The sequence below is a fragment of the Mercenaria mercenaria genome, unplaced genomic scaffold (assembly GCF_021730395.1).
Source record: "Mercenaria mercenaria strain notata unplaced genomic scaffold, MADL_Memer_1 contig_3765, whole genome shotgun sequence".
In the NCBI taxonomy this organism is placed as follows: domain Eukaryota; kingdom Metazoa; phylum Mollusca; class Bivalvia; order Venerida; family Veneridae; genus Mercenaria; species Mercenaria mercenaria.
The window spans coordinates 1-72,089 of NW_026461936.1; the positions used below are offsets into that span (position 1 = coordinate 1).

Below are 72,089 nucleotides of genomic sequence, written 5' to 3' on the forward strand. Positions count from 1 at the left end.
CATTCCCAAGATAGGAACAAGGAACTAAATGCATTAAATAATATTGAGAAAGCATGTAAATACCTACTTTAAATGATGCATAACAATTGGTGTCACATTCCCTTAAAGAGGATTTATGGGTTGTTCAAAGCGGCATTTCTCCTAGAAGACTTAAGGTGCAAGATGGAATATTATACCTTCATTCCCATGATAGGAAGTTGTGGCTGAATACAATTCAAAGACAATATCAGAATTTTTGAAATGATGTATATGAAGTGGTGTCACAATCCCTAAAAGAGAGTCTGTGGGGGTTCAAAATGTTCAAAACTATGTTTTTCCTTTAATACTAAAGGTACAAGATTGAATAATATATCAAATTCATTCCCAAGATAGCAAATTCCGGACATATTCGTTTTATAAATAGTCCAATTAAAACTGTCATTGGTACATTTTTTCATATTTAATTGTCTTGACGTTTCTGTTATTCAGACCTGATAAGAAATGTCAAAGAAGATAGAGAAATTCCAGAACGAATCTATTCGTGGTAAAGATGTGCGCACATTAGGAGGTATTGGAGAAAAACACGGCGAGAAGTTAGAAAAGAAAGGTTATCGGAAAGTAAGTTTACGTAGAATTTTATCGTCTAAATGCAGGGATCTGATATACATATGACAGAAACATAAGTTAATAAAAGAAGTACAAAGATAATGACTGAAATAACTAACACCCTATAATCTGAGAAATTATTGATATCACATTTTATCGAATTGCAAGATGGTGTCCATTATGGCGGAGATCTACATCTACTGTGATTACAATTACAGGTTTCTAAAGTATGCATTCAATTTTTTTTTCTCAAATGAATGATCAAATATATTCACAGACAACAATGTAGATGAGTGTATTGAATAAATGTTACATGTAACTTTTGAATAAAGGTATAAAGGTCGTCATGATAATTTCAGTAATGTGGGATTGATTTAAGCATGATTAATGTATATAATATGCATGCATGTGATTTGTAAAGTACATGTAACAAAAGAAATGCGAAAGGATAAAGATAAAATATATATTCATATTGCGCAGATGGCCTTATTGTTTACACCCATGTTGAATAATTATGAAGGCAGTGTTACTAAAAATACAAACTTCAAGTTTCTAACTATTTTAGATATATGTGTTACAGTAGTTAACTGCATCAAAATACAAGAACTGAAAAAATTATTAAAATATCATTTTCTGAAAAATAGTTATTAAAAAAAAATGATCCCGGGTAAAATATTTGGAAAAAATGGAGACAACTCCGCTAAGTCTTTATGGTAGGCTTAGGTGGCTATTGACCTAGAACCTCATGCAAACTATCCACTTTTTACCTCTATGCAGGGAAAAAGCGTGCTTAATTGCTACATGGATTAGCAATCTGAATAGAAAACTATGTAAAGATCAAATAAGTTAATGCCCTGGGGAAAGTGTGACATTTTCTGTGGTAAAATTTGTCAACAAACAGACGATTTTTTTTAAAAAGTCAAAACCCACAGAATTTCACAAGGTGAAATATGTTGAAAAGGTTACTGCTGGAAAGCGAACAATCTCAACTTTCCATATATATGCGTCAAAGTAATACAAATTTACTATGGGAGAAATATCTAGAAATATGAGAAAATCCAAGAAATCAATTTCAGGGTTGTTAGATGCATGACTGTGTTATCATGCAAATCATTTAACATAGATAGGTTACTTTTCCTTTGCACTGATATAACATGGACAGGAGTAGGATTAACAAACGGTGTTCACTCAACAATTTCACTTTTTAAACGGATTGTTTCCCTTGTGTAAAGAAGGCTTAGGGTAAGTCTCTAGAATATGGATTCAATTTAGATAAAAACGTTCTTTTGCTTTAATTCATATCCGAAATGCAAGCATAATCGCATACGACAGATGTATGAATAAAGGTTCCAATATTATTTCTGTATGTCTACAATGACCAAAGACAAAATTCTTCATTCAAGCGCAAAATTTCACCGAAGTCAGCCTGTCAAAATTTACTCTCTAAAGGCTAAATTCTACTATCAACCTGTTTTTGTATTCTTATGTGTAAAAGCTTGTTGTGTCTTCGTTCTTTACATTTAATTGTACGACAATGCAAACAAAGCCAAAACTATGTGTTCATTGAAATAAAAGCTAGCTATGTCGTTTGTAAAATGGCATGTGCCTCTTACAGGGATCATATCAGCTACTAGCCATGTTCTCATACAACAAAACAAAACCCTTCGTTAGTTTATGTATATAGATTTTATTCTGTAAACGATAAACAATATACATAAAATGTAGGCAAATTTCGTTTATTCGTTTATTTCATTCACTTTAAATCATTGTAGCTCAACTAATAATTCAAACAGCTGTGAACAAATGGATCCCTTTACAGCTAAATTTGTTATTATCGAAAAGAGTTACTTACAAGCTATAAGTTCTTATTTTCATCAGAGTTTCGAAACCCTAGGACGAACCTCTGATTGACTTCTTTTTGTTTGTTTGGTGAGCATGCCCACACGTGATTACTACTGAGAGTGGTTTAAGCCAAACAATATCTGTCACCATTCGGCACGCCAAGCTGAAAAAACAAACTTCTAAGCAAAGAACTTGTAAAAATGGAATAAAGACTGCGATTAAAAAAGAATTATTCCTCTTATCGGATGTTTCGAAATTTACCTCAAGAAATAATGATATTCCTTGTAATTTGGCGCCGGTATCAGTACGGACGCAATCATGCTTTTCACGGTTAATTTCAATTTGTTCGCGAAGATTTGTCGCGTAACGTACGGAATTCCGTTAGGGCCATCGCCTTTGTATGTGTTGATCTGAAACGCGATACTCGATAGTACGATGATGAAAACGCGAAATCACGAAACTACGATAACGAAAACGTGACAACACGATGATGATAACGCGATACTACGATAACGAAAACGCGATAATACGATAGTACGATGATGATAATGCGATATACTATCGCGTTTTCACCATCGTACTGTCGCGTTTTCACCATCGTACTGTCGTATTATCGCATTTTCGTTATCGTAGTATCGTGATTTTGCAATATCATTATCGTACTATCGCGTTATCACCATCGTACTGTCGCGTTATCACCATCGTACTGTCGCATTATCATCATCGTACTGTCGCGTTATCACCATCGTATTGTCGCGTTATCACCATCGTACTGTCGCGTTATCATTATCGCACCATCGCCTTCCGGTGCGCATGTGCATGCTAAAAATGAGAAGATTAGAAGTTATACTTTTAGAACTACAGCTCCTGCTCTAGCGATAGGGCGATATGCAGATTCGAACGCTGGTGCTAGTGTGTGAAAATCTTGAATTGTATTGATGATCCTCCTATAGCTACAGCTGCTAGTTAGTCAAAAGCAAAAAGTAATTAACATTTTTCCATGCTTTTTTAGCTTTCGTCAATTTAAGAGTCATTTACAGAAAATGAATTTAGGGAGACAAAGCGTGTTGGATGTTGAACAGGTTCAGAATGCTGTGCAGATATAATTTTACTGCATTTCTCATTCCTGTAAAATCATAAATAAAATGTCTGAGTAAGGGGGCGTTAACTCACTTTTGGTTGTAAACTGCTTTACTTTTTATTTTATTTTTGCAGAAAATTGCCAGATGTTGATGCATTAAAAGAAACTATGTGCCATGAAAACTGCAAACAATATTCTTCGAATATTTGCGATGCTCCGATTTCAGTGTTGTTATGCGTCTTACGGAATTCAACATCAATGACCTGAGCTTTACAAGACATGCATTTGCTTTTCAGTGTTGAAATATAAACCATCATATTTGTGAAAATATTCATCATCATATTTGTGAAAATATTCATGTCAGACCAAAATAAAAACAAACAAAAAACGCCCTGATCATGGTACAATATAACATTCTTTTTTTTTCTTGTTATCATATACTATATAGAAAACTCAAACCGATTGACCTGCAGAGTTTTTGCCTAAGTACATATTTGGTTTTAGCTGAAAAACTTTTTACAACCCATTAGCAAGCAATAGAAATCATTTTTAATTTCAACAGAGCTTAAATAACAAGATAAATAGAAACCAGAACACTGGAGAGGAAATTCTTCTGTGCGCATCGGCACCGGAAGGCGATAGTACGATGATGATAACGCGATAGTACGATGGTGATAACGCGACAGTACGATGGTGATAACGTGACAGTACGATGACGATAATGCGACAGTACGATGATGATAACGCGACAGTACGATGGTGATAACGCGATAGTACGATAATGATATTGCGAAATCACGATACTACAATAACGAAAATGCGATAATACGATAGTACGATGGTGAAAACGCGACAGTACGATGATGAAAACGCGATAGTGTATCGCATTATCATCATCGTACTATCGTATTATCGCGTTTTCGTTATCGTAGTATCGCGTTATCATCATCGTGCTGTCGCGTTTTCGTTATCGTGGTTTCGTGATTTCGCGTTTTCATCATCGTACTATCGAGTATCGCGTTTCAGATCAATACATTCAAAGGCGATGGCCCTAACGGAATTCCGTAGTAACGTCGCATGATTGGCCGGAACGTTTCGCCAGTAATGTAAACAACTTGAATTTTTCGGCGAAATGTGCCAAAGGTGTAAGTAGGGAACCATGGTCGACCTCTGGTATGCTAGAAGGTATGCCTTCGGCATAAAATTATTATATATCAATCCTAGCAAAATACTTACAAACCGTGTTTGACTGAATTTGTTGTTGAGTGAAAATGTAATGTATAATGCGCTACACACAAGCATAGGCTTACTCAGATTCAATTTAGAGTTAAACTAATGTAAGAGACAAATTTCATTTTGACTAAAGCGGATTGTTTTATTTCATGTATATCTTTACACACTTTTATCTCTTAAAAATGTTGTAACTTGATAAAGATAGTTCTGCATGTTTAATAAATCGGAAGTAACGGCGTCCCATCATTTATCAACATTATAAAATATTGTCTGAAAATCATATTATGAACAAATGGCAACGTGTGTGTATAAAACATTCATAAAATGAAACCGTTATTCTCTTTCAAGAGATAACATATGATGATAATGGTTCAAAATAAGCTTGAAATGCGCGAATCTCTTTAATCGTGGTCAAATTAATCAAAAACAAGAACATGGACCTATACATTTTATTTCACCATATTATAGTCCATGTCTTACTTTATACTCGTGAGAGGTTTCATTTAAATCCATTGTAGAAAAAAATCTATTCTCGAAAATGTAATCAACATTATTATTTTCCCATAGACCTCTTTATGTAAACTTGTGTGGGGTCCGAAAGTTTCATATCAATCTAGCAAAAATCAAGCACAAGACCAAACTTTTTTATTCAGAATGGAATAATGGTTATGTTCTTGCCACTGAGCATTCCGATGCTACCCCCGATAGTTTTCCTGAATCGCTAGTTTTTCCTTGATGTAAAATATAAATTTGTTTCACTTTGTTTAAATGTCAGTCTTCTTGACATCCAAACAAACACACCTGTATGCTTTGTTTCGTTTTTGGGTGGCCTTATCCTTGTCTCTTTGTTTACAAGTCTAAAAGATTAAAAATCGGAAACAAAATAGGTTACGATTTTATAAAATCTCACTATCGAATGAAGGACTTGATCTTGCATGTCGTATCAAGAATTTTGTCCCAATCAATGCAAAATATAATCGTAAATGACCAACAAAATTGCTAAAGGCGCATGTACAATTCCATTACAATAGCCTACAGAACACGTAGCTGGTTTAGGAGAAAAGCGTCCTATTATTTTAATCACTTTGTTTATAATTTACTTTCAGAAACAGTAGACACATATCGGAATCAGAATTATGACATAATACAAATGTAATTTGGCATTGGGCACCATGAATTTCGTCAACAAGGAAAGCAAACATTCAATCTCGCTGTCTTTGTAAACTCATATATTTATATTAAAACTGAAAATACACACCCTCTAAAACGATGTACATGTTGCGATATGTGCAACATAAAGTTCCTAAACTTAAAAATGAACAATGGAAATTGCGTTTATATTCCGCCTTCGCATGGATACAAACCTCCTTAGTCCGTCTGTCGTTCGTCCATACGTCGTGTCATTCCGGTATCTTCTTTACCGCTTGAAAAGTTTTCATAAAATTAAAATTATTTTTAACTCGTCAAGACAAAGTGCAGACAACACTTATTCGGTCACTAGATCCAAGGTCAGATTGCTAGGATGCTATTTTCATTCGTTTGTAGATTTTAAAATATGCAGTTGACAAGTTTTATGAAATGAAGTATATATTTACTGTTAAAACATTATTTTATGAATGAGAGAGTGAAAAAAGCATGTAGGTAAGGGAATTTCTGCACTTGGAACAGGTCCAGGTAGTATTTACAGACGCAAGTGTTTACCACCTTTCGGGTTTCAAATCTCCATGGGTCCGTAATTGCTATGTTGACCTATTCCGCGTTAAGTATTTTACTTAGCAAGTGTGTTGTTCTTCTAGATAATGTGTGTAGAGCCATTGCACCGTAGTACTGTCGACCACTGCAGAGATGAGGTTCCTTAAATATGATACTACAGCTACAGCATAGTGACAAGATGAGACAACACGGCATTACGTTGCGACAGCGCATTAACACATTGAAAAACCCGACAGCAAAATGCTGAAGAATGACATGACATTTTGTAACGTCGTGCTGTCGCAAAGTGTTATCCTGATGTCGCGTCCGACAGAACGGCATTAAGGAAGTTCTGATCAACGTTTGATAAATGCCATTTTCTCAGGATAACGAAGAATAAAGTCTGGACTATAGGCATACGAAAATGAATATCATTTGATAAATAAATGGCAGCCTGTGAGCAACATTATTAAAACGTCAAAACCTGAGTAGGCAATAGTTTTTCTAATGTCAGACAGGATATCAATAAGCATTTTATCATAATGACATTATAAATAATGTTTCATGTTTTCTTTAATTCCAGCAAAATTTGATGTTTAATTGAATAGCACAAACTATGCACTGGCGAATTTCACAATTTTACTAGAATATTTAAATGATTTATTAGATAATTTGGGATGGTGGTGGGTGCGATTAGATAAGGAAACACGTATTTTAATTTTAAATCATAGTGTTAAAATACTAAAATGAAAATGATTAATAAATAAAAAGACTTTTTAAAAAATCCCGATAACCTTTTTCCAGATTACACTTAGTCTAATATATATGTATCAGTGATTTTATTTCAAACTTTACTATGCAAACAAAATTATTGTTTGAATTTATGGTGGTTTAGTCATACAGTCAAGGCAGTATGACGATAATGATGTTGATGGTGTTTGTGAAAAAGTATTTTGAATGGCGTTGGTGATGCTAAATAATGGTAATGATGAATGCATGCTGAAGATAACTGAAAAATAATGAATAATAACATAGAATTACGGTTATTAATGTTAAGGTGATACTACTTGTTCGGATCGATTTTTTTCCATAACGTAGAATTTAATTAAACTCTGTTTTTTTTTTTCTTCAAAACTTCAGAATATAGTTATAAGATTCAGCCAATTAAAAACATAGGGTCGTTTGCTTGATTTATTTTGCAAAACAGATTTGAAAAAAAATAATTGGACCTCACGCAATTTCCGTTAATAGGAGTCTATGGGAAAATCATAACTTTCATTTTTCGCAAATATAATTTTTTCTGCAATGTAGATTTTAATGAAACTCCTCATAGTTGTAAATAAACATAAAGCCTATAACGTGGTGAAATAAAATGTATTATTCCGTGTGCTTATTTTTCAGATATTTGATTATGATTTAAGTGAAACGCACATTTCACGGTAATGTTAAGACATAATGTTGAATAATGTAACTTGTCAGATTTATAAATATCTCATTTTAACTTTAGAAAGATAGTAACTGTACCATTGTAATGAATTTACCCACAAGTTGCCGTAAATTTATTAAATGGTTTATATTTCCGTACGCCATATCCAGGCTTTATTCTAAGTTTCCAGATAAACGATGTTACGCAATCACTTCCGGTTTATCAAACGTGCAAAATGCCCTTAATGGGGAAAATAATGAACTACACGGATGCTTTTGGTAAACAATGATGATAATGGTGGTGCATGACAATAGTAAAAAGAAATAAAAAACTATATTAGTTACAGTAATGGACATCCATATAATATGAAATTCATTTTCTACTCTAAGATACATACATCAAACAATGATTAAAACATACGCATCAGCTGCATTGTTTGCATTATTATATAACTGTATTATGTATATATATTTGTACGGTGCAGCAGGGGATGATTCCCCGACCCTATACTTCACTTATTTACGGGTAGAATAAATGGGCAGCTGAAGGTGCCTGAAAAAAATCACCTTTCGGTCCCACAAAGTGCTTGTTGCTCTAATATAAGTTTATAATTTTGCACAGTTTGTTTTTGACCAGCTAGTATATGAACAATCCGCGTCTAAATTCTTAAAGTGGATTTACTGATTCAGGACCATAGTGGTAGATTTCTTACATGTAATAGAAACAACAGAAATAACATCGAAGATACACAGGTACACATATATAGCACACATTTATAAAATGTGTACAATGGAAAAATATATACAATGGAAAAGCGTTGTTACTTTATGCATCTTAAGTGTCAGAACAATTATCCCGACGTCATCTGTTCTTGAGATACATGTATTCTCGAGCTATTATCGAAATGGCCAGTATATTTTTGCATGCAACATAATTCTTGCAAGTAAATACAAACGAGTGTAAAACATTTTGTCTGCTGTTTTAAAACGAAAAAATAGACAGTTTACCTCGAGTCAAAGCAAAACAGTTTCAGTCTGATTTCAAATTACGTAATTAAGTTAGAAAATCATAATTTTAACTTTTAACATTGTTTAAAAATTGGTATATATCCATATATCTTCCATCAAGCATCATTACTGCTATCAAAATTTCTACGTCGGAAGTCAATCAAAATAAAACATGATGACATCAATCTGCCTGATTTCCACTGTAAGAGATGTGGACTGCGTAAAGTAGCAATAGGCGTTACGTGAAAGAACTGAAACACATATTTATTTTCTCAGATATAAATCAGGGCTATCTGTAAAGTAAATCTTTTAGAGGGAAAGTGTTAACTTTTAAAAGAAGTTCAGCCTATAGCCTTTTGATATTGATATGGGTAGGTTTTTGAAAAATATGTAGCAATTTGGGGTTTTCGAATTATTTCAGTTGTCAGATAAGTTGCTGGGCAACCATATCATTTGTGCATACCCATTGTTTTAGTTTATAAATATTTAGAAAATAATGAAAAATGCTATTTTTATAAAACAGGTGATATTTAAAAATTATTTACTTTTTGCAGTGACACAGTTTTACCACAGTGATTTTAACAGAAGTGGTAAAAATATCAGTTTCTAAACATAGCTCGGGAATATATGACAGGTGCTTCCTGGAACTAGAAAGTAGGTCACTGATAAAATGTGCTACTATGAACTCAACGAAAATAAAACCGTGCATGTTTTAAAGCAGGATGATCAGGAAGGGGTAAAATTTTGAGGAAATGGTAATTTGAAAGATGAATTTATCTGACTTATTTTTTAAATATGCTTGTTTTTGTTAGACTATCGAGAACACATGATGCCAGGATAATCTAATAATGCACACTTTCATAAACACAATTATGAAGTTATATATATCTTTATTATAACAAAGAAGTAAACAAAAAAAAAACTACAACGCGATTGATAACACTTATGTTAGAAACAGACAAACGAAAGGCACACAACAAAGTAAAAAAGAAAAAAAGGAAGAAGGCAATGCGTTGAAATAAAAAAAAAATGTAACAAATATTCTGTTGACAAAATTTATTTAAGAAAACTAATTATACAAAGCCGTTATACTTGAATCTTTATTTATCTTTAGTTTAAATGATTTTTCTCGTTCCTTGTCGTTTTCGGTTAATTGAGTCTTGGTTCACTTCACTGTAGCCAGACAGAACCAAACAAGCACTGTGCACATTGTCCAATTTTCCAAGTATCTCTTACACAAATAATGCAAAACACTAAAATATTCATTTGCTTATGATGCAGACAAGTAAACAGGTACACACAAATAATTCAGACGTTGAACTGCATATATCTCTATGTATTAGATTAATGCAATATTCCTTTTCAGGCTGCCGATGTCGTTAAAGAGTTCTTGCGCAACGGAAAATCTGAAAAAAAATTCAAAGAATTTCTGGAAAAAAAAGTCCCTGGTGCCAATAGAAAACATATTAGAGATTGTTACGAGTCAGTGAGGGGTTGGTGCAAGAATCATAAAGATGAAAAAAAAAAATTACAGGACAAACTTTATAGGGCAGAGGATTGAAAGGTACTTTGTGTAGACTAATGTATTAGAAATTATTCTGAGAATCAATTTTGTTTATACAAGGTTGTTCAATGAATTCATAGATACATTCCACTAATGGTTATTTCGAGTTAAAACAATATCAGAGAGTGTAGGAGATATCTTTAATGGTTGTGTTCAGTAAATTCAACTTTACACAGAAACAAGATTTTACTACAGCCATAAAGAAGCAATCATCATAGCTGAAGCAAATACTAACATCAAAGCGACGCCGACGTTGAACTTTCTCAAAGTAACAGCCATTAATTTCAATACAGCGTTCCTGTCTATGTGCCCGTTGACTAAAAATGTTTGTATAGGATGACTGGTCGAATGATCTCGACATGCCCAACGCCCTGTTATTTAGATCGTCAGACTATGTAAACCTAATAACAATATAGTCAGATTCCATCCGTTGTTATGATCCTATAGTTAAAATACTGTCCTTTTCATTTATACCGTCTCAAGAACCGCTGACTATGCCGAACTCGTGTTTCAATCTCGCGTTTTGACAGTATCCCAGGCCCCATTTTGTATCTGGCCGTCTCATATTTTGGTCTACAGTCAACATCTTCTGCACAGAACTGTCTCTTCGCAAAGTTGCCTAATCGTTGTCCCCATATCGCTATCCAACGATTCCTTCACCTACATGTATATAACATGTACATTACTCCGTTTTGTCGTTGGTCGACCGCATATCTGATTGTCTTCAAAATCCCCCTTCCCTCGCTGAATCTCTTATTACTCTTGTAAATCATTGATCGACATACGCTTTCCATTCCAGAGACCTTTTCTATACTCTGTTTTGTCTGTGGTGGCATCATTCCTAAACATAACTTTATCACTGCTCTTTGCTCTAAAGACGTCGTACGACATTCTGGCGCACATGCCACCTGTCTCCATTGGCATCGGTAACACAACAAGATAACAAATCCAAGCGCCTGTTTCTTCCTGTTACGAAGACGTTATGTGATGCCGACGGAGTCATTTTCTGTAGATGTGAATACTCGCCCAAATAAGTCTAAATTCTACGGGGTTGGTATGAAAATTTATAAGTCATGAACGAAGTTTATATTAGTTTGAAAATTGCATGTATGTTTATCTTATATTGTTTTACAAAATGGCAAAATTTCATAGCAGTACACAGTACAATTATCTGTAATTGAGATATCAACGGCGTCCTTGCATTTATAAACCCTCTTATGTACTAGAAGACTGATTTTTGTAAAGGTTGTCCGTCTGTCACGTATTTACTATCATCTGATATCCCTCTGTCACCTCGATTCTCCAAGTTCACTAAAGAGAAACCAATTTTGTTTTTCAAAATGTATTCATCCCCAACCGTTCAGGATGCTAACTGTATTGAAAATTGCGGACTCCGAGGCGGCAACGCGTATTTCTTCATTATCTTTTTTATATCGTAATGATCCCATTAAAATACACTTTGATAAACTGATATTTTTAATCTGTGCATGAAAAGGACGAATTGTGCACCTTCTTTGAAAAAAATGAAATGACACTTAGCACGGTGGTAGATAAATATAATACGTTTTATTTAAGCCGGGGAAGCGGTTTGTCGAAATCCAAGATGGCCGCAAAAATCCAAGATGGCCACTGTATTTCACAGTCTTATAAAAAATAGTAAAGCAAGTTTCCATATCAAGCGAAAAGCTTAAACATTGGAAAAGTAGTGTGGTATTATAATACGCATTGAATATGTCTGTAATATATTGAATATTAAGAATCAATATAGCCACCAAAATCCAAGATGGCCGCCAAAATTAATCTATTATTTGAAAATGTTAAAACAGTAGTTTTTATACTGTAAAGGAATGACACTCCCTTATTGAGACAAAATCCATTATGGTCAAAATGTTTCAAGATGACTTGCACTATTAATCAATTTTTTTTATTCATTTCTGACACTATCTGGTTTTTTTTCTAAAATGCACAAGCCATTTTGTATACTTTATGGCGGCATTCTTGAATTTTGCGTCAATTTTGTATATTCAGAACCTGCTTCCCAGACTTAAAGTAAAACATGTCACACATTGAAACCATTGTATGTTTTATCTTTGTTCAGTAATTCTAACTGCCTATCACTCTACATAATACAATTAATGTATCTCAGACATAACTTATATTATTTTTCAGTCGTGATTTCTCTTGCCGATTCTGCATCTGGAATGATGAACATTTTGGCGACATCGAAGTCATATTTCTGGCGTTCTATTTCATAACCACATTGTCAGATGTATGGGAATTCTTCACTAAAACACGTTTATCTACCATTTTTCATATTATATGTTCGTAGAGACAATTTGATAGAACACATGAAACTTGTTTCGAGGAAACGTATTCCAGTGCATGGACTTACATATTGACATTTAATTCTTTTATGATACATCTGTTAAATACTATACATGTTTATATGTTTCATATATGTTTTATAGACATATCATTGGGTTTATATATAGGTAAAGAAGGAAAATTCTAACTAGCGGAGAAAATTTTCTTAAACTTTGCATGATCATAGAACATCATATTAGGAACAATTTAATGTAAAAATAATTGGGGAAACGGTGCTACCTTTTGAGTGTTCTGCCCCTGAATGCGAGATTTTTGCTCTTTTTGGTCATTTTTAAGGGCAGATAACTCAAAATCTAGTATACGGATACCACATTTCATTCCATATTATTTTTTTGTTATTACATTTCCAGTTATTTTGCAAATTTTTTAACCATTCTGTCAAACATAATTTTTGCTGTGTTTCAATGTGTAAACATACTACATTTTTCTTGAAAAAGGGGGCATAATTTGAAGAATTTTTCTATTTGTTTGCGTAAGCGACTATAGTATGAATTCCGTCACATAGAATTTCTGAAACTTTTGTACAGTTGCAGAAAAATAAAGTAACAAACACTATTTGGAAATCAATTAAAGTGTTACTATTCATTATTTTGAGTTATCTGCCCTTGAAAATGATCTAAAATAGCAAAAAAACTCGCATGCAGGGGCAGATAACTCAAAAGGTAGCACCTGGAACCCCTATTTTTTTTGCATAATTCTTTTTCTGATATGATTTTTTTTATAATCATGCAAAGTTTAAAGCTGCTTTCCACAGTCTAATTAAATTTGGTGATAGAAAAAAATAATTCTACTTGTACGTGGTCGAATAATTCTGGTTTCAATAGTGAAACATTGATAATTGTTAATTTCGGCGTATTTTCAAAGATTTCAGTGGTAAACTACTTAATGTCGTCGACGACACTTAGCAGTTATAAAAATAGCAAAGCAATAACTAGCTTTGGCTTTTATTTATAGATTTAAAAGGTTACTAGAATAAACCACTTCAGTAGAGGGGTACCCTACATCTTTATAACTTATTTTTATAATGAATATTTAAATGACTGCCTCTTTCGATAATAAGACGCCGTGGCGCAGTGGTAAGCGTGGCGGCTCTAGAATCTTACTTTTGTGAGTTCGAATTCCAACGGAGATCAATATGTTTTCATTTCATATTTTTTTCATTTTATATTTTGCTAACATACACTTTAAAATGATGATAATGTTAAATAAATATGTGCTTGAAATGCATTATTAGTATCATTTTGCTATTTTCGCATATAGCATAGGGTTTTCAAATATCTTCTTGATTGTGAATTATTCAACATGGTGTGTACTTGCACGGGTGTACGAACTTCACGACAATAACATTGTTTTATCGTTTGCGTATTACATACTCTGCCACATTGAAAAACATACTCAGTTTGGCAAGGAAAATGGCACTCAACTCTCTCTACAAATGAACGCTAAACAGAATTAGGAGAGTATATATATTTTATTTAATGGCACACTTCAGTTCCTCGCGTGACTTTGGAGATTCCGATTTATCAGTGTTCTTCAAATATATTTCAAACCCTTATTTAATAAATGGAACAGTCTGAAAAATCCAAATCTAAAAATAAAAGCCACAGCTAGTACTTTCAATTTCATGTTCCATAAAAACTATAGAAATTCCCTTTAACGAAAAATGTAACAAACTTGTCCTTAGTTTGTATATTTATTAGATTTATCTTCACAGTACTTTAACTCAGGCTTATACCCTTGGATGCACTTAAGCATTTACATAGAAATATACGTCCATTAAAGAAAAAAATATATTGTATTTGATGCCAATGACATGACGTCATGAGAGAAAAATAGGTTGCATTTGATACAGTAGCTATTTATTACATTAATTCAAATGCAACCTTTTTTATTAACTAAATGATATATTGTTCATTTCTATGCATATATAACTCTATACCGAGGCTTTAATGTAAACAAAAATGTATGTTTGTAGTCGATGTAGCTTATACAGTAAAATCGATTCTCATTCGATAATTTGTCTGTTAAAATAATACATAATTGCTAGTGAGCTATGGTGAAATATCCCTTAATTTTATATCATCCGATTTAAATTCTAAAACATTATACATAAAGACTTTTAATAAGAAATTAATAGTAACATCCTGATTCTTAAAATATAACATTTCATATAGAAGATAAGTTATAGACACTACACGAAAATGATAAATTGAAATAATAAGACAATTCTAAATCATATTTTGCTCAGTTGTCACATGTTTATAAAGACTTACGTAGGAAAAAACTTTGAAAATCTTCCTGTCCAAAACCACAGGACTTAGGGCACTGATATTTGGTATGTATCATTATCTAGTTGTCCTCTATTAAGTTACTGTTTAAATTATCTTCTCCCTAAGGTCAAAAATGGCTCCATCCTGGTGGTCAAATTGTTTATATAGACTAGTATATAGGGAAGAACTTTGAAAATTTTCTTCTCCAAAACCAAGGGCCTAGGGTTTCATATTTGGTATGTAGCAGCATCTTGTGGGTCTCTGCCAATACTGTTCAAATTATAGCAATAGGAATAGATATTGCCCACCCTGAGGGTCACATGGTTTATAATGGGAAACATATTCCTTTCCAAATACACAGGGTTTTGAACTTTGATATTTAATATGTAGCTACATCTATTGGGCGTCTACCAAGATTATTAAAACTATCCCCATAGAGTTTAATATGGCCCATACTTAGGGTAACATCGTTTATATAGACTTATCTAGAGAAAACTTTGAACATCTTCTTGTACACAGGGCTTAGGGTTTTATATTTTGGTATTTAGAATGATACAGTAGTCCTTAACTAAGATTGCTCAAATTATCCCCTGAGGTTAAAAATGGCCCCGCCCCGGGGGCAAATGGCTTAAATAGGCTTCTAAGGGAAGAAATTCCAGAATTCTAGATTTTTTTTGTCCAACGCTGTAGTGCCTTAAGTTTTGATATTTGGTGTTCATAACGGGCAATGATCATAATTTATCTTAAACGACCTTGATCTTCTGACCTACTGTCCTGTTTTTGAAATTACAGTGATGAAATTAATGTCATGCATCTTACACTGTCACAGTACCAAATTAAAATTTTCGAAAGATTTTTGTAAAGATAGCATTTGCCAAAGTCTTTACTTGTCTTTAAATAAATATAATAGTGTCACCCTTCATGTAAAATGATACGGGCTAACGTGTGTTCTCTTCTGGGATTTCTGTGGACTGAAAGACACACGCAGACAGCAAATGTAATATTTTACCAAGAGAGACAAAGATTCAAGTCTTCACTTCAAAATATATTCTGGCTGTTCGCATCCATTTCATGACAATTCAAAAATTACAACAAAATTAATCAAATGATGAATGTGAAAATGAGGATGGTCATCTTTCAACACAACATGTAAATAGTTTACCTGAAAGACACACGCAGACAGCAAATGCAATATTTTACCAAGAGAGACAAAGATTCAAGTCTTCACTTCAAAATCTATTCTGGCTGTGCGCATGCGTGACGGAAATTGACGGTGATATCAATACATTCAAATTGAGGCCCGTCACCGTGGTTAAACTACATGTTAGTTAATGATATCAGAGAATGATATTTATGTGGATGTATAATGAATATGAAATGGAATTATAGGACTGAAATATATGAAAAATGAGAAAAAACTTGATAGTAATTCATATAGGATATATACAGACAAATGACCCTGCGACATCCTCCCCCTCTCAGTAAAATGTCGTCTCGACATTTCATAGTACTCTACAGCTACTAATCAACTAAACTACAACATTCTCATACAATCTACCAAATTCACGATATAGTAACAAGCAATTTACCAACAGCTATGCTGTAAAAGCGCAAAAACTACACTAACGTATATTAATACGAAAATGTAGACAAACTTATAGAAGATATCCACGTCATTGTAAAACGTGACAATGGGTATTCGTGATAGACTGCAGTTCTATCAAAATACTAAGTAAAAATAAAATTAAATTCCAGTGTACTTAAACACAATGAAAACACACTGATTTTGCATCAGATATTTGTTAAAAAAATCTGATAACTGAAGCACTATATTTATTAAGCAACAATTATCATTTCATGATAATAATGCAATACTGGCACAAAATTCACTGGATAAATAAATACACCGCACTTTCCTTACTGAATAAAGGATTGTTCACAATCACGTAGACAAGCCGTTTAAAAGAATAAAACCATGATCACATTTACAAGTAGAAAAAAAAAAAAAACACTGTTCACTGTTCAAACGCACTGTAGTGTCAATAACAAAAGTACTGTAGTGTCATCAAAAGCACTGTACTGTCAAATACGAAATCACAACTGGTACTAAGTTAACCAGTCTTTAGACTGCAACCAGGCTGGTTTTTCTCTGAATCGTGTTCCTCTTCTAGGAATGAATTCCTGAGCTTGAGGGTTGAGTCCAGACGTCCTTCTTTGTGGAATGACATATCTAGGTACATCTGACCTAGACTTTGAACTTTGAGGCGGAGAAGACACATTGCTGGAGGGAATGGAAGCGAGAACATCAGTGGAAGTAGACTGGTTCAAGGGCTCTGTCTGCACATATGGCCCAACGTCTAACTGAATAGTAGGTTCTGCATCCTCCGAACTTCTTCTAAGCTGTTCTTTTCTTACAGGTAAGCCCATAAATGGAAGCAAAAGGTTTCTGTGGAGGGTCTTTATACCACTTCGGCCATGTTCCCTTTTGACCTGAAAAACAGGAATAGAAGTATTTGGTTGAGAAACAACGATATGAACATCTTTATTCCACCTGTTCGCCAACTTATGCTTACCCTTAAGCCCAACATTCCTAATGAAAACTCTATCTCCTGGCTGTATCTTGGCGTCCCTAACTCTCAAGTCATATCGACGTTTGTGACGCTTGGACTGCCGTCTAGCCTCTCTGTTGGCAACCTTGTAAGCGAAGTTAAGCCGCTTTTTAAGATTGGAAACATACTCTGAATGGCTCAATTCCGAGAAAGGCGTCAATAGAAAGCCTACGGTGTCTCCCAAACATTAAGAAATGAGGAGTAAGTCCTGTTGTCTCATGTCTAGTTGAGTTATAGGCATGGACTAATATGAAATTTCCAGTTCTTCTTCTGGTCTGCTTCCAAGGTCCCTAGCATATTCATAAGCGTCTGGTTGAAACGTTCAGCCATACCATTTCCTTGTGGGTGATAAGGAGTTGTGCGAGACTTGTCAATGTTGGCAATCTTACACAGCTCCTCGATCACTGCTCCTTCAAAATTCCGACCCTGGTCGCTATGCAAGCGTGCTGGAAGCCATAATGGCAGATAAAATGCTCAAAAAGGACTTTGGCTGTAGTATACGAGCAGTCTGATTCCTCGTGGGTATTGCTTGAGCGAAACGGGTGAAATGGTCAGTGATGACCGGTACATTTTCAGACCCGCCCGCGGACATTTCAAAAGACAGAAAATCGATACAAACGAGTTCGAATGGATAAGAAGATTCCACAGGAACTAAACCAGCAGAAACTTTACCTGGGGTCTTCCGACAAATACAACGAGGACAATTTCTAACACGTAATTCAACAAACTGTTCCAAACCTGGCCAAAAGAACCTAGATTTTAAAAGGCTACAAGTTCTCTCACGACCCTGATGACCAGCGTCATCATGTAGGCCTGTGAAAGCCACTTCACGTAAAACCTCCTGAAGTACAAGTTAGTTAACTGAATGACCAGAAACAACACCTTTGCGATAAAGGATGTGATCGCTAACAAATCGATTTGGCCATTCTCTGAAAAACTGTCTGACAAGAGGATCCTCTGGAGAACAAAGACGTCTGGTGGGTTTGCGACCTGTCTGAACCAGCTGAATCACGCGTGCTAGGGTGGTGTCTTTACTCTGCTCTAAAGCCCAATCGATGTCGCTGAAATGTGTGTCAAACGGTACATCTCCATCTGCATCAGCATGCTCAAGTACTGACCGAGAAAAGGAATTACATTCAAAAAGAGGGAATTCCTGAGGGGAAACTAAAGTCCAGAGGCAAAGTGCCTTAACAACATCAGAAAATATGACAGTAGAGGATTCAGCAGAAGACGGTAACCATGAAAGAGTATCAGCATCAACATTGGATTTACCACTCCTATAGCTAATTTCAAAATCAAAATTAACTTAAGAAGCTAACCAACGGTGGGAAGTTGCATCTAGTTTAGCAGTAGACAGAACATAGGTCAATGGGTTATTATCCGTACGGACTTTGAAAGAATTGCCATAAAGATAATCCTTGAATTTATCTGTGACAGCCAAATTTGAGTGCTAAAAACTCAGGCTTGTGGGCGGGATAATTCTGTTCATTCGGCCTTAACCCACGACTGGCAAAAGCAATAGCTCTCTCCTTTCCTTCCTGAACCTGGTATAATACAGCACGTAAGCCAGCACCACTGGCATTAACATTGAGCAGAAATGGCTTGCTAAAATCAGACTAAGCTAGGATGGGAGGAGTACTAAGGCGTTCAAGAAGAGAATCAAAGGCTGACTGCTGATCAGGACCTCAACTCCAAGATGTTGGTTTCTTCTTGGAAGTACAGGCTTTATTGGTAGGACGGGCAACTAGCAAGTCATTCAAAGGCTTGGCTAGTTGAGAAAATCCATCGATATACCTCCTTGATGGACTTCGGAACAGGCCAACTCTTCAAAACAGCTATCTTCTCTGGGTCCGTCTCTACACCCCTTTCGCTGACAATATGGCCTAAATACTTGATACTGGTACGGAAAAATTCGCACTTGGATCCTTTGAGTTTGAGGCCAGCCTTTTCCAACCGCTGAAAAACTGATGTAAGACGCTGGATGTGTTCCTCTTTGGACTTTGAAAATACAATCACATCGTCCAGATAAATGAGACATTCTGTAAGGTTCAGGTCTCCCATAGCACGCTCCATCAAGCGCTGAAACGTGGCGGGGGCGTTGGTTAGTCCGAATCCCATGCGATTGCACTCAAAGAATCCAAGAGGCCCGACCGAGAATGCTGTCTTGTACTTGTCAGCTTCCTTCAAGGCAACTTGCCAGTATTCCGATCTCAAGTCGAGTTTGGAGAAATACTTGGCACCAGCTAAGCTGTCAATGGTCTCCTCAATCCTGGGAAGGTCATAGGCGTCCTTAATTGTTCGAAAATTCAAGCGGCGATAATCTATGCAGAATCTCAAAGATCCGTCCTTTTTCCGTACAAGAACAACATTAGATGAAAACGGACTTTTAGATTCCCTGATAGCACCAGCTTCTAGCATGCCCTTAAGATATTCTCGGGCCTCTTCATACATTCCAGGAGGGATACGTCGATAATGTTTCTTGAAAGAAGTGGAGTCTGTGAGCTCAATACCATGCTCTACAATATTGGTGCATCCAAGATCTGTTGGACCTGATGAAAAAATATGCTTCAAACTAGAGAAAAAATCCTGGCCTTACTATGCTCATCCACCGTAAGAACATCAGTGGGAACAGAAATACCTAAGTCTTCAAGTGACTTATCTGCATTATAGGACTTTGCTGCAGAACCTTCAAAGGGGTCAATTCTTCTAACAACATCAACATCTTGCAGACGACATAGAAGAGAATTAGGTTTAATAACCACAGGGTGTACAGACATGTTACACATTCTGACAGGAATCCTGCAAAAAGAACTGGAAAGTTTCACACGAACCAAGTTTGGATAAACAGACAATGTAGCTGAATTATCAATACTTTCAGTGACTGCTTCTGACATCTCTCCGACATTATGAACCTTGCCCATAACAGTACGAGTCTCAAAAGGTGGGATCTGTATGTTGGTATCTCCTAAACATCTGACAGGAAGACAATGTACAGAAGATAAAACAGAAAAAATATCACTCCATTCCACTGGAACCTGACTACTAGGTGCTGAAGTTTTGAAAAAATTCAAAACATTAGTACCTACAATTACAGGAACAGAAGAAGAATTAGTAGTATCCTGGACTATCAAGATTGGAACAGAAACAGGATCTATGTCAACCTTGGGTATACCAATGTCTACAATGACATAGCCAATGTAAGGAACAGAAGAACCATTTGCACTAGAAATATCTAAACTAAAATCTGTAAGACTGTGAAGTTCTGGCTTGGGATCTAGTGAAGAATAAAAAGATTCAGAAATAGAAGAAACCATACTTCCAGAGTCAAGCAGTCCTTTACAAGAAGTACCATTATTGAGAACTTCTACCTCATTGGCATGACCTACCAAAGGTGCAAGTTTGGTGCCTGTAATTATAGGATGACCTTAACTTGGCCCTACTGGGAAGGTCCCTTCTGGTTTAAAGGCTTGTCTTTGGCCTCAACTTTCTTATCAGCCTTCAGATGAGCCTCTTTAGGAGATCCTTCTTCTTGATTCCTGTCACCCCATTTATTTCTATCATGGTAACCACCCTGGTAATTCCTGTTTTTTTTTCAGATTCTGAAGCTCCTTCTCCACAGTTCCCACTCTTGTGTTCAACTGCTTCATCTAGGTATTCAAATCTTGTAGTTGTTGAAGAAGTTTGTTCTCCACAGATGACATGAACTGAGTAGCATGCTGCACTGAAGAATCTGGAGGCTTCTGGGGTTCAGGAGGCTTCATCTGAGGTAAAGCTGCTTCTTGTTCGGCAACATGAGGAGGTGATACAAGAGGGCCCTTTCTACCAAATGTTAATCCTGCTCCATCTGTCTAAGTTCCCTCCTTAGCACTCCACAGTCATGGATGCTGTCAAACTTGTATCTAGAGGCATTCCGCAGCTCTTTATCAAAAAGGCCTGCCCATAATCTACCACATAACATTTCATTTTTTGTAGTCTGATCAAACTTTAGGGTAGATTTGGATAAAAGTTGCTCCAACCTCAGACTATAGTCTGCTATGGATTCTGAAGGTTCCTGTTGAGCACAGTAAAACTTCTCCTTTAGCTTTTCACTACTGGAGACATTTCCATAGATGCCTTCAAGTTCAGTTAAAATATCTTGGGCAGATGCACTCTCTCCAAGATGAAGAAGAACAGTACGGGCCTTGCCTTTTAAACTCATCCTGATAGATTCAAGTAAAATGTGTTCAGGATAGACCCTATTCCTAATCAAACAGTTGATCTAATACCTCCATAAATCAAAGGCACAATCATCTTTGCTCTCACCAGAAAATGGAGGCAATTTATGTACTCTAGGGGAAGAGTAATGAAAAGGTTGACTAAAACTATCTACATATGAGAGGGAAGATTGTCTGGAAGGAGGTGGTGGTACAGGAGGTGGAATATTATCTTCCAGCACATTATCAGAATATCTTGGAGGAAGGGAGTATCTAACAGAAGGCCTATCTGAAAAGTAAGATGTTCTCCTATCCTGACCATGTATAGAGGGTCTTTCAGTCTTGGAGGAACCATATGCACCTGTTCCTGGTATAATGTCTGCACCAGGACTGTGCCTCACAACATACTCTCTTTCAGGAGTATTTAAACTCTCCCTTGTTAGGTTGGGCATGACAGGAGTGCTAGACACTGTATGATAAAGATGGTATTTTCCGGATCGACGCAAAATATCGGCGTACTGCTGTAGTTCCTCATCAGTAACAAAAGAGTGTTTGACGCCATAATGACAAACGTTCAAATACTCTAAGAAACACAAAATGATATACAAAGAACTGTAACTTCAAAAATTTGTCACTTATTGTACACCATACAATAAATAAAATGATAAAGTTCTCAAACTTTCTTGAGAAATAAAGTTTCAAAATTGATAACACTGTACAATCAATTGTCTCTTCTGTATACTGCGATTTTATGATGGCACAGTCTGTCCACCATACTATAGAAATAAATAAAAAATAAGCTTTGAAATTTACACAGACTGGCTGAGTTCTCTAAATCAATATCACTCCACTACAATCCTTATTTGTATATGACATTCAGTTCCAAATCAATCACTTTTGGCCCACCTAGTACACCATACTTTCACTATGATTTTCTGAATATTCCTTCAATGAAGAAACCTATTTTCAACAAGGTCAACAACTAGATAACAACTATAGTTACCAGTTAAATAAACAACACACCTAAATTTTATGTATATTTTTTTTTTCACAAATTCAAACACCACAGAATACCTTTCCTTTTCAGTACTTCACCAGCAGCTTTCAGTAAAATTCTCTCTTCAGCAGCTTTACACTGGAAAAATATCTTCCGTAAAACTACGCGTAAACTTTCTTGGAAGCAGCACTTATTTGACTAAGTATCAAACAAGATCTACCTTCAAGCTACCCTGAAATTTCAAATAACCTGATCAACTTGAATCGGCTTCAAGTTTAATGTTCATTTTTGTATATCGTACATTTAACTGTATTACTTGTCACAAAATGTCACTCAGATATCTTGTAAGCAGTATTTGCTTGAACAAGATCAACTTTCATGTTATACTTCAAAATAACCTGTACTTGCTATTATTCAAAACTCTTTCTCAATATATTTTAAATTCAAACTGAAATATTTTCAGCTCAAATTTAATTTTACACTCTACAGCACAACTGTTGGTGAAATCACCTATAACTCAAAGTGAAATTTGCACTAATCACCACCAAATATGTAAAGCTTTGCACTAACACTACAATTACAGAAATTTTAGCTGTTACTGACTAAAATTGTCATATGCCTTACCCAGAGTCACAGGGCTGATCAAATACTGTATAAAACTAGTACTATTTTAAAGAATTTGACAGACCGCCTTTTTTCTTTCTTTTTTCAAGTTACCAAGAAATGATGGATACTAACAAACTGGGCTGATTTCAAGCTGGCTATATGAACTGAATATTGGGTATTGATAATAATTAATACTTCTGATACTATATGGGTGTGATATTGGAATATTTATGGCAATGAATGTTATGTTAGTCTCACCAACACCAAACTGTCTGTGAATCTAAATGCTGAGCTGTGATTCTGTTACTCAGTGACTGTGACAGCACAACCAGGTACTACAGAGGTACTGTATACACAAATCATTCTGAAAAATATAATAAACAGTGTATGATATGAGGAAAAATATTTACATTACCAGAGCAAATAAACCTTATAATTGCTCTATCAATAGATAAGACCTAAGTGAATGACCTGGTAAATGGATTGTTACCGGTATTTACTATATATTCCATGGATGAATGTATATTTCTGATGAATTAAAATTATAAACAAGAGGGCCAAGATGGCCCTAGGTCGCTCACCTGAGAAACACACTATAACAGTGTAAACATGTTTAACCTAGTGATTTCATGAAAACAGATATTTTGGTCAGTTTTCATTCAGATTGGACTAAAAATTTGGTCTCTTGAGTTTAAACAAGTATTTTCTTAGATATGACCTAGTGACCTAGTTTTTGACCAGATGACCCATTTTCGAACTCGGGCTAGATTTCATTAAAGCAATCATTCTGACCAATATCCATGAAGATCAATTGAAAAATACAGCCTCTATCGCATACACAAGGTTTTTCTTTGATTTGACCTAGTGACCTAGTTTTTGACCCCAGATGACCCATTTTCGAATTCGGCCTAGATTACATCAAAATAATCATTCTGACCAATATTCATGAAGATCAATTGAAAAATATAGCCTCTATCGCATACACAAGGTTTTTCCTTGATTTGACCTATTGACCTAGTTTTTGACCCCAGATGACCCATTTTCGAACTCGGCCTAGATTTCATCAAGGTAATCATTCTGACCAATACTCATGAAGATCAATTGAAAATACAGCCTCTATCGCATACACAATGTTTTTCCTTGATTTGACCTAGTGACCTAGGTTTTGACCCCAGATAACCCATTTTCGAACTCGACCTAAATTTCATCACGGTAATCATTCTGACCAACATAAATGAAGATTAGTTGAAAAATACAGCCTCTATCGCATACACAAGGTTTTTCCTTGATTTGACCTAGTGACCTCGTTTTTGACCCCAGATGAACCATTTTCGAACTCGGCCTAGATTTCTTCAAGATTATCATTCTAACAAAATTTCATGAAGATCAGTCGAAAAATGCAGCCTCTATCGCATACACAAGCTAAATGTTGACGGACGACATACGACAGACGACAGACAGACAGACGACAGACGACAGACGACGGACGCCGGACATCGAGCGATCAGAAAAACTCACCTGAGCATTGCTCAGGTGAGCTAAAAATACAGACTCTATCGCATACACAAGGTTTTTCTTTGATTTGACCTAGTGATCTAGTTTTTGATCCGAGATGACCCATTTTCGAACTCGGCCTAGATTTCATCAATGCAATCATTCTGACCAATATTCATGAAGATCAATTGAAAAATACAGCCTCTATCGCATACACAAGGTTTATCTTTGATTTGACCTAGTGATCTAGTTTTTGACCCGAGATGACCCATTTTCGAACTCGACCTAAATTTCATCAAGGCAATCATTCTGACCACTATTCATGAAGATCAATTGAAAAATACAGCCTCTATCGCATACACAAGGTTTTTCTTTGATTTGACCTAGTGACCTAGTTTTTGATCCGAGATGACCCATTTTCGAACTCGGCCTAGATTTCATCAATGCAATCATTCTGACCAATATTCATGAAGATCAATTGAAAAATACAGCCTCTATCGCATACACAAGGTTTATCTTTGATTTGACATAGTGACCTAGTTTTTGACCCGAGATGACCCATTTTCGAACTCGGCCTAGATTTCATCAAGGCAATCATTCTGACCACTATTCATGAAGATCAATTGAAAATACAGCCTCTATCGCATACACAAGGTTTTTCCTTGATTTGACCTAGTGACCTAGTTTTTGACCCCAGATGACCCATTTTCGATCTCGGCCTAGATTTCATCAAGATAATCATTCTGACTAATATTCATGAAGATTAATTGAAAAATACAGCCTCTATCGCATACACAAGGTTTTTCTTTGATTTGACCTAGTGACCTAGTTTTTGACCACAGATGACCCATTTTCAAACTCGGCCTAAATTTCATTAACATTATTGTTCTGACCATTATTCATGAAGATTAATTGAAAAATACAGCCTCTATCGCATACACAAGGTTTTTATTTGATTTGACCTAGTGACCTAGTTTTTGATCCGAGATGACCCATTTTCAAAATCGGCCTAGATTTTGTCAAGGTAATCATTCTGACCAATATTCATGAAGATTAACTGAAAAATACAGCCTCTATCGCATACACAAGGTTTTTCTTTGATTTGACCTAGTGACCTAGTTTTTGACCCCAGATGACCCATTTTCGATCTCGGCCTAGATTTCATCAAGATAATCATTCTGACTAATATTCATGAAGATTAATTGAAAAATACAGCCTCTATCGCATACACAAGGTTTTTCTTTGATTTGACCTAGTGACCTAGTTTTTGACCACAGATGACCCATTTTCAAACTCGGCCTAAATTTCATTAACATTATTGTTCTGACCATTATTCATGAAGATTAATTGAAAAATACAGCCTCTATCGCATACACAAAGTTTTTCTTTGATTTGACCTAGTGACCTAGTTTTTGATCCGAGATGACCCATTTTCAAAATCGGCCTAGATTTTGTCAAGGTAATCATTCTGACCAATATTCATGAAGATTAACTGAAAAATACAGCCTCTATCGCATACACAAGGTTTTTCTTTGATTTGACCTAGTGACCTAGTTTTTGACCCGAGATGACTCATTTTCGAAATCCTCCTAGATTTTATCACGGTAATCATTCTGACCAAATTTCATGAAGATCAATTGAAAAATACAGCCTCTATCGCATACACAAGCTAAATGTTGACGGACAGACGACAGACAGACGACAGACGGACGCCGGGCATCGAGCGATCACAAAAACTCACTTGAGCATTGCTCAGGTGAGCTAACAAAACACACGGCCATGATACATGTACTTAGGGAATCCCGTTAAAGCGTGTAGTTATCCAGTGACGTATGCACTGTTGTTGTCCACCAATTACGGCGTATCCATTGGCTGATACTGGGGTGTCCCTCTGACGTCATGAGTTGGTACGAAAAAATGTCGACCATTCGTCCACAAAACTGTCGCCCAAAAGTCACACCGGCCACCAATTTGTCACCCTTCATGTAAAATGATACGGGCTAACGTGTGTTTTCTTCTGGGATTTCTGTTGACTGAAAGACACACGCAGACAGCAAATGTAATATTTTACCAAGAGAGACAAAGATTCAAGTCTTCACTTCAAAATATATTCTGGCTGTGCGCATCCATTTTATGACAATTCAAAAATTACAACAAAATGAATCAAATGATGAATGAGAAAATGAGGGATGATCATATTTCAACACAACATGTAAACAGTTTACCTGAAAGACACACGCAGACAGCAAATGTAATATTTTACCAAGAGAGACAAAGATTCAAGTCTTCACTTCAAAATCTATTCTGCCTGTGCGCATGCGTGACGGAAATTGGCGGTGATATCAATACATTCAAATTGAGGCCCGTCACCGTGGTTAAACTACATGTTAGTTAATGATATCAGAAAATGATATTTATGTGGATGTATAATGAATATGAAATGAAATTATAGGACTGAAATATAGGAAAAATGAGAAAAAACTTGATAGTAATTCATATAGGATATATACAGACAAATGACCCTGCGACAATAGTTTGCATTCATGTCTCAGAGATTTTATTCTATTATGGACATGTCGTCCCTGCTCTTAACCAAGTTTAACCATGCAAATGATTGTGAACTTTCACTATATTCGTGGCGCAGAAATTACTGGAATAGTACAAAATTTCGAATATTCCTTTTAAATCGCCTTCTGGTCTTTTATAAAATTGCTAGTACGCCCCTGGGGTTAGAAGTGGTCCAACCGTCAGTACATTATGTTCACATCGACTTAGAAGAGAAACATTCAAATATTTATGACATCGGAAGAACAACGAAAATGCAGTTATGTTCAGGTGAGTGATATAGGGTCATCATGACCCTCTTGTTATTAATGTTGTATGTTCACAATTGAAAGTCAACAGTTCACTGGCAACAACACTGATTCTAGGACAGAAAACAAAAGTAAAATTAATATTGTAGGCTTATACTTGAGTGACGAAATGCCTATGGGGTCGCTGTCGTTTCTTACGGCGGTACCGGCGTCACTCTAATTGTCCTGTAGCGTACACAGCTATTTGCTAAAAATAAGCAAATGCTTGTTAATTGCCTTAACTATTATGTCTCCCTGACAATTTTAATATTTTACTCACACCATCTGAACAAAAAGGCATATTGTAAAAGCAAGAAAGCTGAAAATGAAAACCAAAAAATGAAATACATAGGCCTGCATAAGCATAAAATGTTATGTTTAAAAAACGAAGTGTCCACACGTTAATTTCCTTAAGTTATCATTTTATTTGTACAACATAGAATGAAGGTTTTGATCCTCTGACTCATAATGCACAAGACCATCCCGTATGAAATGTGTAGATGAAGACTGTATTATCTTAACAGATTTGATTTCCGTTATTCGTACGAGATATTATTTTGAATTCTGTTTTCTATTTACTCAATTCAATGCTTTATAGTCTCATAAAAATGATAATCAGATATAGAATGTGTCAAACATAGCTCAAAAGTTTTAGCAACACAGCAGTACAAACGAAAAATGGCAATCTAAAGTGCTTACATATTAACATATACATCGTAATGAATCTGTTTACATAAAATAATAAAAAACAACATTCTATTTTTGTATGAAAATGAAGTCATCAATGAAACGTGTCTGCAACATTTTCATTTGTGCGGGGTTTTTATTTGCTGGCATCTTTTGTATGTCAGTTATATATGATTTTTATTTTCTGATCTTTTTAACTACATGAGTTGTCATAATATAAAAGAATACTAAACGTTGTGTTTTATTTTAATTTCACAGAGTATTACTATATCGAAACGAGCTTTTAAGAATTCTAACTTTTAATTCGCTTAAAAACAATGATATTTCTAGAAACAAAGAATTTTTATCCATACACATGTATCTATTTTGTACGAAACACGACGTGGTACCATAAGGCTACGATGACATGTACAGATTGCATCACCAAATTTGTAACGTATTTATCTCTGTTTTGAATTTATAATATCTTTCCTTTCAAAATATCATTACTTCTAAATGCATATATTATTATTTTTGTAAGAATTGAAGCTTATATTTCATAACAATTATAAACAATTTTCACGTCAGCAAGATATATTGTTCTATATGAAATCAAACATAAATAAACATTTGTCGTTGATTCAAGATGAACCCATACAGAAATAAAACCATTTTTTAAAATAAGTCAACCACAATAAAAGTGAAAAATCTGTCATGATTATAGATTTATTTGAATAGTTTTTATAAAATTCTTAATCTATCCTAATTTGACTGTTTTAATTCTTAAGTAGAACAAACATTTGAAGCCTTACATATCCTTGTGTAAGTTATTATAAAGAGCTACAAATCAAAGAAACTAAATCAGTTTTACAAAAGTCCGATGAAATAGTAATACTACGTATTTATCTGATGTTTTCACAGTTTGCAGTGTCTCTGTATTAAATATTTTCACATATTTTACATAACACTTAGTCCTGTGCTTCTGTAAACGCTATTATTATCTTTTATGCAAAAAAAATCCCATTCATGCGTGAAAAAGCAAATAATAATATGTTACCTCCGCTGTCTACATATTTTTTTCTGTTTATTTGAAAATTGCTTAAACACAACCTGCTTGTTTGCCTCAACCCGCACCTTGTTTTTTTTTGCGCGTTTCCGTAAGAGACGCGGAAGCATACGAAGATAACTGTGGGTTTGCATTTTGGTTGCGGAAAAAATTGAAATACAAATGGAATTATAAATGTTTTAAGGAAATTTCCCAGCGGGCACAACAACGTTGAAACAACGTCAGACTTCAACGTTGAAACAACGTTGAAATATAGTTGGATTTGAAAGGTGAAATGACGTTGAAATTTCAACGTTGAAACAACGTAAGGATTTCAACCATATTTCAACGTTGAAATATGGTTGAAATCCTGACGGTTGGTGGTTGAAATATGGTTGAAATCCCGACGGTTTTTCAAATTTGAAATATGACGTATCTTAAAAGACATTTTTGTGATGCATTATAATGATGTCTTTATGACAAGAAAAAATAAGGCATTAATATCTGTTTTAAATGTGAATTCCAACCATAATCCAACGAATATAAAAGAACTGGTATTTTAGGTATTGTTTTTTTATTTATCTAGCACTTGTAATCAGCATGTATATTTTCTGATCTTTATTTCATAGATCTGTGATCGTCTTCTATCTAAATAACATAGTAAGTCCATTAATAGCTTAGTTCTCAAAATTTTCATCACGGCAAAACAACTGGACCTGGTATCACCTGAAATGTATTAAAGGATTTGAGTGTTTTACAATTATCATTTAAAATTTTCATGTAAATTAAATAAAAATGCAAAAACAGTGATGATGAATAACGTGCTGATAAAACAATTAATGGATGCATTTGAAATATTATCAACATTTTCTGATTAAGCTATATCCCCTTGCAAGTTTTTAAGTATGAGTCGATTTTAAAGAAAAATGCAGATTAAAAAAAAAACTAATGATATATATTAAAGTACATACACGTCAGTCTTTTAAATATAATATTATTGATGAATATAATTACTAAGTTATAATAATGTTTAAAGTATTGTACTCACTTCCTCTGCACCATTCTTTTGTACATGATGTATAAACATCTAGCTAAACCTCTATCGGACTAACTGAATTAATGTGTAAACTAATACCAGGATACAGGCGTGACTAATAGATAAAATGTGTAGAGAGAGATGGACCTTTGGTTACCATGGTTACAAACGTGTTATAAATTTTCCCAACAAATCCCAGTATAATCATCCCGAATATTTTAAAATGTATGAATATTATTATTAAAAGTAATTAAACCATTTCGAAAAGAGCTAGACAACACCCAAATTACAATAACAATGAGGAACATTTTTCGGGAAGTGCAAAAATATCATCTACAAGTTTTAGTCCATTTTCATGAATTTTGGAACGCTAATAAATACATTGTATTTTGAAAATACAATAAAAAAATTTTTACCTGTCAGTTCTATAATGAATCAAGGAAATTAACAAACTTTTGAACCAACATATCTATCTAATTTCATTTTTTTCCCCAACAGTTTAGATACATGTTCATTTTTCCGTGGAAAATTAAGGTAGATTTCTTATACTACATAGATATTTGTAGATGCTATTTGAATTATGTTTTGTTTCAAACTAAAAGAATCGGCAAGACAATGCATATATATATATAGTTTATATCTCTGACATTGGTCAGATATCAACGATTTTTCAACGTTGAAACAACGTCGTAATTTCGACCATATTTCAACGTTGAAAGATCAACCTTATTTCAACGTTGAAACAACGTTGATTTTCGACAACATCTCTTCGTTGAGAGTTCGACGTTGAATCAACGTTGGATCAACCTTGTTTTATGACCTGACCATATTTCAACCATATTTCAACGTTGAAATGACGTCGTGTGCCCGCTGGGTTACAGCTAGTTTCGAGTTTCTCGAGTAAGAACTTGGACTGTAGTAAAGGATAACTGAAGTAAAACTTGCATATTTGTTGAAGTTCAGCCTGGGGTCACGTGTACTTTTAGCCTGAACAGGGAAGCAGAATGAACGTCATAACGTGAAAATCTAGGAAAAATCAAATGTTAGATGTCAGGTCATCTAAGTGCAATCAGATGATGTTATTAAACTTGCTGTAGCTGCATTGAATAAGAAGTCATTTCAGAAACAGAAACCAGGAATCATAAGACAAATGTAGGTATTTCAGAATATGGCATGTGATTTAAAATATTCCTTTGAGCGGGTCAATAGCTATTCACAGCTAATATTTAAATGATTATACCCTAATATTAACTAAGCTATTCATAACTTACACCTGAATATAAACTTAGCTACTCATAGCTAATATTTAAATGATAACACCAGACTATAAATCAAGAGCAGTGTCTAGCCGTCCGTTAACTGGAAGTTTAGCCTGTGTACTAGCAGTCCAGTAACCGGGCACATAGGGGTTTTCTAGCCGTCTGATTTATTGATGACTTTTGTATTATTCTGTTAAAATATTTTACTATAATTGAAATTAATTTAGGTAATAATGTGATACGTTCATCTAACCAATATTTGTGTAAAACTGGTGCTGCTCATAAATTTCTGTCATTAATTAAAAGCGTTCCATTTGTGCTGTTGTTGTTATAATGTTATGTCAGAAAATTTGACAAATACAAGGTTCAAAATAATGTAAAGGTTGATGCCAATCCCTTTAAAATTTGATTAATTTTTAGAATATTTATGCACTTCAATCGCATTTAAAAGCAATTTTGGAAAAATATACTAAATGTGTGGTCTTTGAAATAAAATATTCATCTTATGTTTAATTGTAGGTATGTAAAGCCAATGATGATGATACTTTCTGGCCAATCACTGCCAAATAATAACCTTTCACACATATGGAATAAAACATTTTTGCCAAGACGCTACATAATGATAAACTCTGACACCGAGCATATGGCACCTTTCACACATATGGAATGGAACATTTTTCCAATGATGCAACATAAACACTGACATCGACCGTACATTACGACCAGTAGGACAATAAAGGTATCATGAATTACACCATGTTAAAAACTCTTGTCTTCGGTATTGCTGCTACCGGTCAGATTTTGGTTTAATAAATGTTTTTCATGAAGTCACTTAGAGAACAGTAACTGTTGTCAAATTAACTGTGTCATATAACATAAGCCCTGTTAAGTCATTACTAATATTAAGTCTTGTCAACAAATATATTATTGCTTTGACTTTATGATTAGATTTTTGTCGAAAAATATGCATAGTTTCTGCAGCAGAGCCTGGACTCTCGCAATAATATTCTGAGAAAGAACAAATTCATATTTCTGGATGCAAAGCTTATTTTCATTCATACACATAGTTAGATCTAATATTAGAATTATTCTGGTTGATGAAATAAATAAGTTCTTTAACCGAAGTAAAATTGAAAATTTTAATGTTAAAAGATAAAAACAGTGATGTTACAAATGAAGTCACGACCGATACGAAAATTGCATGCCAGCACAGTATAATCTGCTTAAGCGGTCACCACTAATTAGCAACCGGCCTGTCTTAAGCCTGTTCTCATTTCCCAAAATGGTCATTTATTCTATAAATTACCTGCATAACTCAGCCGCCTGCTGTAAACAGCCACCTTTTCAAACTTCCTTGGCTGGCTACTTAAGACAGGTTTTAATACTGTATGGAAATATGTTGTAAGTAATTTGCTTGTGCCCACTTGGGAGAGTATAAATATGAGTATGTAAATCAGGTATTGATGTTTGCAAGCTTCATTTGTCAGTTTGTAATGTCTTTACTTTTCAAATATTACACATCATCACACGGAAATGGCTGTCATTCCATGTGTACAACATTAAGTTAATGATATATCTTAAAACAATGACACGGATGTAAAAGATAATGATGATTATTGTTATTTGAACTTACTGTAAAATTAATCATTATGTTTTATTCTTGATTTATTTTAAATTAACCACATTTACGCCGAGCACTAGAATACACACCGTGGCTGGTGAAAATAATTCGACGTACAGATTGTTTTAATTTGTGACGGGGCAATCTAAATGTCAAAACTTCGAAGGACCAAATTAATGGAAGACAAATGACAGTCATGTAAAGTTATTGGTTTTATCGTTTGCGCATATTGGCGTGTTGACACGGTAAACATTAATTGTGTACAGTACATACATAGGTTTAAATCACCAGAAAATATTTAATTTTGGATATTATTTAATAATTTTTACATAAATCAATGAGGAATTGAATCCACGTTCGATACATGTAAGTTTTATTTGAATTTATGGCCAATTAGTGACATAATCGGCATTTGAATCTATAGCATGTAAAGCGTCGACAGCGATGAAAATTTCATTGGAAATTGCTTCCACTATTTTGGTCTTTTGAGAGTTTGACGCGAGTGGGGATATTGCCCATTTGAAAAAAAATCTCAATATTTCCTAGGATCGCGTTAAATTTGTTGGACTAAACTCGCGGCAAGTGCTGGTTTGACCACTCTTCTGTTGAATTAATTTTTATTGTAAATTTGTTTTTAAAGAAAACTACTGTTTAATTTTCTGCTGTTACAGATTCTATTCATTAAAAAAGTGGTTGTTGTCAATGTTTTTTACTCCAATGAAATTTGCTTACGATATTGTTATTGTTTATTAGAAATAAAATTATTTGAATGTGTAATGAGAGTAATTCATTGTGTTTATTTAATTAATTTATGCAGACTAAGCAGACTTATCTGCAGTGACCAGACGTTTCGTTCCCGTTGTACATAAGCTTCAGACAGGTCAGTGCTTCTTTAAATCAATCGGTGAATATTGCCATTATTTGGCAAGAAAAACATGACTCGTACTGCTTTGTCCTTCATAGGATGATTGTACATGCAAAGTAGATGATCCCTACTAATTTTGGGGTCACTCCATCAAAGGTCAAGGTCACAGGGGCCTGAACATTGAAAACCATTTCCGATCAACAACTAGAGAACCACTTGACCCAGAATGTTGAAACTTCATAGGATGATTGGTCATAAAGAGTAGATGACCCCTATTGATTTTGGGATCACTCCATCAAAGGTCAAGGTCACAGGGGCCTGAACATGGAAAACAATTTCCGATCAATAACTAGAGAACCACTTGATCCAGAATATTGAAACTCCATAGGATGATTGTACATGCAAAGTAGATGATCCCTATCGATTTTGGGGTCACTCCATTAAAGGTCAAGGTCACAGGGGCCTGAACATTGAAAACCATTTCTGATCAGTAACTTGAGAACCACTTGACCCAGAATGTTGAAACTTAATAGGATGCTTGGTCATGCAGAGAAGATGACCCCTAACGATTTTGGGGGCACTCTGTGAAAGGTCAAGGTCACAGAGGCCTGAACATTGAAAACCATTTCCGGTCAGTAACTTGAGAACCACTTGACCCAGAATGATGAACCTTCATAGGATGATTGGTCATGCAGAGTAGATGACTCCTAACGATTTTAGGATCACTCTATTAAAGGTCAAGGCCACAGGGGCCTGAACATGGAAAACCATTTCCAATCAATAACTTGAGAACCTCTCGACCCAGAATGTTGAAACTTCATAGGATGATTGTTCATGCAGAGTAAATGACCCCTATTGTTTTTGGGGTCACTCCGTTAAAGGTCAAGGTCACAGGGGTCTGAACATTGATAACCAGTTCCGATCAATAACTTGTGAAACACTTGACCCAGAATGTTGAAACTTCATAGGATGATTGAACATGCAGAGTAGATGACCCCTATTGATTTTTGGGTCAGTCTATTAAAGGTCAAGGTCACAGTGGCCTGTTCATGTAAAATCATTTTTTTGGAAATAACTTGAGAACCACTTGACCTACAATGTTGAAACTTAATAGGATGATTGGACATGCAGAGTAGATGACCCCTATTTATTTTGAGGTCACTTGATTAAAGGTCAAGGTCACAGAAGCCTGAACAGTGACTTGAGAACCACTAGGCCAAGAGTGTTGAAATTTAGCGGGATGATTGGACATGCCAAGTAGATGATCCCTATTGCAGCCAACAATCAGTGTCTCTTTGACTTTCGCTCCTGACCCCTATTGACTTCTTGCCTATAGGAATTTGCATTGGGGGAGACATGCGCTTTTTTACAAAAGCATTTTCTAGTTTTTGTTGTTTGTTCAGTAAAGAAATTTGAGCACCAGACCCATTTAACATGTTTAATGACACAGAAAACACATTCATTATTATGTTTGCAGTTGTAAACAAACAAAACAGAAAAAAAAAACCTGGGCATTTTGTTCTTTTGAAAAAAAAAAAAGATTCTAATATTGAATAGACAGGTGATGACTCTGGACAAAAATGTGTGTTACTGTTACATGACTATTTACTCTTTACAAACAGTTCAGATGGTTATCCAAGATATACAAGACCAAATATTGAGAAATAGTGATAATTAGAGTATCCCCAGAAACAGTTGAGCTTATTGATTTATTTTTGTTCCTTTCAGCCTGACCTTGCAGCTCATGAGATTTTGATGAGACAGAAAATATCTCTGCTTTGTCTAATGGAGGTAATATTACTGATTTAAAAAAGAAATGTTAAAATTGAAAATGTAGCTTTAAGGGTAAAAGTTCTTTTATGAAATTGTTCAAACAAAGAAGAAACTTCAGAAGAAAGCAAAGATGTTGGGACTGTAATAGCTAAATGAGAACTCGTATTTTATGGTAAATGTAATTTTGGTTATACATTCTTTACACTGCTTTTTAGCTCACCTGAGCCAGAGGCTCATGGTGAGCTTTTGTGACTGCTCAATGTACGTCGTCAGTCATGCGTCGTCTGTCCGTCAACATTTTCTAAAAAAATCTTCTTGAAAACCACTGAGCAGAATTACACCAAACTTCACAGGAATGATCCTTGGGTGGCCCCCTTTCAAAATCATTCAAAGAATTGAATTCCATGCAGAACTCTGGTTGCCATGGCAACAGAAAGGAAAATTTTTAAAAATCTTCTTGTTGAAAACCACAAGGCATAGAGCTCTATATTTGGCATGTGACATCATCTAATGGACCTCTATGAAGATTGTTCAAATTGTGCCCCTGGGGTGAAAAGAGGCCCCATCCCAGGGGTCACAAGTTTTACATAGACTTATATAGGAAAAAACTTTAAAAATCTTCTTGTCTAAAACCACAAAACCTAGACCTTTGATAATTTGTATGTAGCATTGCCTTGTGGTCCTCTATCAAAATTTTTCAAATTATAACCCTTGGGTGAAAAGAGGCCCTGCCCCGGGGGTCTCAAGTTTTACATTTACTTATATAGGAAAAAACTTTAAAAATCTTCTTGTCTGAAACTGAAAGGCCTAGGCTTTTGATATTTGGTTTGTTGCCTTGCCTTGTGTTCCTCTACTAAAATTATTAAAATTATACCCCTTGGGTGAAAAGGGGCCCTGCCCTTTGGGTCTCAGATTTAACATAGACATATCTATAGGGAAAAAATCTTGTATAAAAGTTCAAGGCCTAGGCCTTAAATATTTGGTATGTAGAATTGCCTAGTGGATTTCTAACAAGATTGCCCAAATTATGCCCCTGGGGTGAAAAGAGGCCCCACCCTAGGGGGCACTTGTTTTATGAGTTATATAGGAATAGATACTTAAAAAAATATCAGATCATATTTCCTAGACTGCTGAATTATTATTACCTGATGACCCCAAGTGATTAGAGGGTCACTTGACTGTGACCTTGACCTACTGACATACTTTCTTGTTTTTTAAGGTACAGCCTTGAAATTTGGATGACATGTACATTTTTGCACACCTATCTTAAACTGACTTTCAGTGACCATGAATGTGACGTACTGACCTACTTTCTAATATTTTAGCATCAGTTTGCCATTTTAAACATGTGGCTCATATTACTCAGGTGAGCGATTTAGGGTCATCCTGACCCTCTTGTTATAGAAAAGTATGTATATATAACATTTAGAAATAATGAAAGGAGTAAAGTCCTTATTAGATTAATTTTGGGGCCTTCAGGACTGAAGGTTAAGAATGCAAACTTTGAATCACTTGCCCCTCACAAGTGTGGGTAGTAGCCACATTTAAGGTGTAGATTTTTTCATTTGAGGAAGCCATCATGATTCAGCTAGCTTGAGGAATGTCAGTGGTTTTGCGTAGGTGCCCTCCTCAGTCCTGAAACAATGCCTGGAAGGGCACCTGTAGTCTTACTCCACCAATAAAAGCTGGAAATGTCACCATATGACCTTAAATGTGTTGATGTGACTCTAAAACCCAACAAAATATGAGCCACACCATGAGAAAATCAACACAGTGGCTTTGCCCCGCGCAGTCTAGTCAAGATACATGCTGTTCGCTTTTAAAGTATATTGTAATTAGAGAAACCATTAGCGAACAGCATGAATCCTGACCAAACTGAGCGGATGTGCAGGCTGGTCTGGATCCATGCTGGTCGCAAAACCACTATGTTGGTTTTATCATGGATCGGCTCATATAATAATAGATTTTGATAAAGAGAATTATTGGTGTTTCTCTTTATTTCAAAAGCATTATAATGTATGTTTTACTTTAATGGGGCATTCAAGCCAGACTGATTGCTGGATAAAAACTTTGTCTCTTATTTGGATGTACAGTAAACCTCGGTTATAAGGAACAGCTTGGGACCTCTTAAAAATTGTTCCTAATAACCGAGGTTCCTTATATCCGTATAGCGAACTAGTTCCATGTAACTGAGGTTTGTATAACGAACACATTTTGTATAGGGAACACTATTTGACTGACGTTTGATAAGGGCTATGTGTTCGCACTCCGGGCCGACCTTGAATCCTCATGTGAGAAAGTTTCGTTTCTAGTACCAGCCCTTTCCTGGAGAGATGATAAGGTAAACTGCCTGCATGTATATGACTGAAATAGTGTTGAAACGCGGCGTTAAACCCAAACAAGCCAAAATATTTGTCGGTAAGAATGACCGTAATTCATGTTTATTTTTGTCGGTTATTTCTATATTCTTTTTAGAGAGCGCTACATGATGACTATCAGATATGTTGCAGTTACTCCCCTTACCTTGCTTGACCGCATGTTATGTGAACAGACATCAATACTAATATAAAACAAATGTTAAATTTTTTATTACAAAAATATTAAATTAGACTACCCATTAAAATCTAAAAGTAGGGTGTTTATGACATACAGTGTATTACGACTAGACAACGGTGCCAAACGTATGGATTAAAGTGTAAATTATACCAAAACTTTTGCTATCCATTTTAGCACCTGTTATAATTTTTATAATTGGAAATTTGGTAAACTGAACTGATTGCCATTGTTAATCGTGTGTGATTAGCACATTTATTTAGGATATGACCGTGACTGATTTTCGTTCAATATTGTTAACATGAAATATCTCATACATGTAGCTCTCGGACATAATCTTGAGAATATATGTCTACTATCGTCTAGTATTTGGTAATTTAATGATATTATATATTTTCTTTTTATCGTACCCATGAATTAACAAACTAAAGATCATAGAAATGAAATATTTGTGTTTATTCATGTACATGAAAGCGCGTGAAAGTACCGATGTTACTCTGACGTCATCCGCGATTCTCCTGTTTATTTCCGGTTTTCAGTAATTTTTATACTCTATGTCTGTTCGTTATAACCGAGGGTTTTTCCATTGAAATTTGTTCTTTGGGACTGGAAAAAGTGTTCCTTATAACCGAGTGTTCCTTATAAACGAGTTCCCTATAACCGAGGATTTTTACATTGAATAAAGAAGGAATTAGATTGGGGAATTGAAAATTGTTCCTTATAACCGAGTGTTCCTTATATCCGAGTTCCTTATAAGTGAGGTTTACTGTACATTTGATGTATACATTAAGTTGAATTTCAGATGACATTTAAGAGACCAGCCACAAACCGACAGTTAACATTTGCAGAAATCGCCACAGAAACAGATTACCAGAAGGGGAGGTAATAATCTCAAGTTTGATAACTTTTAAATTAAATGTTGTAATAGAACAGCGTCATGGCAATATTCTGTTTTCTATAAAAGTAGAAGTTTTCGTGAGGGTTTAATTTTTGCTATATTCCCCAGGCTTTACATCTTGCAAAAATTAATCCTCGCATAAATATCCACCATTAGTATTACTGTGAAATCATTAATATTCGTGGGGGACTAATTTTCGTGGTTGAGTCAATCCACGAAACTTAATCCCAACGAACAAGTAAAATTCCCATTCATTTTTATGCCCCCCTTTGAAAAAGGTGGGGTATATTGTTTTGCAGATGTCGGTCGGTCGGTCGGTCGGTCGGTCGGAATGTAGACCTATCCGTTTCCGGATGATAACTCAAGAACGCTTGGGCCTAGGATCATGAAAGTTGATAGGGAGGTTGGTCACCACCAGTAGATGACCCCTATTGATTTTGAGGTCTGTATGTCAAAGGTCAAGGTCACAGTGACCCTGAATAGTAAAACGGTTTCCGGATGATAACTCAAGAACACTTGGGCCTAGGATCATGAAAGTTGATAGGCAGGTTGGTAATGACCAGCAGATGACCCCTATTGATTTTGAGGTCAGTATGTTAAAGGTCAAGGTCACAGTGACCCTGAACAGTAAAACGGTTTCCGGATAACTCAAGAACACTTGGGCCTAGGATCATGAAAATTGATAGCGAGGTTGGTAATGACCAGCAGATGACCCCTATTGATTTTGAGATCAGTATGTTAAAGGTCAAGGTCACAGTGACCCTGAACAGTAAAACAGTTTCCGGATGATAACTCAAGAACGCTTAGGCTAGGGTCACGAAAGTTGATAGGCAGGTTGGTCATGACCAGCAGGTGACCCCTATTGATTTTGAGGTCAGTATGTCAAAGGTCAAGGTCACAGTGACCAGGAACAGTAAAATGGTTTCCAGGCAATAACTCAGAATGCTTTGGCCTAGTGTCAGGAAAATTGATAGTTAGGTTGGCCATGACCAGCAGATGACCCGTATTGATTTTGAGGTCAGTATGTGAAAGGTCAAGGTCACAGTGACCTGAACAGTTAAAACGGTTTCCGGATGATAACTCAAGAACACTGGGCCTAGGATCATTAAAATTGATAGGGAGGTTGGTAATGACCAGCAGATGACCCCTTTTGTTTTTGAGGTCTGTATGTCAAAGGTCAAGGTCCGTGCCCCAAAGTAAAAGGGTTTTTCCGGATGAAAAACCAAAGAACACTTGGGCCTGGATCATGAAATTTGGGATAGGCGGGTTGGAAATGACCACAGATGACCCTTTTGTTTTGGGGTCAGTAGTAAAAGGTAAAGGGTCACGGACCAGGAACAGAAAAAGGGTTTTCCAGGCAAAAATCAAGAATTTTGGGCCTTTTGTGTAAAAGGGTTAAATGTCAAGGTAAATTTAAAACCAAAATGGTAAACTTTTTTTTTTCAGTGAGATTAATTTCTGTTGCTTGTGAAATTATAAATGCATCAAGGGGGGGCATTTCGTGTTGAGAGTTTTTGTATGTTCAATGTTAAAATCCACAAATTCTATCCCCACAAAATTGCCATTTTGCCCAAAACCCACGAAATTTCTGCCCACGAAATTAAAATATTTTACAGTATTCAAATTCAAGTAGGTCATTTTTAAAATTTTCGTGAAAAAATGACCCTTTCCTAACATACTCAAAGTTTCAAATTAGCAAAATTTTTAACCCAACAAAAATCATGTTTCGCTTTTAAGTATTCAGAATAAAACATTTTTAAATTGAACACTCGTGCCGGATAAGTGTTATGTCCTGTTAGTTGTGTAAAAGATTTGCTTTCAAAAAATTGAAAACCCCAAAAGTGTTTGGGATTCTGTGTATTTTAAAAATTTTTTAAAGGTTTTGACTAGCAAAGGGTTTCTGGCTTTGATCACAAAGCCGGCACCTTTCCATGGTTGTCCCTTTGAGGGGGGGTATCAAGCTGCCCATGGTGGAAGTTCATGAAATGGTTTTTACCTTTGTATGTGAATAACTCGGGAGGGACACTTGTAAACGGTCCTCCTCGACCATAAGGAGAATAGGTTTCTGTATGCAAAAAAAAAAATTTTTTTGTGGGTCTGTTTATATTTCTGCTTTGATAATGAAACCCTTTTTTGAAAATTAAAAAAAAAAAAAAATTGAAAAATTTCCTGAAAAAGAATAAATCTTCATGATTTTATTGACGTTTTACAAAAAAATATTAGTTATCAGAAAAAAATGTCAAAATAGTCCCAAACTACAGCAAAAAAATGCCCATGATTTTTTTATAAAAACCTAATTTTTTTGCAAAAATTTAAATTGGGGGCTTCTTTTTTTCACAAAAAAAAGGAAAAAGGTCAAAAAAAAATAATTGTATCATATCAGATTGGGCACTAAACTTTTTTTTTTCCACTGATAGTGAGGATTTCATTTTGTAATAAGTTTTTTTTTTCCTTGCTTTTCTTTTAAATTTTCATGAACAGAACATATTTTAGCCACGCCATGGGAAAAAACCAACTTTTGGGGCTTTGCGCCAGCATGGATCAGACCACCCTGCACTTCCTGCGTCGGTCGGATCCTGCTGTTCGCTAACAGTTTTTTTAAATTTTGAGTAATTTGAAGCGAACAGCTGGATCCTGCCCAGACGTGCGGAGTGCAGGGGGTCGGGATCCAGCGGGTTGCAAAGCCACTTTTGGGTTTTCCAGGGCGCTCTTTTTGTTTTGTTGGGGGCAACTTAAAAACCCAACAGAAAAAATCTTATTTTTTTTTTTTTTAAAATTTTTTTAAATTTATTTGTTGTCATATCTGAAATAGCGGCCTATATTTGATTTTAAAACAACCACACAAGAGACAGATTGCTTTAAAAATATTTGTTTAATCCGAAATGAATTTTTTTTTTTTTCTTAATTTCAGGAGAGATTTTTATTATGAAGGCTTTGGAGTTTTGGCCTTGAAAGGGGTTAATAGTTAGATAACCAAGATCACTTGAATGGGTAAACCCTAAGTTCTGATTTGACGGTAATGTTTAATCACCCAGTTTATTGCAAAAAAAGTGAGAAAAAGTTTAACCTTTATAGGGTTTGGGCGGGTTTGTTTTGCCTTTGGGGCCAGTGCAGACCGGGTCCGCCGCAACCTCCAGCGGGTGATATGTTTTGCACTGTTCGCTGTTCGTCTGTAAATGTCGTAAAACCCCTTTGAAAAAATAAGGGGGAAACCCCCAAATTGATGAGGCCCCAGTCCATTTTAGAAATTGGGGAGGGAAAAGTTTAAAGAATGCAGAGGGTGCTTAAAGTTTTCTTCAGAGATTAATTTTTTGGAAGAAGGCAAAAACCCAAGTAATAGAGGATTTTAATGAAAGTTTAATTGTTAAAAGGGGGTTTTCCAGTTTTGATGAAATACACTAGTAAGGGAAAATTTAAATCCCGATTTTTTTTTGGACCCAATTTTTTTATTATAGAAAGATTTGGTAAAAGGGGAAAATTTTTAAAAATTTGGGGTATGTTTACAATTTTCAGTCATACAGAATTGTTTAAAAACCTGTATTGTGCGGGTTGCGTAAAATTACATAAATGTTCCAATTTTTCTTTATTCCCGTGTTAAATTTGTATAAAGACTAATTTTAAACTTAAGTTTGATATTTCCCCGATTTCCATATGCATGTAGGGTTGCGGGGGAGTGGGTGTGAATGTTAAAAAAGATGGAAAAATTAGTGGAATGAAGGCCCCCTATATCTCACATAAAATTAAGAAAAATATTTTTTAGTGTCATATTCTCCTTTACATGCATTTTAAAACTGTTAAAAAAACAGAAATTTTGCAAGGGTTTAATTTTTGCTATATTTGCGAGGGCCTACATCTCGCGAAAATAATCCCCGCGTAAATCTTACCTTAATAAATTTTAAATAAAAATAACCCTTTTTACAATTTTTTACAATCGAAATTTTCAAAAATTTTCAAAAATTTTTAAAAATTTTTTACCCCGCAAAAAAATGTGTTTTTCAGAATATCTTTAAATCGGATTTTTTTTTGTTAGAACTTTGGGGGGGGAAGTGTTTGATGAATGATGTAAATTTCTTTAACGCTAAATGTATGTTGATAAGTCTTTTACAGGTTTTTTGCTGTTAAAAATAATTAATCTAAAATATTGGAGATAGTCTAGACACTTCCGCCTGCTTTTAAAAGGGGCCAAGCACTCGTAAAAAACATTGTTCTTTAAGAATGCTCCTGGGGAAAGGGTGTAATGTTCAGTTATTTATTTTAAGTGTCTTTCGGGGGTTTATAGTTCTTTAAAGTTTAAGTTACTTTACCCTAATTTTTAAAAATATTTCTTGGTTAAATTTAGATTAAAAGAAAAATTTATACTTTTTTTCGAAAAATTTTAAATATCAAAAAAAAAATTGAAAAAAGGGTTTTTTTTTTTTTGTGTTTCGTGTCCTCCGATAAACTTTTCCAAAATTTTATCTAGTGGGATGAAATTCTGTGGTTTTGACCAAAAAGGGTTTGTATGGGGGATAATTTGGTACTAATTTCTACAGACAAATTTTACAAAATTTTTCATATCGCAATTAAAAAAATTTTAAACAAGAAAAGCCCTTGAGAAACTCTGAGTTAAATTTTTTAAATTCTTTTTAGAAAAACTAAAGCCCCCTAGAATGCAAATTTTTAAAAGGATTTTGATAATCTACTGTGGCAAGACTGGTATTTTTGTTTTAGCCCCAGGGAACTTATGTTTTGGGGGGTTTTGGGGTTTTTTGGCCCCTTTTTAAAGATTTTTTTTCATAACAAAAGGGGTTAACCAACCCAAAGTTCAGACAACCCGTTCTTCCGTTACGCCCAAATTCCCACTGCATCGGGGGTGGAGGACCAATTATGTCGGACACAAATCTTTTATCAAATCGTCTGGAGAACATACGCCTCTCCCGGATCGAACTCGTTTCCCCCGATCCGTAAACTGCGCTTCTTCCCCTGTCCCCTTTTTCTTTGGTGGTTTTTTCGGTGTTTGGTTAGTCATGTTGAAAAATTTTTTTTATAACGTTTTAAGTCTGTCTGTTATGTGACATTTTTGTTCAAAACTTTTTTATACAAACCCACATAAATTTTAAAAAAATACCCATTAATGTTTTATTTATTTTTTTGAAATTTTTAAAAAGTAAATACATAAATTTAAAAAAAAATCAAACACATGGGCTATTGATTGATTTTTACCAAAATTTTTTTTGGATTATTCAAAGAAAGGGGGGGCTATCCTTTGCCCCGGCACTGCGTTAGCGTGAGCGTCCACAAGGGTTTTAAAGTTTTGCTACCCCCCAAAAATTTTTTAGTCCTTGATAGCTTCAATTTTTATACTTTTTTACCTCATGACCCCCTCTGTAAAAAGGAGGGGAACTTATCAACATTTTTATGAAATGGCCCCCCTTTTTATCTTTAATAAAATTTTTAATTTGGGTCCCCCCAAAAATTTTCAAATCCATTGAGATATTTTCTTTTTATTTTGTACTTGTTTACCCTCAGACCTCAGTTGTAAAAAGGGGGAGGCAATCTATCAAGTTTTGAGAATTATGGCCCCTTTTCGATTGAATATAGTTAAAGTTTTTCGTACCCCCCCAAAATTCAAGTCCATTTAGTATTGCTTTCATATTTTGCATACTTGTTTACCATCATGACCTCAGTCTGCAAAAAGGAGGAGGCAACTCTAGCAAGCATTCTGACTGAATTATGGCCCCTTTTCGACTTAGAATAAATGTTAAAGTTTGTGTACTGCCCCAAATATTTGCAAAGTCCATTGCGATATTGCTTTCATATTTTGCATACTTGTTTACCATCAAGACCCCAGTCTGTAAAAAGGAGGAGGCAACTCTATCAAGCATTTTGACTGAATTATGGCCCCTTTTCGACTTACGAATATGCTTATTGTAATGTTAAAGTTTTACTCATAGCTTATATTATACTATCAAGCACTGAGAATAGTCATGCGTGCTGTCCACTGACAGCTCTTCTTAGTTTATTAGTTTAATAAAGTCTCATCCACATTTACATATGTATATATTCACAGTATTTCAATATGATATTTTATGCGATCATTCTAATAAGAATTACAAGAGACTATAATTATGTGTTCTAGATCTATAAGATTACTACTGAAAAATAAGCTCTGTTTGCTAATTATGACACATTAATTTACTAATATATCTAATACTTGACTGAAAGAATTGATAAATAAAATACTGAAGTAGTTTGTGATTTGTGCACTAGATGTGCCCGTCCAGTAAAATACAGTCTAAAACGTCATGTATCACTTCTAATCCCATTAGAAATGAACAGATTAGCAAGCACATCTTATCATTTTTATGAAATGATGAAATGTTAAAACAATACATGCCTCAAATTTAAACCTTGTTGATCATATATAAAATATATATGTATCTTGAATCAAGATTCTTGATATGATCGATCAACATATACATATCAAAACTAGGGTTGGTTGATATATATCTATTCATCCAAATCATAATATATCCCACTTTAATTTTCATATTTTTTTGCTAGATATTGCTGTTCTGTTAATGCAGGTATTGTTATGGTATCTACTTTACAATAGACTAATCATTTTGAAATGTTGGTATTAATTTGCTATTAAAATACCCTTAAAGTTCCAAAACGTCAATCGATATAAAATAGCTGACAGCTATCTGATATCGTACACAGATTATGCCACGTATTATTGCATAACAATATTAATTTAACAATGCATTTTGGACGTTTACATGAAATACCCCTTGAGATATAAAAAATTCTATACCTAAGGATTTTATATGAGCGGGGAGACTGTGTCAAGCACGAATAACACCTATAGCTAAGAAAAGCAGTGATAACATGATGATAGTGGTATGCATTCTAACAGAAACACGTGGTTTCCTGTCGGACAAATACATGCGAATAGGTGCTCTACAGAAAGGACATTTTCCCGGGTCTTCCGAGTCTCCCATTATCGTCCTGGCACAGGAATCGCAGCAACCTAAATGTCCACAAAAATAAAACCGAACCATGGAAACATTTTCCGAATAACATATGTAACAATTGTCGTCTTCTTGTCCGTAGATCAATTTGTGTCCATCTGGATATGTATAAAACTTGTAAAATATCAACAGTAATTCTATACTAGAAAGTATGATTAAACATACAACAGAAGTGTATATTAAAAATAAAACAATAGATGAGCATAAAGCCACAGGAATAAGTATGTAGGACACTATTGGCATACAAAGTATTGCAAAAGATACGTAAGTCAATGGATTTGTTGATACACGTATCTTACAAAAAAGTACACTCAGAAGAAATATCAAGACCATGTTTTCCATCATATCAAATCTTGGAGATCCCGACATTCTTTCACTGCTGTTGGAGTCTATCACAGATTCACACACTGGATTTTTTTTTACATCGTCCAGTAATGAAAGTAAAGTATACAATATGTCTTTGATTACCATTGATGGGGTTGTTAGCACTTTCCTTAAAACAACGTCTAATTTGTAGAATGTGACGGAATTTGTGATTAGTTTTGATGGAAAAATGATGTCTCCTATGAAAATAACAGGGTATCTCAATATATAGATGAAAAAGTCCGTAAATATGAACACTGTCTTGCTACTTAAAAAGTCCAGAAATAAAATAACTGATTGTAAAACCCGGAAGTGAATAACAAGTCTATTCCAGAGGCACATCTCTTCAAACGGTATCTGTTTGGTCGGTTTGTCTTCGCTGTAGAAATATGTAAGGCTACACAACACGAAAGTCCAGAACGCAATTTCTTTGTAAAACCACATTTTCCTTCGCAGGTCTCTGAAAAAGATAAAGTAAAACTAAATGAGCTGCAAATTACCTTTTATTAACATTTAGCATGCTAGATAAATTGTCGTCTGCTGGAAATGTCGTCTGCTAAATTGTAAAGTTCATCAATTTGCTCAAAATTGGAAGAAATATTGTCAGAGTAGCAAACAGTTTGGGAAACCCTGATCAGACGCCGATTTAATCGGCGTTTGATCTGGTTCCAAGTGTTTGCAAAGGCTGTTAAATTCGCCTGCAGCAGGCTAAGGGTTAACAGAAATGCATACGTTCATAAAACCCAATAGGAATGACTGGTCACGATAGGATCGCAGAGGACTTTAACATTGTCTGTAAGATAAATCTTTCCATCCATTTTGCATACAGAAAGCTGGTGGTTCTTAGCAGGTCTACAATAAAGTCTGTCTTGCTCCTTTGTTAATCAAATGCTAGAAACGCACAATTCATCGATGTGGCTAAAGTAAAGAGATAAAGGTTTAGAAATCAGACAGAAGACAACCATATGAAAGGATGATAAGTAATTTAGACAATACCACCGAGTAAGATTCTTAAAAGTTGCTTTACTGAAATAAATTGCAAAATACATTTATTATTTATGAAAACATTTCTATTAAAATTTCGTGTATTTTTTTTTAATGTGAAAGTGACAGGGTTTTCCGTTTTGTTTTGTGACTAGCATTAGCTACTTTGGAGTTGAAAATGTGATTTATGTTTATATACCTTCTTGGTCATAGATAAAAATTCATTCTTAACAAACAATACCAACCCAGGGCCTTATATGGACCTTTAATAAGTATTGAATATATTGAAAAGGTATGACACACTGACCCATTGCTGAGAAACATTTTTTATATTCCAATCAAGCCTATCCGCATTTATTTGTAAAGAACATGGGGAGTGGGTGGCCCCCAAACTTCGGTAGTGGGGAGCAGCATATACTTTGCTCCTCCCATCTTCCCTGGGCAAAAATCCCTGATATTTTTGCACAAAAATAACAGCAAACGAATTATAAAAAAAATCTGTAAAAAGATCCATTGGAAGCACAGAATGCCATCAAGTCTATTGGTGTACATGTACTGATGAGGATCTCAGTTTTAGGAAAACTATTCGGGGCTGGGATATTTTATTAAAAAAAAGTTCTGACTTTGATTTTGCCTGAAAAAAAAATTCCACTTAAGCCGGTGCTAGATGTGTGTGTGTGGGGGGGGGGGGGCGTGAGGGGTGTTGCGCTTTCCATTACCTCTCATGAACAGACTCAATCACACGAGTCTGCTATTATTTTGCTTGGTTGCATTCTATGCTTCCAAAGGATCTTCATATAGAATTCATTCAACATATTGGAAAAAAAATTGTGGCACCCTAATCACTGAAAAAAAATTAGCTCTATGTCAGATTAAAAAAAAACACAACATATTTCCGTAACTTTGAAAGCCATATATTTTTTTCCCTTTTAAACTGCTGTCAGAGTTAATACATATTTATAATTTCATAGGTTAGTTTATATATGTAATCATTACATAACTTGGTTAATAAGGAAAAACAGTATTTCCCTCGATTTTTGAATATTTTAAAAACACTGCTGAAGAAGAGTGCAAGATTGTGTAAGCCGGCATCTCGGTACCCACTGATTGGAAAGGATTGAAACTTCACGCACTTGTTTACTTTGATGAGTTGACATGCGCTGTACAGATTCCACAACTCTGTTTTGCATGATTACAAAATTATCCCCTGTTTTGACTTTTGTTTCATTCATTCGACTTTTTTTTCCGACAAAACTGATGAATAGTCGAGCTTTGCTGTCCTCCAACGGCTATTGTTTCGTAACCTATAGAGTAACTGACAAGCATATGCAGGACTTGGCACTCACAATTTTCAAAATCTGCTATAGAAATGACACTTTTTAAAATAGCCTGTATTCAGACCCTATGTTTTGTTCACAGGAGATATTATAGTAAGTCCTGGGATATTCATTTTTTTTTTATAATTACTAGTATGCCAATTTTCCTTTAAAAACAAGAGAGATAATAAAAGATTTGTGGATTTGCTGGGAAAGCCAAAGCGGAAAAAAAAAAGAAATTTATAGAATTCTTTTTTAACAAATTGAAAAAGATCTGTAGTCAGTAGCCAGAATATTTAACAAAAACAGCTCTTTTTTTTTCAGGCCCCAATTTGGATAATCCCAAACAGCTCTTAAACACAAGACATAAAAGTGTAAATAACTATATTTGTAAAGTTTAACCCTAATTATAAATAAAAACATCATTATAAATACAATCATTAGATAGAAAAATAAAGAGTAAAACGTGTGAAAGTTTAGTTCTTGACAGAATTTCTTCCTTTCAAAACTCGACAGGATGCTGGATCTAGCATTTAAAACTACCGATATTTTCGGGTTAAGCACACCCGTACCCCTAACTACAGGATGGATTTTTTTCTGCCACATTCTCCCCCACATTCTGGCGCCAACTTTGAAGTTTAAAAAGAACTCCTACACCCATAGTATACATGTATATACATAATAAGAATATATAATAACACACCAATCTAAACAAGAGCTGTGTTATGAAAGCGCACTCGACTGTTTGCACATTTACTAGCTTATATACAAAAGCTTTGGCATTTTTTTTTAATTTGAAAAAAGGGGCATCAGTTTGCTAAAATGTAAGTCAGAGCTATGAAAAAACTTGCCACGTGAGATCATCACAAGTTGCAAATGATATGAAGAGAATCTGAAAACATTCAGTCAAGTAATTCCTGAGAAACATGCTTACATGCAAACATATCACAAAATTTGTATTCGGAAAAGCGGCATTATACTAGAGTTATGTAACTTGTCCTGGCAGATTATCTTATGATGCTGAAGACATGTGTGAAGATTGAAGCCATTTGGTTTTACAGTTGTTGTGAAACCTGCTTACATCCAAAGGTTTTTGACGCGGACGCGGACGCTGTTACCGAAGAAACTGTGATTCCAAAAGCTCTGCTACTTGAAAATACATTTTTGATAGCCTAAAATTCAGACGTGTGATCATCTTATGCCTAAATTTTGCTGCTTGCTATGCTTGCAAAACATGATATTATTGCACGTAGTATCACAAGTTAAAGTCTGGAAGAGACAGCGCGACAAATCCATTGTCTTTTACTCGGACAGCTTGTACCTAACACTCGGTCAAAAGGCCCGGGCATGCATTGCCATTCACAGGTTTGGTTCGTTATTTTAATAATTTAAAAAGTTGTGGAGAGATTATATCTCTAAATGTAAATGTATCAAAATGGATCAGAGCGGTTCTAAAATTCTTTTTTTTCTAGGGACCATGCCCTCGATTTCTTCCCGGAAATCCAATCCCGGAAATTCTCCCCCCCCCCCCCCCCCCCCCCGTCACATCTACAAGTCGAATAGTCGAACATTCGGTTCTTTATAAATAAATATTTTGCTTATTTATAAATGACAGTTTGATTAAAAAAAAACCGGGAAAAAAAAACCAAACCTCACCTGTACACTATTTGTTATGTCTCAATTTTTTTCGACTGGTCTTTTGAGCATTAAAAACATACACACAGCCACTTTCTCATAATTCTTTCATGTTCTAATAACTTTTGATTTATATCAAATACTCTAATATTATTTCAATACTGAAACATAAAATGTTTGAAAAAAATATTCAAAATATAAAGGAGTGGTAACTGCTCGATCAAATCGTAGTAATTATCAGTATTAATATATTTATAGCACTGTATTTCATTTGTTGGAATTCCAAGGTAGGAGTAGTTTAAAGGATATTTATGCATTCACCCAAATATGGAAATAGAACATAGAAGAGTTTATATTTAGCATTGAGTAATGTTAAATATTTTAGGTCCATAATGTATCAATATATTTGGCACTACATTTTAATTTGTTGGAATTCCAAGGTAGAAGTAGTTTGAATGGTATGTATTCATTCGCCCCAATAGAAGAGTTTATAAGTGGCGTTGAGTAATGTTAAATATTTTAGGTCCATAATATATAAACTTTGTGTTAAGGTTAAGGAGTATATCATCAAATTTTCGATATTAATAGTCTTTACAACAATACTATTTTAATCTTATTTGCAAATCTAATAAAGGCTGTAAGAACGGCTCGTATACTCGTATACAGAACGCCTAAACTGCCTTGACATGATAATTATTAGTTCGTCTTGTGCATTTTCCAATATATTCTGTACAAATCATAATTTGTTATGTAGATAAAGCAGTTTGTGCTGTGCATTCGCTAGTTTATGCTGTACAGTTAATAGTTGGTTATGTGCTTTTTCCGTACAAATCATAATTTGTCTTTTAGATAAAGCAGTTTGTTATGTACATTTACTAGTTTGTCCTGTACATTTCTTAGTTTGTACTCTGCATTCACTAGATTGTGCTGTACAATTAATAGTTCGTGATGTGCATTTTCCAATATATTCGGTACAAATCATAATTTGTTACGTAGATAAAGCAATTTGTTATGTACATTTACTAGTTTGTGCAGTACATTTCTTAGTTTGTACTGTGCATTCACTAGATTGTGCTGTACAATTAATAGTTCGTGATGTGCATTTTCCAATATATTCGGTACAAATTATAATTTGTTACGTAGATAAAGCAATTTGTTATGTACATTTACTAGTTTGTCCTGTACATTTCTTAGTTTGTACTGTGCATTCACTAGATTGTGCTGTACAATTAATAGTTCGTGATGTGCATTTTCCAATATATTCGGTACAAATTATAATTTGTTACGTAGATAAAGCAATTTGTTATGTACATTTACTAGTTTGTGCAGTGCATTCCTTAGTTTGTGCTGTGCATTCGCTAGTTTGTATTCGTCATGTGCATTTTCCAATATATTCGGTACAAATCATAATTTGTTATGTAGATAAAGCAGTTTGTTATGTACATTTACTAGTTTGTGCAATACATTTCTTAGTTTGTGCTGTGTATTCTCTAGTTTGTGCTGTACAATTAATAGTTCGTTATGTGCATTTTCCAATATATTCGGTACAAATCATAATTTGTTATGTAGATAAAGCAGTTTGTTATGTACATTCACTAGTTTGTGCAGTACATTTCTTAGTTTGTGCTGTGCATTCTCTAGTTTGTGCTGTACAATTAATAGTTCGTCATGTGCATTTTCCAATACATTCGGTACAAATCATAATTTGTTATGTAGATAAAGCAGTTTGTTATGTACATTTACTAGTTTGTGCAGTGCATTTCTTAGTTTGTGCTGTGCATTCGCTAGTTTGTGCTGTACAATTAATAGTTCGTTATGTGCATTTACTAGTTTGTGCAGTGCATTTCTTAGTTTGTGCTGTGTATTCTCTAGTTTGTGCTGTACAATTAATAGTTCGTTATGTGCATTTTCCAATATATTCGGTACAAATCATAATTTGTTATGTAGATAAAGCAATTTGTTATGTACATTCACTAGTTTGTGCAGTACATTTCTTAGTTTGTGCTGTGTATTCGCTAGTTTGTGCTGTACAATTAATAGTTCGTTATGTGCATTTTCCAATATATTCGGTACAAATCATAATTTGTTATGTAGATAAAGCAATTTGTTATGTACATTTACTAGTTTGTGCAGTACATTTCTTAGTTTGTGCTGTGCATTCTCTAGTTTGTGCTGTACAATTAATAGTTCGTGATGTGCATTTCCCAATATATTCGGTACAAATCATAATTTGTTATGTAGATAAAGCAGTTTGTTATGTACATTCACTAGTTTGTGCAATACATTTCTTAGTTTGTGCTGTGTATTCGCTAGTTTGTGCTGTACAATTAATAGTTCGTGATGTGCATTTCCCAATATATTCGGTACAAATCATAATTTGTTATGTAGATAAAGCAGTTTGTTATGTACATTCACAAGTTTGTGCAATACATTTCTTAGTTTGTGCTGTGTATTCGCTAGTTTGTGCTGTACAATTAATAGTTCGTGATGTGCATTTCCCAATATATTCGGTACAAATCATAATTTGTTATGTAGATAAAGCAGTTTGTTATGTACATTTACTAGTTTATGCAGTACATTTCTTAGTTTGTGCTGTGCATTCTCTAGTTTGTGCTGTACAATTAATAGTTCGTTATGTGCTTTTTCCGTTATGTGCGTTGTCCAGTTCTCAAGCGGAAACGCTGGTGGACTATGGTATATTGGTATATTTATGAACGCTTCGATTTATTTACTTCTTCCACGCATATTTGTTTTATTTTCCATTTAAAACTCTTCGCGTTTTTATTATCTCTACTTATATCTTTAACTGGACGTTTTAATGTCTGACTACAAACAAAACTGTACCTGTACCAATTTTATATCTTAAGATATCTCCCCAGAGAATTTCGTTAATTTTCGATTTATGTTGTGAATACTAAATTTTAACAACTGCGTTATTAACCTATTTTGTTTGTTTTGAAAAATCACAGATCAAGGTTTTACCTGCTGACTTTCTACAGACAGATCTTACGACATTAGAACGAGGATGACAGTACTTGCTGACACAAGATATAATTGAGCCGCGCCATGAGAAAACCAACATAGTGGGTTTGCGACCAGCATGGATCCAGATCAGCATGCGCATCCGCGCAGACTGATCAGGATCGATGCTGTTCGTTAACGGTTTCTCTAACTGCAATAGGCTTTAAAAGCGAACAGCATGGATCCTGACCAGACTGCGCGGATGTGCAGGCTGGTCTGGATCCATGCTGGTCGCAAACGCATTATGTTGGTTTTCTCATGGCGCGGCTATTATTGTGAACACGTTGTTTTTGTGAACAGAAATGGCATTTTATCACAAAGGCCAAGTTTAGAAAATTATGAGTGCTTGCTTATCTTTAATAACGACGCAATAACTTCAGTATATAAGAAATTGTGACTGCAAAGTTAACGTAAATTAAATAACTACAGAATTGGCAGATGTAAGTAAAAGTATTGTATTTAATTTATATATAACGTTTGAGAGATTATTTGTAATCATGAATCTTAAACACTTTATTTGATGCATATCTACATGGTATTTTCCATCTTTGTCAACCGCATTAGGTATTTTAAGGTGAACGCTGAAGCAAACATTTAAGTCTATATGACTTCTGTTCCGTCTTGTCTGATTGAACAGTCTGTGTAATGTTCGGAAATATCATTTTTGCTGACAATTTTTCAGTTTTTAATTATTATGACAGCATCCGTGATGCCAATGCTGGGGAGTCAGATAAGGATTATGTTACGTCTTAGATGAGTTTGAGGTGCTGTAATCGAAAAGCATTTAGTTTATGAAAATCAGTTCTTCACAAATTAGTAAGAAGTATGTTTTAACTTTGATGACTAAACACCATCGTTTTTTTACCTTATTAGGTGATATTTTGTTTTATTTTTATTTTTTAGGACTGTTTTAGTGCACTCCAAAATATGTGTTTCATCTTCATCACATTTTTTATATGAGCTCATTGACCCATTGATGTGCATTGACCCAAAAGAACTTTAACAAAGTGAACATTTATAAAAGTTAGTTTTCAGAAGATCGGACAACATGCTGACATGCAAATTATGCAAGCTGTACTAATGTGTTTTGAAAATATACCCTCTTCCAATAGTAAATCAGAATTGCCACTAAAGGATATCAGTAAGAAACAAATTTATATGATATTGTTTTAAATGATATTGTTACTTAAAATGCAAGGTCAAAATGATATATTTCGTCTACGTTTGAAACTTTATAATTTGAATAAATCGAATATTGAATGTCTTTTTAAATACTAGTATATTACGTTATTGTTTAAACATATACCACAACGGGACCTCATAATTGTTTTTGTTTGAAACCGTAATTAATAATCCCCCTCTAGATATGTGGAAAGCATGACTTATAAATTCAGTTGGATGCCTGTAGATATACACCAGTAAATGTTTACGTTAGAAAGTCTCTCTCTCTCTCGATCGATTGGTCGGTCAGTCTGCCATCCTACATACCTTTCTATCTAATGTCTTAAATACTGAACGCAGATTACAAGATATTACTTTGACAGTTTTACAGAATAGAAGCAATGAAGAGAACAGCAATTTACTGTATCGTTTACATCACTTTGCTAACAGTTACAACTCCGGCAATATGTCTCCTCACTGAGTCAGCGGACGAACAACATGAAAACCAGAAAAGATATGCTGTCGCTGCTCTGCCACTATATGCAGGGGTTGCAGTTTCACCATGGGTCTGGGCGGCGCTTATTGCCGCTTATGGTGTAGCAGCACTTTACGAGTATTCCGTCTCTAGAACTTGTATCCTTTATGTTTGATAAGTTATCTATTTGTTCAAGGCAATATTTTATAGAAATTCAATCCACATAGAGTAGTTTTCGATAAACCCACTGTTTATTTTACACTTAGAAAGCCACATAGAAAAGTCTAGTTTATTTTTTAAATAATTTGTTACTCGACAAAAACAATCAAATAGTTGCACAATGTTGTAATCTAGATGCACATATACAATATTCTATATCAGAATACAAACATATCATAAAAACGAAATAAGCTGTGTAATATATCTTGGAAGTGTGTTAAAGAAAGGAAGGTTGTGGCAAAGAGGAACCACTTCATCCAGAGTAAATATTTTTAATTTACATTTTTAGTCTGACCTATTGTCTTTTACATTACCAAGTCGATGTCCATCTTGTTAGATATTACAAAATATTTATTAAAGGTTTTGACCAATAGATCAAATTTAAAGTAGACTTTTCACTCCAGCTTTATGTTCCGCATTCTTCTGTTTTTAAGGTATTTGTCTACAGAACAAAAAACTTCCTCTTCCATTCTTTTCAAGATGGTGCATAATTATTACTAGATCTCTATTATGGATTAGCTACATATGAACATTTACTCTGTGAAAATATTACTTAATATACTTTGAAAATCAAGTGTGTCAATAAAGATGCTTTCAGAACGTTGACAGTTTTTAAGCATTCTAACTGTTGCTTATTACGGATGAAATACCGTAAGGAATAAAATTAACAAAAATATCAGACAAGTTTGAACATCAGTTACGTTAAATCCGTTTTGTAAAAAGTATTTTCAGCTTAGAAGATGACGGCATACATACATGTTTATTTTATGTCTTTAACTCTTCCACAGCATCTGACAGTCACTCTTGCGCAAATAACAGAGGCTGGTGTAGAGATCCATGCCAAAGCCATGAATATATTGACCATTACAATACTCCCGTATGTGGAAATCTTACTTGCTGCAGAACTAGAATATAAGATTAATTCGACGCTATTTGTATTTGTTTTCAAATAAACAAGAATAGATTAAATGAATGCTTGTTTTAGAAAATTATCAACGAGCCTTTACTCATGTTTTATTTGCGAGTAGGAATTCAAACGAAGGTTGTTTATCGATTACCCGTTTTATGCCTTGTATTTCGTTTCGACAAGGCATGAAGTGAAGGGTTGATAACCATCCATATGTTGCTAATACCTAATTTTAGCAAGATTGTGCCATATTGACTATACGTGCTCATAGTATTTGTCATTGCTATTGTTTGCACAGATTTTGCTTATTCAGTACAATTCTATGTCATTATAATATATCGGTTGCTGATATCACTACTGGATGCACATACCATTAAACATGGTTTAAAACTCTGTAAAATATCCATTAAAATAGGAAAACCGTTAATTAACCCCATTAATTCTTGCATCACTTTATTTAACGGGTTTCACAATATTAATTGGTTACGTGTTAAAATACCATCAAAACACTCATTTTTGACCAAGAATCATGCCATTAAAGAATAGTTTTGTAGCTAAAATAGTTAATGGCTTTGAAAAAATAGTGAAATTCTGTATATTTTGAATTTAACAGGATTATTCATGGCCCTTAAATTTGATTTAATGTCCATTAAATGTTCAGGTTCTGTACGATTTCATTTAAGAGTAAACTTAATGGCTCTTAAAAGCAATGTGATGCCCATTAAATCCTACATTCTGTAAAATGTGATTCGTATATTTTCTTTCTTTGGTTTTTGGCTTGCACTCCTATTGGATGCTTATAATTCCAGTCCCATATTGTTCTAAAATGGACTTTAGTGACAATAAATACATAGATCTACTACGCACACATCGTCTATAATATATCACGATGTTATATTTAGTTGCATTAAAGTTATTTCCCCTTGATGCAGTTACGCCATTGTTTTCAAATGTTTGCCAAATTGTGTTCCTACAAAAAATCGGATTTATTTCAATGAAAGTCGGATGAAAACATATTAATTTATTTGATAACATCAATCTACAATATTTTGGTAAGGGTAAATACGTATTGATGCATGTCACTTTTTCTGTTTTTTGTTTTTCTTGTCCAAATAATCAGCATTTGTATAAGAAAATGGGTGGGGTAGGGAATTTACATTATAAAATGTGTGTTCAGACTAGTTTAGATTTTCAAAATTTCCAATCCTTGAGTAGAAACTAAGGTTTATAGAGAAGTGAACAATACACATGATTGTGAAGATTTACAGTCTGATTTAAATTCATTTGGGGCATGGGCAGATCAATCGCTTCTTCGTTTCAATGAATCAAAGAGTGTGGTACGCTTGATTGGGGATGGGGGAAGCTACTTGTGATGCAATCCCTCAAACATTTACTCTTAGCTATTTAAGTGCATGCACCTGAGCACAAAGTACTGAAGTAGAGCTAAATTGTAATTGCCCATTGTGCGCTGACATTGTCATCAACAGTTGCTTTTTGAATACACCTAATACCTAATGTCTGTACCAATAAAACCTTGGTCAAAATGTTTGTCAATATTATAATGTTGAATAGTTAAAACTACCCACATGGTCAATTGATCTATTAAACCGGTACCAGTACACCCTTTTCAGTACAACACAATACAATACAATATCCATTTATTTTCTCATTTCATATGAACATATGACAGAATAAGGATACAATATGACAAATGTTTGTATGAGGCTGTTACATGTGTTTACATTACAAAATAATAAGAGAAAAAAAGAAGAAACAAACATTCTTCTAGCATTTTACAAAACAGTACATATGTGTAGATACTATTACATGTGTAGTAATACGTAGTTTAAATCAATACGGCAAATATCAATATGAAGTTGATTATCTTAAGATGTCTAATTCTGATGGCAAATTTTCATGGACCTTAATTTGATATACCATTAAAATATTACGAACCCATTAAAATTGAATCTGATATATTTAATGAGGCCATTAATCAATTTTTTAATAATTAACGGCCATTAACAGAGTATTAAAAAATTTAATGGCCCCATCAGTTCTTACTAATTAATGTGGAATTAAGGGGTACTTTTTTAATGGCACATTGATTTCATGCCAATTAAATTTTTTCATGGAGTTTTAAGGAGCCTGTTAACTTATTTTAATGGTTTATTTTAAGCAGCTTTTCATGGCCATCAAAGTCATTTTAACAAGGTTTATTTTACCAGGGTTTTAATATAGTTATTTAATGGCTTTTTAATGTATGGCATTAGAACTATGGTCATGAAAACCATTAAATAGTAAGAAGTAATGGGTGAATTTTAATGGTGACCTGTTAAAACTCTGTTAAAAACGTTTGAAAAAATTAAGGCTAATTTCATGACCCTTTTAATGGCACGTGCATCCATTAGTGTATCCTAGCTTATATTATCCTACTAAGTTACTATTTGTCTGTATTTTGTCGTGTTAGTACTCTCTGTTTATTTATCTGTATTACTTATTTGTACTGATTACTGTTAAAACATGTTTGCTCTCCTATCTGCGGAGGTAATAAAGAATCTATCTATCCTACATTAATCAGATCAAAGCCAAGTAACAGTTTGGATTTTTTGTACAAGAGTACATTAATTTCAAAGTGATACAAAATTAGTGTTTGTCTTTGTTTACATATTTTGAAATTATGGCAAAAGACTACGCATTTTTAGCACCCCTCATTATGTAGTCCTCGAATATGTCTGAACTTAATATATATTCTCATTTTATGCAAGTTAATGAAACACTTTTGTCTGTGGAATAAATTCCACATTAACACTATCATGATTGATGTTATTTTGGTGTACTCCCTTGCTTGTTTGTTCAGAAATCAGCAGAAATAAGAAGAAAGTTTGTTTATTGTTTGTGAACATGTAATGTGTTTCACCTAGCTTGAAGTTGGACAATTTTCATATTTCAAAGAAAAATTGCCTCATTTGTTCCGTGGGATATATTCCATATTCGTGAAAAACAAACACACATCCTTAACAGATAAGAGGCTGTATTTCATTAGCAATCATTTTTAGACCTTACATGGACTACAACACCAATAAATCTTAATAGTGTAACACTTCCAAGCACGTTTTCCTATTTTAACATTTTCCAGTTTTCCTGCTTGAGATCATTAAAATTTATCATTTTCGAAAGTAAATAAATAAATAAATAAATAAATAGTCATCTTTAATTTAGTTTATTGCAGTTTTTTTTCAACAGTATTTCAGTTATGTAACGGCGTGCAGTTAACCTAACACGTGTTCCTTGATTCTGCACCAGTAGAAGCTGCTAACTTTCCCACATGAATCAGAGGTAGAAGGCGAATGGTTTCAGACACAGTGTCTTTCATCAATCGTCATGGAGAATATATGCCCCGCTCGGGGATCGAACTCACGATACCGCGATCCGTAGATATCTGCGCTCTCCCTAATGAGCTAAGAGGGCAGGCTTTAAATTTAAGTGTATACAGTAATTGTTTCCATTGTTCCTGTCTGTCTCGACGGGTCGCCTTTAAGATAGGAGTTTTAATAAAAATCAACGAAAAAGACAGAATCGTTCGAATCTAACACAGGTTTTTTCTTTTTTACTTTGCTTTCTTTGCGAGCAAATGCAATGGCAAGCTGAGAACCAGCTGATGAAATTTATAAACCTAGAGATTCTTCCTAAATGAAAGTTATTTCTTTTCTGCGTTATTGGTCGATAATTTATCAGAACAGTCATGTACCTCGCAGACCTTTTTGTCTCAAATATGCTGAACATCAACATAATAAACAGGCCGTTGTCTAGGTTTTACACAAAAATAGTAAACTTCTAAATTGCAACATTGGCACAAGTTATATATAGAATGAAGGGGTTGGCATATTTTCTTTACCCCGTACCATGTACCATACCGTAACGAATCGAATCCGGATCACAATAACATCATCATTCCTTGTACAAGAACACATGTTTGTCACATCAAAGGGGGAAAATATGATCTTAAAAGTAAAATAATACTTCCGTCTCTTTATTAGAATTTTAAAAACTAATCGTTTGGTTGTAACTGTCGTATGAATTGGAACAATTCAGAAGCAGAAATGCACGTTTCCCGAATAAACCTATCTTAGAATAAAAAAGAAATATTTGCGATTTTGAGATCATAGCAAAACACAAAATTCGCAAGCATCAAATTGAAAATCTAACAAAGATGACGGAACACAAATATTCGATACTTACTGTTCTCAGCAATGTTCTAAAAATAAAAAACCCTCTTTTTCTCGCTTCGGCCCAAGAATTTTTAGATCGATGATTCAAAGAATAGGTACTTGTAGCAGTGATCACAATGCCCAACTTTATTGTGCTGCATCACTGGAATATCAGGCCGTAGACACGTGGCATGATATCCCACCCAGTTACATTATACTGACACCGGGCTGACCAGTCCTAGCACTATCCTCTTAATTGAAACATCACACACTTGTTCACTGTCATAATCTGACATGCAGTGCACAGGTTCGATAACTCTACTTTTCATTTTAACAAAATTATGCCCTTTTTTCGACTTAGCAGTTTTTGTTTAAGGTTTTGAATGTAAGCTGGTATATCTCAGTACCCACTAATGGAAATGGATTGAAAGTTCACACACTTGTTCACTGTCATAATCTTACATGTAATGTACAGGATACATAACTCTACATTGCACTTTTACAAAATTATGTCCCTTTTTTGACTTAGCAGTTTTTTATGTAAGCTGGTATCTCAGTACCCACTTATGGGAATGGATTGAAACTCCACACAATTGTCCATGGTCATGAACTGATATGCATTTTACAGGTTCCATATCCCTGTTTTGCAATTATACAAAGTTATTCCCCCTTTTCAACTTTTCTTTTCATTCAACTAACAAGGCTGTCGAATTGTGCTAATAGACGTTTCGTAATTTTTTTTATGTAAAAATTACCTGTTCAAAAACTTCAGCACAATGTATGAGCCGCGCCATGAGAAAACCAACATAGTGGCTTTGCGACCAGCATGGATCCAGACCAGCCTGCGCATCCGCGCAGTCTGGTCAGGATCCATGCTGTTCGCTAACAGTTTCTCTAATTGCAATAAACTTTGAAAGCGAACAGCATGGATCCTGACCAGACTGCGCGGATGCGCAGGCTGGTCTGGATCCATGCTGGTCGCAAAGCCACTATGTTGGTTTTCTCGTGGCACGGCTCATATGGGTTCTGTGCGAGGTTTTTAAAAACGGGATGTGGTCGTAAATTATAGATTTATCCTCTATTGTCTTAAAATGTCTTCATGATAATTATTTACAATATATTTTTCCAAACGTGTAGCAGTGTCTTTGAAGTAACTATTAAGGACTAGGCAAGAAACTAAGTATTGCGTTAGAAGATTTGTTTTGATCGGTGTGTCCAATAAAATGTCTACTATTGTGCGACTAGTCCATACAATTTATATGATATTATCAGAATTACCAGTTGCATAGGGAGAAACTGTTGTGTTGTGAAATATTCTGTAAACAAAATCCGTTAACTTTCCGGATGCTTGTCGCTGTTTCAATAACCATTTTGCGCACGGGTTCTACACCCAATTATGAAAGAAATGTCAACCGCCATTTCTGTGCGGATAAGGGTGTATAATATCTTCGGTTATAGGAATAATAGCTACTACCAAACCGTTCGCTTCTACATCGGCCCATGAGTACAGCATGCGTCCTTCTCGTGGTCAGTTTTGTAGGATACAGTCTTTTTGCGTGTACGAGTTCTGTTGAATACTGAATACGCATTGAAAATACTGTCAAGCATTCTTGATGTCTCAATTGCCATCTGGGGACATTTACAATCATTATGGTCGATTCCGTTTTATAGTCACAAACAATACACACGCCCCGTACTTTTAAAACCAGGTGTCATTAGTACTGTGTACAACTGAATCACCTTTGGTTTGACTTTGCTTTGTTTTTCTATTAAAAATAGATTCAGAGTTATCATCATCTGCATGTCTGGCAACAACTTTGAAATGAGGTTCTCAGTAGATCTAAGTCCAGGTGAACGTAATTCTGTACGAGATGCCGGGGTATACAGACTCTCATATATTATCTACAGAGCTACAAGTCTTAGATTCAGTGTTGTTATAATAACTGATTCTTTGGGACCACGGAATCTGTTCAATATATATGTAATATAATTCCACTAAAGCCGGTGTTTATTTGCAGTTTAGTACAACTAATACCGTTATAACCATTAATATGTCCGCTAACAAATAAAATTATCAATTTGAAAGTAGAATGTCACAAAATAGTAATTAACTAACCATAGCAACGCCCAGTCAACGTATTGATGTCTTATAATGTAGAATCGTTTAGTTTATTTGATCTTGCAAATACAATCGTCTGATATCTCGCAAACACTTTTGATGTAATAAAGCTATTTCTATTCTGTGTAGAATTTTTTTTTCCAAATTAAGTTAACATCAAAAAGACAATATGTGAGGAAGAAAACGTTACTCGAGCGTCCGACGGTAAGATCCTTAACCAGCGGCTTACAATTAAGATCATACATAGCTGCATTTCGTCCCTCAGTACTTCGAAATGAACTACAATATTCGGCCATTTTCGAAGAGCGATAACTTTACAACGAGAAATGGTGAATGTTAAAAATGTATTACTTCTCCAATGTAACTATAATATTGTAACGTTGTTTTTGTAATGCTACAAGGAAATTTAATATTTCATGTAGGGCATTCAAAATATTCATTCTTTATTCCCATAAAGAACACGAGTATTCAAGACAGAAAATGTATGTACATATATCCCATAATATCTGAACTATGGAAACTATACAAAAATTACACAAAACAAAGAACAAACTATATATTGCATTGAACCTACTGTGTCCTCACAAATAATAAATATACCTTTAGAATGATATATACAATAGATATTTGAAATACACAAAATGTACATTTATTTGGCGATTTTGTTTGTAAAGTGTTTCTCCTTTCTGTAAAAGCAGCAAAATTGAATTCTTAGCTGTACTTATAGACTGAAACTCAGTTTACATTCGTGTTTTTCTGTTTTATCTCTTATCGAGTACTTTAACAATATTCTCTCAAGAGCAGTAAATTAAAATCATCTAATAAGCTTTCAAATTTAGACATTATGCAAATACATAGGGGACTGCATGCACGCAGATCTTATGCAATCAGATCAAGCTTGTTTCTCGTACACAACAGGAAAACAACGAAAGAGTGCAAAATACGTTACTTGAGCTGGTGTGTCTTTCTACATTTTGTTATTGATGTTCAGCTGTAGATCGACATTAATCATAACCATTTATTCAAAATGACATGAATAAGTGAAAAGCAACATATTTTATAGCATGGTTTTTAATCGACTGTATTTAAAATTGATGTGATCTGTTATGGTTTAGTCAAAACTATTACACATTCAACGTACATGATGCAACAATCTTTATTTTGTATCTAATACGATATTTCATTTGCTAAAAAGTAGACTAAAGAGTTTTGTCGACTAACAAATCAAACACTTTAAAAACCCCGTACAACAAAATTTTAATTATATATATTTTTGTAAGGTAGTCTGATGTCGCAGTTCAATCACTTTTTCGAAATTTTTCCAGGTTTTCGGTATCACAAGATTTAGACGCATTTATTTTGTCAATAATGGATGCTATATATGATAAGGAAATACCCATCGAAATTCCAGGACAAACATAAATCTACCACCTATTTACTATATGTTCATTGAAAGGACATTTTGTTTAGCTGTGTTTTATTTTACGAGCACCTGCACACATCGCAGCGTTACTGTTCAACCTAGAGCGATATGGCCTAATATCCACATGCCAACAACCCTCATTGACTATATATTTTAAATCCAGGGTAGATCATTTATATGGCAAAGTTCATTTTTCAGAAAGAAGATTTTAAACACTGGCAAAATTAAACAATTTTGTAACTCGGAAACGATATGGCCTGCTGTATTCTACAAACAATCCAAAAGGCCATACATAACAGCATTAGCCTCGATAGCCTAGTGGTAGAGCGTCCGCTTTAAGTGCGGGAGATCGTGGGTTCGATCCTCGGCCGCGTCATACCAAAGACGAGAAAAGTGATACCAGTAGCTCCCTTGCTTGGCGCTCGGCATTAAAAAGGGAATCTGGCCTCTTCTCTCATACCCTCGTGGCGATGAATTCCATCAGAAATGAGGTGTCGAGAGTGATTAATATAAGTTGTAGAACTTCCTTCACAGTCAACCTAAAATAAATTCTGTATAAACCAACAGCATTAGCAACGTTCCAGAAATGCAGTATTAACATTGCAACACATTTTAGAAAGCCCATATGTCTTTAATGTCAGGATATATTGTTCCTTCTCTCTTGAGAAGGAGAAACAACCAGGGCCGGTAAGTCACACTTCACTGAGCAATTGACCTCGAAAGCTGATGTCATTACAAGCTGGCCAATCAAACTCCGTGACATTAGAAATAACCTTTGACGTTAAACTCATTATTTCCTAATTGAGGCGACTCTCTGACTGAACGCGCTTCGCGGATAACATAGAATGATTGATTGATTCTTCTATTTTCTCCATTCTTGAAGAGCATACCATATGTACAGACAGATAGACATATATCAGCAAACTTTAATGTAAACAACAAAATAAATATTATCGTTACCTTAGAATGCATGGTCAATATGTGAAAACAAACCCCATTACGACCCTCTAATTATGCGCAACAAATTCACGAAACATGTGGAAATGGATTAACTGGGCCTAATATGTAGCCGGTGTATTCTTATTGCCCTATTTACCCCACTGAAAGTGGTAACGTATTTACTTTGTTGTTGGACATTTATGTAGGCGCAAATACTTACTTGACATTTTAGACAGTATAAAAAACATAGTTCTTCTTTTGATGTATTTCGGTAGTCGGTACAGAAATAAACACACTCTTGGTGCAAAATGTAACGCCCCACGGGCGCTTAAAAATAAGTAAAGTTTCTTGTCGACGAAAGTCCCCACCTGGGATGGATGGAACAACGTATTTCCAGCCAAGCTCAAGGCAGGCGTAATTTATATCCCCAGCACCCAGTCTAGACCGATACTGTTGGAACAGTACCAAATTAAAGTAAATCACCCAGCACTGAAAACTAATCGGTATATCAGCCGCAACCGAGAATCGAACGCGGATCGCTTGTGTTGTAGTCCAAACTGCTAACCCCTGCGCCACTGACACCCTGATAATACGGGAGAATACAGAATGTCAATAAGGAGGAATGGTCTTGTCCTTGTGTCCGCACACTGATGACCAATATTTTAAACAGACATTGCAACCAAAATTTTACAAGATGATCATTATATATTTAATATATTTATATAGATGTGCCCTAGAAGGAACTTTTGCTATGCTTTAACTTTTTATTTCTTTACATCATTTTGCAAATAAACTGTGGAATGCTTTTGATAATTCCATTAATACTGCCACCTCATGGTCTACTTAGTCTAATGTCTGCTTCCAATCCCCAGTTAAGGGTAGGTTGCATCCATATTTAGGATTTAATACAGCCTAAACCTTCGAAATAAGATAGAGGCTGGGCATTATAAAATATTTCAAATAATTTAGACAGTTACGGTAAACTACTAACGGAGCTGTAATTTTGCATTCAAAGGATCATCTGTTTTCGGAAATGATTGTGAATCGGACCATTTTCTGTGTGAATATATATAACTTGAATAAAAGAATAATTACAATACTTCAAAACGTAAATTTTACATTCAAAAGTAAAGACCCTTTTCCAAAAGATAGCTGCAATTTCTAGGTTGTATGGCAGTTATATTTGGTAGTTATATTTGAAACAAATGCGACAAACCAAAATAAATTTAACATTGTTGACTAAAATGACCTATCTTGACCAAGCTGAAATGTAACTCAATTATGATTCCACAACTACTATCGACGAATGCATCAGATAAAAAAGTGTCCTTTGTATTCGCGCAGTGTCACGTCATTTGAGGAAATAAGTAGCTTTCGCACCATGATCTACCTGATATTTTTGCTGGTTGTTGGCAGAAACATACCCAACTTTTATCCAGGGGTTTTAAAGTATTTATCATTGCGTCAAATTGCTGCGAATATGACTGTAGATTGCAGGATTATTATTCACTGTTTAAATACCGCAGGTTGATAAATTCATGAGCAATAGTAAGTATAGTCTGGGGAAAAATAGCCATAATAATAATGATACCACCATATAATTAAAAAATGCTGCATCTTTAATGACTGATTAAAATTTATCATTCTAGTTATATATCTGATTCAGTGCAGCTTCCTATTCCTGTGTCAATCGTTTTATAACCATGAAAACACGTAGTTAATATTCTGCCCGGGTGTGCCGTCAGATCAACGACCAGCAAACCCCGTATTTAATATTGAACGTCCATACAAGGTAAGCCAGTTTATGTCTGGTTTTAAAAATATAGCACAGCTGTATCATTTTACCATCTTAAAATCATTGGTGACAGATAACAAAATAATTTATTCTAGTGTTCAAATAGTTTATCACTGGTAAAGGAGACAACTTCGTAATCCTTGTAACGCCAGGAGAAGAAACTTTTTTTTTTTAATTACTTCAGTGGAACTTAATAGGTACCGATTTGAGACAGACAAAGATGGTATTTGTTACGCTAAACCTGCCCATAATTGGTAGAAATAAATATAAAAGAGCAATTGGCCGTTTCTAATGAAGATGTAAAATTTGATATAAATGCTAAAAAAGGGTTAACCTCTTTTGCAAATAAGAAGTTGCGATAAAATGCAAGGACAATACAAGTAAAATTTAAAAATTGCCACAGCTTTTAAACTCAGCAGCTGGGGCGTATTACTTTCTGCCGCAATTTTCTATACGTTGGGCTTCCGTTAACGCTATACGGTGTAGTGTGACTGACTAATTAATTATTTGATACTAGTAAAATATAATATCTTTACGAATGTGAGCCCTTTCGTGTGGTTCAAATCATCTTTTACAGAGAACGTAATTACCATTTTGACAACTAAACTATTAGAAATATAAGATACATTTGAGGATAAAAAGAAACTGAGATAGAAGTAGGTAAAAGCCTCGACTTTTATGTTTTCCCCCGACTCACTTAATAAATTTAAATTTATAAGACAGTAACCGAATGTTCTATTTAACCTACCTTCTGATCTAAAATCATTCTTTGATTAAAATTGAAAATTTACCACCAACTAGATCTGAGTCTGCCTTTTAGTTTCATAGAAATTTAAAACTTATCACGCCCAATCAAATTACACAAATAGGTCTTAAATCCAAAATATTATAAAATAAAAGCTGAAAAAACAAAGGCTAACCTTGTTTCATTTGGTACCCGACCTTTATGTTTTGCTGAACATGAATGAATAATTTTAATTCGCTGCGAAGTGAAGTTTTGTCCGAAGTTCAGTTGCATGTCAGATTATCCATCCTCACCAAGCAAACGGTAGACGTGACTTATACACACGTCATAACGCCGCTTGACAGAACAAATAGGCAAACCGTTTCCTCGATGATTTTATTCAATAACACTCCATTCCAGACGCAATATAGTCCTTGATTTAAGTGCAAAAAGCTAAAATCCTGAACAAACGCTAACATAAGTCATTTTCTTTTCTCCATGCGTTTCCGTTATAAAAACTTTTTGTGGTACATTGTAATTGCAAATATGGTATGTATACGCTACCTGTGTGAAGTTGGCTAAACAAACGACATACGACATACGACATTCGAAAATTTTGAATGTCGTCCACTGCGCGACATACGACATTCGAAAATTTTGAAAATTGAATGTCGTTCAGTGTGCGACATACGACATACGACATTCGCAAAAAGTTGAATGTCATGCAGAAAACGACATTGGACATACGACATTCGAACTTTGACAAAAAATTTGAATGTCGTTCAGTGCGCGACATACGACATAGGACATTCGAACTTTGACAAAAAAATTTGAATGTCGTTCAGCGTGCGACATACGATATACGACATTCGAAAAAGGTGAATGTCGTGCAGAAAACGACATTGGACATACGACATTCGAACTTTGACAATAAAAAATTGAATGTCGTTCAGCGTGCGACATACGATATACGACATTCGAAAAAGGTGAATGTCGTGCAGAAAACGACATTGGACATACGACATTCGAACTTTGACAAAAAAAAATTGAATGTCGTTCAGTGCACGACATACGACATACGACATTCGAAAAAAGTTGAATGTCGTGCAAAAAAGCGACATTGGACATACGACATTCGAACTTTGACAAAAAAATTGAATGTCGTTCAATGCGCGACATACGACATACGACATTCTAAAATTTTGAATGTCGTCCATTACGCAACATACGACATTCGAACTTTGGCAAAAAATCTGAATGTCGTTCAGTGCAACACATACGACATACGACATTCGAAAAAAGTTGAATATCGTGCAAAAATCGACATTAGACATACGACATTCGAACTTTGACAATTTTCCCCTAAGATCTTTACATTTTTCCAGAGTTATGGCCCCTGAAATATTTTAGCAATATTCTCTCAAGAGCAGTAAATTAAAATCATCTAATAAGCTTTCAAATTTAGACATTATGCAAATACATAGGGGACTGCATGCACGCAGATCTTATGCAATCAGATCAAGCTTGTTTCTCGTACACAACAGGAAAACAACGAAAGAGTGCAAAATACGTTACTTGTGCTGGTGTGTCTTTCTACATTTTGTTATTGATGTTCAGCTGTAGATCGACATTAATCATAACCATTTATTCAAAATGACATGAATAAGTGAAAAGCAACATATTTTATAGCATGGTTTTTAATCGATTGTATTTAAAATTGATGTGATCTGTTATGGTTTAGTCAAAACTATTACACATTCAACGTATATGATGCCACAAGCTTTATTTTGTATCTAATACGATATTACATTTGCTAAAAAGTAGACTAAAGAGTTTTGTCGACTAACAAATCAAACATGACCTAATGGGCAAGTAAGTAAAGTTAACAAATCATTAGAAAGAGTATTTTTTCTAAATTGTATGAGACGGGTCGGATCAGGGTTCAGAATTTGCAGTAATTTTTTGTCTGGCTCCGCCCCTTTTTCCAGAGTTATGGACCCTGAAATAGTCAAAAATGCACATTTTCACCTTGTGACACGCATAGCTCAAAAAGTATTTGATACAGATTCATAAAACCTTGCATGAGTCTTAATCATGATATTAGCTTGTGCATCTCCTATTTTTCATCTGGGTCCGCCCCTATTTCCAGAGTTATGGCCCCTGAAATAGTCAAAAATGCACATTTTCACCTTGTGACGCACTTAGCTCAAAAATATATATGATATAAATAGATGAAAACATACACATCTTTATCGTGATCTGAACTTGCACACCTCTTATTTTTTTGCTGGCTCCTTCCCCTATTTTTAAAGTTATGGCCCCTGAAATAGTCAAAACATGCACATTTTCACCTAATCATGTGCCTAGCTCAAAAAGCATTTGATGTACATTCATGAAACCTTGCTTGAGTCTTTATCATAATGTGATCTTGCACACTTGGTATTCTTCTTGAGAATCTTACCATTATTTACAGAGTTATGGCCTTTGAAATAGCCAAAATAGTGAAGTTTTTGTTTGTGATGCTCATAGCTCCAAAAGTATATGGTATAGAATAATGAATCCTTTTCTTAAAATGTTTTTAGAGGCTATACCCCATTCAGACTGCAAACATTTGAATTATTTCCCCTTATTTGTGACAAATGTACCAGTAGGGGCACACCCTGTGTCCTACAGACACATTCTAGTTTTTTTTTGATATTTTGGAACGCGCGCAATATAACACAACGAAACTAAAAACGTGACAATACGAAACATAGAACGCGACAGAATGTAGCATTTTGTTTCGTGGTAGCACACGCGCCATCAACAAATATTTTGTTTTTGCCTTTGGCGCAAATACTTAGCTGAAATGAGAGATTTTTCATGCACGCTATTTGCAAAGATTTTGATTTTGCATGTAGGTGCTTAAGCTAAAATGAAATGAAATGTTTCGTTATGTCGCGATGACACGCACGCCAAAATGACACAAGGAAAAATGTTGTATAGCCGCGCGCACGCCAACGTGGCAAAATGAAACATTTCATTTCGTTTTAGCGAGAACGCCAACATTCCAAAACAAAAGCTTCGTTGATGGAGCGCTCTGCAAAAAAAAAAAATAAAATAAAATCGTTCTGTCGCGTTCTATGTTTCGACATGTCGCCTGGTTATTTTTGTTTTGTCGCGTTGGTGCTTGCGCCAAAACAATATCCAAAACTTTCAAAGTTTGTAAAGGCACATCGGCGCACCTGCCAGGACGACACAACCAATGTGTGACAGAAGCCATAACATAAGTGCCCAAAATATAATCATATAAAAAAAAAGAAATTCCAAAACATTACTGGAGGAGACCCAGTAATTCTCCGAATTTATTTATTTATTTGTTTGTTGTGATGTGAATGTATGTAATTATGCAATCTTATCTGATCTTGATGTATATTCTTATTATTTGTGCGGTTGGAAAAGGAATTTCGGTTCAATTCTTAGAAAAAAAAGTATGTTCTGTTAATGTCATTAATCAGTCATAAGTGTATAGATCACATGTACTTTTGCTGTCTGTATTCTGTTTAATAGAAAATATCAGTCATTTTTCCCTAACCTTTTTATAGTTGTTTGTCTAAACAAATTAGGGTGTTCTCAGTAATAAAATTATTCTTTTTTTTCCATTTCAAGTCTTTAATAGTTATGACAGATGTAATTTTCTTTTGCAAGTTTTTCATTTGCTTGAGATGTACACGTTTTGAATCATTTTCAACGCCAGGAGTACCTGGAAAAAACATTTTAGCCACACAACTGTATTATTATCGTAAACATAATGACAAAAGAAGTTTGATATTTTTGACTATATTTATAACATGAGCTATAGAAGTACCTGTGATATAAAACAAAACAGCACAACATCTGTCGAAAGCCTCTTCTACTTCTTACGAAAATTGAAAGCCTATACATATGTGTTGAAAAATACAACAACAACAAAGAAAGCTTCACCTGAGGGGAGAGATGAAGTGTAAAAGGATGTTTTAGTTCATTTATAAAAAATAAGGTTTTGGGAGCTTCTTTCAAAATTAAGTAGGTTAATCATTTTGATACAATTTGTTCATTTTATTTACTAGTAAAACATGTCAAAATCTCTGCCACAGGACTTTATCATGCTTATGACGGAAAGACACCAGTGTTTTCAATTACGGCCTTAACTCGTATTACTAGTAAATCGGAAGATGGCGAGATAATCATGTGATTTTGCACCAATATCAGAA

The 72,089-nt window shown here is 34.6% G+C and overlaps 1 protein-coding gene and 2 long non-coding RNA genes across 3 annotated transcripts; all 3 read left to right on the top strand.

The window, feature by feature from the left end:
- Positions 1-441: 441 nt before the first annotated feature.
- Positions 442-14,042, top strand: LOC128553382 (uncharacterized). Its single transcript, XR_008369334.1, has 3 exons — positions 442-597; positions 10,233-10,430; positions 12,600-14,042. It is a non-coding gene; the product is annotated as an uncharacterized LOC128553382 (long non-coding RNA).
- Positions 14,043-34,274: 20,232 nt separating this feature from the next.
- LOC128553383 (uncharacterized) lies at positions 34,275-39,538 on the top strand. The gene is made up of 3 exons (XR_008369335.1): positions 34,275-34,343; positions 36,057-36,119; positions 39,457-39,538. It is a non-coding gene; the product is annotated as an uncharacterized LOC128553383 (long non-coding RNA).
- Positions 39,539-55,446: 15,908 nt separating this feature from the next.
- On the top strand, positions 55,447-56,708 carry LOC128553381 (big defensin-like). Its single transcript, XM_053534521.1, has 2 exons — positions 55,447-55,678; positions 56,528-56,708. The coding sequence occupies exons 1-2, from the start codon at positions 55,447-55,449 to the stop codon at positions 56,653-56,655; spliced, it is 360 nt and encodes a 119-aa protein (XP_053390496.1). The 3' UTR covers positions 56,656-56,708.
- The last annotated feature ends 15,381 nt before the right edge of the window (positions 56,709-72,089 follow it).

Excerpts from the sequence above, each read along its gene's own strand:
- LOC128553381 (XM_053534521.1), top strand. The coding sequence starts at position 55,447 with ATGAAGAGAACAGCAATTTACTGTATCGTTTACATCACTTTGCTAACA. Across the intron at positions 55,679-56,527 it reads GTATTCCGTCTCTAGAACTT|CATCTGACAGTCACTCTTGC; the intron begins GTATCCTTTATG and ends ACTCTTCCACAG.